The 72089-nt window shown below is 41.4% G+C and overlaps 1 protein-coding gene across 4 annotated transcripts; it reads left to right on the top strand.

Moving 5' to 3' along the window:
- The first annotated feature begins 16501 nt into the window (after window positions 1-16501).
- On the top strand, window positions 16502-49425 carry PIK3CG (phosphatidylinositol-4,5-bisphosphate 3-kinase catalytic subunit gamma). Of its 4 annotated transcripts, none has more exons than XM_027539675.1 (11): window positions 16502-16569; window positions 18673-20679; window positions 23833-23898; window positions 24011-24236; window positions 25628-25731; window positions 28150-28296; window positions 29828-29918; window positions 30832-30962; window positions 31931-32042; window positions 33515-33672; window positions 48880-49425. In XM_027539675.1, the coding sequence occupies exons 2-11, from the start codon at window positions 18685-18687 to the stop codon at window positions 49156-49158; spliced, it is 3309 nt and encodes a 1102-aa protein (XP_027395476.1). In that variant the 5' UTR covers window positions 16502-16569; window positions 18673-18684; the 3' UTR covers window positions 49159-49425. The 4 variants fall into 4 exon arrangements, with proteins under 4 accessions (XP_027395476.1, XP_027395475.1, XP_027395477.1 ...); XM_027539674.1 differs by having other exon boundaries at window positions 16532-16645; XM_027539672.1 differs by lacking the exon at window positions 16502-16569 and adding an exon at window positions 16681-17003.
- The last annotated feature ends 22664 nt before the right edge of the window (window positions 49426-72089 follow it).

Below are 72089 nucleotides of genomic sequence, written 5' to 3'. Positions count from 1 at the left end.
GAATGAAGGATTCTGCTTCAAAATGTAACCTGGAAATCTCATGAATTTCCAGTCAGTTGGTCTCCCCTACAGATTTCAGATACCACCCTCATGATCATATGAATCAATTCTTAAAGATCAATCAATCTCTTTGTATACACACACACACACACACACACACACACACACACAAACACACACATACATACATATTCTTAAATAAACAAAATAAATGAAAAAGGAGAAATATCAACTGAAACTGCAGAAATGCAAAAAACCATAAGAGAACACTATGAACAATTATATGCCAACAAATTCAGCAGCCTAGAAGGAATGGACTATTTTCTATAAGTATACAGCCCCCACCAAACTGAATCAAGAAGAAATAATTTGAACAGACCAATCACTAGAAGTGAAGTAGAATCTGTAATATATACATATCCTTGGTTCTGTTTCTCTGTAGAACCTTGACAGATAAAGTAGCCAACTCAAATTTTTGTCAAACTCCATAGGCCAAACAGAACATATACCTGAACCCTACTTGCAAGCCACCAGTATGAAACTCAGCTCCCTACAGCACAGCTCATCTCCTCATGAGCTGCTGGTTCACACACACCAGGTCATTGCTGCCATTGTGCCCTTTTCCCACTGGTAACGACTTTTCTACCCAGTTCATCTTCTCAACAAAATGCAACGCTTCCCAAAGGCACTAGGCTCAGGCTCATCTCTTTCAGGAAGCTTCTGTTATAATTTGATGCCATGATGATCCCCATGTATTACTTTTCATTCTTTCTACATTTAATGTTCACAGATAGGATGTACTACGTTATACTAGATTTATGATTTCTTAAATTGCTCTTGAAATGCTATCCACCTTATCTTTCAAATAATAATAAAGATCTCACCTTTAGAGCTTGTCTGCCATCATTCTACAACTTGTACTGAAAACAAATTGCTCTGGAAATGAGGAGACATGAGTTCCAGTCTCAACTCTTTGGGAAGGTCACTAGGCATCTCTGGGCTGGATTTCCTTCATCTGTAAAACAGGATAGAACTAGCTAATGGCTAAAATTTACTTACTGCTTACCATGTTCCAGGCACTGTTTTATGAGCTTCATGTACATTCATTCACTCATTTAATCCTTCAAATTTTATGAGGTAGGTACTAATATATAGAGGGTTTCCCAGGTGGCTCAGTGGTAAAGAATCTGCCTGCCAATGCAGGAGATGCAGGTTTGATCCCCGAGTCAGGAAGATCCCCTGGAAAAGGAAATGGCTACCCACTCCAGTAGTCTTGCCTGGAAAATCTCATGGACAGACAAGCCTGGCAGGCTACAGTCCATGGGGTCGCAAAAGAGTCAGATATAACTTAGCAACTAAACAACTATGTAGAATAAACTGAGACTCAAAAATATAAGGTAAATTGCCCAAGGCAGGCTTGTAAGCATTGGAATTGGGATTTAGATCCAAGCAGTCTGGTTCCTCAGAGAAGGCAATGGCATCCCACTCCAGTACTCTTGCCTGGAAAATCCCATGGACAGAGGAACCTGGAAGTCTGCAGTTTATGGGGTGGGAAGAGTTGGTCACGACTGAGCGACTTCACTTTCACTTTCACTTTCATGCATTGGAGAAGAAAATGGCAACCCACTCCAGTGTTCTTGCCTGGAGAATCCCAGGGACAGGGGAGCCTGGTGGGCTGCCGTCTATGGGGTCGCACAGAGTCGGACATGACTGAAGCGACTTAGCAGCAGTAGTCTGGTTCCTAAGCCCATGTTCCTAGTCCCATACAGCAAACAGACTTCTAATACATATTGCATTGTTTCCAGCAGCTCTAAAATTCTATGATTCTAAAATCACCTTCAGTGTGCCCTTTATTATAAGCCACAAGGACTCATTAAATGTTTACTTAAATGAGTCAACTACCTTTCAGTTCATTTCCATTTTATTAGCATGATGGCCTGTCACATTATATATAAGCGCAGGGTGCTAGATTTGACTGAGACCACCACTGGTCACTAGTGACAGGTTCTAATCACAAGGTCTGACTTGGCCATCAAATGTCCTATCTATGCTTCATCCTATAGGTAGACTTTACATCACTTATAGGTCAGATATTTTTGAAACCATTGTTTTCTGAAACGTAAGATGAACAGATGTCTTTAGAATTAATTTGTAAGGTAGGGCTTTCAAAATGAATCTCAGGCTACCACTGATCATACAGTTGGGATCAAAATAGACAGCTCCAGCTGGTAACATAAGCCCAGAACAAGAGGTAACTTTTTGCCAAAAAGAGCAAAAACAATGATAATAAAAGATGAGATTTAACTTAGATATAGCAGACACTGTCAATATACTCTTGCCCAACCCCGAGGTCTTCAGGAAATAGTTCCTACACACACACCAACAGCTTCCAACCACAGGCACCTGTGTCTTTCTGCCCCAGAGCATGCTCACCCCAAACATAGCACAGGTCTGAAATGCCAAAGAACTTATGTGGCCAGGAGCAACCCTCAACCAATGAGGGATAAATAATCAACTTCCTCTCCTATCAGCAGGATGGCTCTGGGGCATGTTCTATACATTTTCTTGGAGGAAGGGAAGGGAGGGCTGGTTGCCCTGTGTGCTGGCCTCTGGGGTCCTCTATGGCCTTTGCTGAGACGGACTTATCTGTTCACCAGCATCAAACTGGAGAGACAGTTTAAATGCAGATTCCCAGTTTCTTTTTCTGGATGTTTTGATTCAGAGAGACTGGAGTGAAGCTAAGAACCCATATTTTGAACAAGTCTCCCGGAGAGTTCTGGTATTGTCTGACCTTGGGAAACACCAGCATAGCCCCTCCCGTTTCCTACCAAACACTGAACTTCCTGCTGTCCTGTGAGATAGGAAAGCCTCATGACCTACCGTCTCACACTGAGGTGGATGCACACAGCTTAGTATCATCATCATCTTTGTTCATCATGAAGCACGTTGGAGCAGAGGATATAAGGCATCCATGGTAAATCTTGGCACTGGTGGCAAATAGACTGATACGGCAATTTAAATATGGTAATTACAGAATTTTCAAAGCAGAACTGAGGAAGCAAAAGAAGAAAAAGATCTTTTGGTATTAATTCTAGTTATTTCAATACCATTAAAAAGGAGGAGGTTCTAAGAAAAGCCGCACAAAATCTCCGAGGGGAAAGAGGAACAGTAGCATGAAAAAAGAAAAGAATTACGTGTAATCTTTTACTAAAATCTACATTTAGACCTCTGATAATTATCTTACTTTAAAACAGCTGGAAAAAGAAATTAGCAAGTATTTATCTATAACTGTGTACCTTAAACATTAGACAAAATGTTTGCTCTTTGATATTTTATATAATAATGAATTTTGTAACATCACTTTTGAAGCATTTTCAAATTGAATATTGTATTTTAGTGAATAAATATGATTGACTTATGTCTCTTAAAGTTGATGTCAGCAAAATCTTCCACCCAAAGCAACTTTAGATTTCCAATCCCACAAAGTAAAGTTTAACTTTTTAAAATCTGATGCGAAATCTTATGTCAGCCTATTTTTTTCAAGAAGAACCTTTACCTGATGTAATAGTCAGAATATACTGGGTTGGACTACAGTTACAAATCACTTCAAGATTTCAGCAGCTTGACCGACCATATACATGCTCATCACAAGTAACCAGGGGAGTTCTGCTCATCCCAGTCTTTCAGAGGCCGAGCTGACAAGGTTTCATCTCAACATGTCCTTCCAAGTTCTCCATAGCACAGGGAAGGAAATATGGTAACTTGTGACACACTCCTGCCCACATTTCATTGGTCAAAGCAAATCAGTGATCATCCTAACTTCAAAGGGGTTGGGGAGTATCGTCTTACCATCCGGCTGGAGTGTTTGTCAGCAGCCCTAATGACGATCATATCTGATTTTGCATTTTACCTCCTTTGGACTTTTGTACCACATAACAGTTGACTCTATCTCTCCCTCCCCACCCCCCCCATTTGGAATTCATAGTATCAATTCAATAAACTTATATTTTCAGTCCAACAACAACAAAGCATTTTGGTCTTTTAGAACCATTGTATTCAGGCAAGGTATCGATTGTTTCCTAAAATCAGCATCCCTAGGACATCTCCTTTTGGCAGACCCAAGGTGCTCTAGCAATGGCACCCCACTCCAGTACTCTTGCCTGGAAAATCTCATGGGCAGAGGAGCCTGGTAGGCTGCAGTCCATGGGGTCGCTAAGAGTTGGACACAACTAAGCGACTTGACTTTCACTTTTCACTTTCATGCATTGGAGAAGGAAATGGCAACCCACTCCAGTGTTCTTGCCTGGAGAATCCCAGGGACGGTGGAGCCTGATTGGCTGCCGTCTCGGGTCGCACAGAGTCAGACACGACTGAAGCAACTTAGCAGCAGCAGCAAGGTGCTCTATGCAAGTTTAAAGAGAAGCTGGTAGCCCCACTGTGGCAGAGACAACTCGCTCACCAGACTGATGACTCTGCTTACACCACATAGGAGAGAGTTGCTGAGTTGCTACAGAGCCTGTCTTTCTCAGACCCTTGTACTAGGGGTGGTTACATGACTGAGTTCTGATCAAAGAAATGTAGATGGAAATGACCTTTCCCACTTTCAGGTCCAACCCTCAGATACATCCTGCACCATCTGATGCGCTCATCTCCTGGCTGGATATTGATGCCTGAGGCAACCTAAAAAGCCCCATGTTGGAGACGGCAGAGCCTCTGTCAGTCTGCTCTTCAAATGACTACATGACCCAGTCCTTCCACCAATTCCCTACAGCGTTAATGATACATATAAACCTTTATTAAAAAATAATTTTCCTTTTGAAGTTTATACAAATGAATTTTTATTATGAGAGATAAGCTTTAACAGTGATGGGGTAGTAGGATAAATGGACAAAATACTTCACACGTGAATTTTTTGGTTGTCCTCAACAATGACAAAGTCAGCTAATATAATTCCTTAGCAATCTATTAATCTCTGTCTGTTCTCTTCTGCGTAACTGCTGGATTAGTGTGTAACTGCTGCCCTGTGTGATTACAAGAGAATTTCCCAGTCAGTAAAGGAGGAACTGAATTATTATAGAGGAATTTGGAGACAGCCAGAGGGAGCCCTGCCAGTTTCTGGTTTTGTAAAAGTCTTCAGTTATCACTAACCACATAACATGGAAAAGAGATGTAACCCCAACATCAGTGACTGCCTAAGGCTGGCAGGCCATATTCTAAGCATCTCATGACAGAAATAATGTATAACGCATGAAATTAGACACACGATAGCATTGAAGTTTTTATCATGCTCATCAAATCCTATCCTCTCTAATATGTTGCAAATGTAATGTTGTCTTGGCCAAACTTATCCCCCGCCCCGCCCTGCCCAACCGCCCTGCACAAGGATAGGCTGTATTTCCCCGCTACCCTTGGTGTAAGGTGGGTCATGTGACAGACTTCTGCCCAACGAAATATGGGCACATGAGATGTGAGCCCTTCTCAGACCCAGTGGAGGACTCAAGACCCAAGAGGAAAGCAGAAACACTAACTGGAAGTAGCTGTGTCCTAAATGAATGCTTAGAATATCACGTCCCCCACCCAACCAGCTTGGGGCTATGATGTGAGAAAGAAAGAAACCACTGAGATTTTGTTACAGCAATTAGGACACTTCATTTCAGTTCAGTTGCTGGGTTGTGTCTGACTCTTTGTGAGTCCATGGACTGCAGCACGCCAGGCTTCCCTGTGTTAATTAGGACACAGCATACCTTAATGAATACATCAGAACTGTCGCATTTGCCTTAGAGAACCATGTGAAAGGTTAAAACTGGGTGGTTTGCAAAGTACCCTTTAATAAAGCTGTCAATCAAAATAAGAAAGCCTAGGGGCCCTAAAGGTGTACTCTAATCCTGCCCCTACTCCCACCCACCCTGTTCAGTTTGGCTCTTCCCAGTGGTTCAACAACACCTCCAGAACGCTTCTTGCCAGTGTCCGGCAGGAATACCATGACTTGGTCACCACCCACCCTCTCTCGGCTTCTTCTCTCTTTCTAGACTATTTAAGGAAATTTCACTCTTCTGAGCTTTAACTGCTATATATTCTTCCTTCTGCTAGACTGCTCTTTCCCCCATCTTTGCCTGTGAGCCCTACCTGTTCTACCTGCCACCCCGATTGAGGCCATCCTTCTAGAAGGCTCGGCTGGAAAAGATTGCCCCCTGCTCTGAACTCCCATTCTTCTTTCCCTGTGTGACTCCAAGGGTCCAACTCATGTTCCTGCTGTGTGATGGTGACAAGTAGACATCTCTGCTTGAGAGGGTGCAAGCTCCTTGCAGACAGAGATCCATGTGCCAGTACTCAGGTGATATTCTATAATAAATGTTAAATGAACACATGAATAAATGGTAATGAATGCACAAGTCAATGAATATTTAAGTAGAATTCCACACAGCAGCTTGGATCAGAGACCCCTTTTCCTCCAAATTAGTCCACATGAAAGTACGTTTCCTTTGTGACATTCTGCCTAGCCTGATGGCCCTCCTATACAAAAATGGAGCATCTGGGCAGAGGTCACTGCTTGTGAGGAGCAGACATGATGGTTCAGCACTGGCCTCCAACTGAAATATCAAGATTCAGATGGAGACAAGAGTCTACAAGAATATAGGCGGGGGGAGGGGGGGGAGGGAAGAAACAAAAAAAACCATTTAAGAAAATAGGGGAAGTTGCTTAAATTTGAGACATTTTCAAGTAAAAATAATTTCAGGTAAATATTATTTCTTGAACTTTCATTGGCATACAACACACACACACATAGAAAAGGGACCATTGAGCGGACAGCATGGTGACTGTTCACAAACTGGTCATACCATATAGCCAGCACCTCCTCAAAAACAGACCATTACCAGCAGCGCAGAAGCCTCTCCCCCTTGAGTCAGTAAATACTATTTTAGAAGAAAAGGAAGGAAGGAGAGAGGGGAGGGGTGACCAGGCATCTACTTGAATAGAAAAGGAGAAACCCAGAGCTGGCAGGCAGGGAGAGGAGGGGACAGCCCAGGGGAACTCACAGCCTCTCTGAGATACACCCATCAGGGCTTCTGATCTGCTGAAAATTCTCATGGTACTAATCAAACCCACATCATGGGTAACTGCAGCAAAGGTGGCCCACGCTTTGGAGGTGATGAGGATTCCTACCAGGTACAGAGCAAGGAAATGCATGCGCTGAACCCCAGCCTGGGAAAACCTGGCTCAGGCCCAGTGCCCCTCAACCCTTTCCCACTCCCAGCCCGTGCCCCTGGGTCCTTTCTCTACATCTGAGAGGCAGAGAGTCCTCTGTGCTTCCTTCCAGTGGGATGTGATTCCTGCCATACTCCAGCCAGAATCCTGGGCTTGGAAAGGAACAACCTTTAGAGTAATGGCCTCAGCAGCAGCTTCTATTGTACTTTATCACTTCTGGGGTCTCAGGACCAGGGCTCTGAGAGCAAGTTCCATCCAAGCTGGTCCACTAAGTCCTCCTCTCTCCCAACCACTGTGCTCTGCCCCTGAACAGGAAAAATCTCAGGAGTGCAGGATCTATCTTTGGCTTGGAAACTTCACTCCGTCTTTATTACAAACAACTTTGTTTCTGTCGGGATCGTGGGATGTGTGTAAGAGGTAGATGGAGATAGGTAGGTGACTAGACAGAGGTATAGGTAGATAGATACAAATACTTGACAGTCTGCAGGTAATCTGGAAGGCAGGGTCCCAGGGATGGGCTTCATATCCATTATATGGTGGATTTCTTGCTCACAAGGATATAAAGGCAGTTTTCGGTCTTATATTACTGTTCACTATTAATAAGGGAACAACAAAGAAAACTAATACACTGGATCAGCCAGAGGGGCTATAAACAGCCCCTTGAGCACTGTCGTTCATGAAAACAAATGTTAGTCAAAATGGGGTCCGTCCCAAGACCTACACACATCATTATCTCTACACATCATTATCCTCTGAAGATTTCTGTGCTGAGGTTTTTAAGAGGCGGTAGACTGCAGGGCTTTGGGTTAGGTGGTTCCATGCGAGGGAAGGGATGCCTGGGTTTTTGTTGCTCTGGGAGGCTTTAGGGTAGCATCCAATATTCCTGTTGCTTCCTTTAAATGCAAGGGAATCCACTGACTTTCAAAAAATAGATAGTTCATACAAATGATCCATTCAACATCTACTGAGGCCCTCTCTTTGCCAAGCACTGTGTTAGGTCCTGAGGAATTCAGTGATAAACAGAGCATTCACTGTCCCCAAGAACTCAGACTCATGGAGGAGGCAGCCTAGAAGGGATAGTAGTAATACCCTTCTCCTCAGAGGCATCTCCTTGGGATGTTGTGCAAATTAAATGAATGAATATATGAAAGTGTTTGTGCTTAGGCACTCAGTCATGTCTGACTCTTTATGACCCTTTGGTCATATGACTTATGACTGTAGCCCACCAGGCTGTCCATGGGATTTTTCATGGCAGAAAACCAGAGTGGATTGACATTTCCTACTCCAGGGGATCTTCCCAACCCAAGGATCAAACCCACCTCTCCTGTTTCCTGCATTGGCAGGCAACTGAACAACAACAATCAAAGTGCTTAGAGTAATGTAAGACACCTGGAAAGTGCCATGGAAGAATTTGTTCTTGGTGGTGGTGATACTACTATCACTTTTGTGGTGATCCCTAATGGATGAATGCTTTCCTCAGTCAGCTTGTCAGTTCAGTCGCTCAGTTGTGTCTGACTCTTTGTGACCCCATGGACTGCAGCATGCCAGGCCTCCCTGTCCATCACCAACTCCCGGAGTTTACTCAAACTCATGTCCATGGAGTTGATGATGCCATCCAACCATCTCATCCTCTGTCGTCCCCTTCTCCTTCTGCCTTCAATCTTTCCCAGCATCAGGGTCTTCTCCAATGAGTCAGTTCTTCACATCAGGTGCCCAAAGTGTTGGAGTTTCAGCTTTAGCATCAGTCCTTCCAATGAATATTCAGGACTGATCTCCCTTAGGATTGACTGGTTTGATCTCCTTGCAGTGTAAGGGACTCTCAAGAGTCTTCCCCAACAACACAGTTCAAAACCATCGATTTTTCAGTGCTCAACTTTCTTTACGGTCCAACTCTCACATCCATACATGACTACTGGAAAAACCATAGCCTTGACTAGACAGACCTTTGTTGGCAAAGTAATGTCTCTGCTTTTTAAAATGCTGTCTAGGTTTGTTATAGTTTTTCTTCCAAGGAGCAGTGTCTTTTAATTTCATGGCTGCAGTCACCATCTGCAGTGATTTTGGTGCCCCAAAAAAATAAAGTATGTCACTGTTTCCACTGTTTCCCGATCTATTTCCCATGAAGTGATGGGACCAGATGCCATGATCTTCGTTTTCTGAATGTTGAGCTTTAAGCCAGCTTTTTCACTCTCCTCTTTCACTTTCATCAAGAGGCTCTTTAGTTCCTCTTTGCTTTCTGCCATAAGAGTGGTGTCATCTGCATATCTGAGGTTATTAATATTTCTCCCGGAAATCTTGATTTCAGCTTGTGCTTTCTCCAGCCTGGTATTTCGCATGATGTACTCTGCATATAAGTTAAATAAGCAGGGTGACACTATACAGCTTTGATGTACTGTTTTCCCAATTTGGAACCAGTCTATTGTTCTATGTCCAGTTCTAACTGTTTCTTCTTGACCTACATACAGATTTCTCAGGAGGCAGGTAAGGGGGTCTGGTATTCCCATCTCTTGAAGAATTTTCCACAGTTTGTTGTGGTCCACACAGTCAAAGACTTTGGCATAGTCAATGAAACAGCATAGCACTGAAGTTGCTGAGTCATGTCCAACTCTTTGCGACCCCATGGACTGTAACCTACCAGGCTCCTCCATCCATGGAATTTTCCAGATAAGAGTACTGAAGTGGGTTGCCATTTCCTTCTCCAGGAGATCTTCCCGACCCAGGAATCAAACCCAGGTCTCCTGCATTACAGGCAGACGCTTTACCATCTGAGCAACCAGGGAAGCCCTAGTCAATGAAGCAGAAGTAGACGTTTTTCTGGAATTCTCTTACTTTTGCTATGATCCAACAGATGTTGGCAATTTGATCTCTGGTTCCTCTTTTTCCTAAATCCAGCTTGAACATTTGAAAGTTCTTGGTTCATGTAGTATTGAAGCCTTGCTTGGAGAATTATGAGCATTACTTTGCTAGCATGTGAGATGAGTGCAGTTGTGTGGCAGTTTGAACATTCTTTGACATTTCCTTTCTTTGATATTAGAATGAAACCTGATCTTTTCCAGTCCTGTGACCACTGCTGAGTTTTTCAAATTTGCTGGCATATTGAGTGCAGCACTTTAACAGCATCATCATTTAAGATTTGCATTCCATCACCTCCACTAGGTTTTGTTCATAGGGATGCTTCCTAAGGCCCGCTTGACTTCAGACTCCAGGATGTCTGGCTCTAGGTGAGTGATCACACCACTGTGGTTATCTGGGTCATTAAGATCTTTCTTTTATAGCTCTTCAATATTTTCTTGCCTCCTCTTCTTAAGATCTTCTACTTCTGTTAGGTCCATACCATTTCTGTCCTTTATTGTGCCCATCTTTGCATGAAATGTTCCCTTGGTATCTCTAATTTTCTTGAAGAGATCTCTAGTCTTTCCCATTCTATTGTTTTCATCCATTTCTTTGTATGCATCACTGAGGAAGGCTTTCTTATCTCTCCTTGCTATTCTTTGGAACTCTGCATTCAGATGGGTATATCTTTCCTTTTCTCCTTTGCCTTTAGCTTCTCTCCTTTTCAAAGCTGTTTGTAAGGCCTCCTCAGACAACCACTTTGCCTTTTTGCATTTCTTTTTCTTGGGGATCGTCTTGATCCCTGCCTCCTGTGCAATGTCATGAACCTCTGTCCATAGTTCTTCAGGCACTCTGTCTATCAGATCTAATCCCTTGAATCTATTTGACACTTTCACTGTATAATTGTAAGGGATTTGATTTAGGTCATACCTGAATGGTCTAATGGTTTTCCCTAGTTTCTTCAATTTAAGTCTGAATTTTGCAATGAGTTCTTGATCTGAGCCACAGTAAGCTCCCAGTCCTGTTCTTGCTGACTGTATAGAGCTTATTCGTCCTCGGCTGCAAAGAATATAATCAGTCTGATTTTTGTACTGACCATCTGGTGATGTCCATGTGCAGAGTCATCTCTTGTGTTGTTGGAAGAGGCTGTAGCTATGGCCAGTGCCTTCTCTTGGAAAAACTCTGTTAGCCTTTGTTCTGCTTCATTTTGTACTCCAAGGCCAAACTTACCTGTTACTCCAGGTATCTCTTGACTTCCTACTTTTGCAATCCAGTCCTCTATGATGAAAAGGACTTCATTTTTGGTGTTAGTTCTAGAAGGTCTTATAGGTTCTCATAGAACTGTTCAGCTTCTTCAGCATTAGTGGTTGGGGCATAGACTTGGATTACTGTGATATTGAAAGCTTTGCCTTGGAGACAAGCTTTCCTAACCCTATTCTAGAAAGCCCTCCCAGCGGAGGTTATGCAAACTGCATCCAGTGCTCTGTGGGTATTCTCAGGGGATTGGTTTAGGACCTGAGCAGGTACCAAACTCCAGGGATGCTCAAGTTCCTTACAGAAAATGGCTAGTACAATCATAGCCCATAAGGGATAGATTATAAAGGGTCTGACATATCACACTAAGGAACTTGGACTTTTAAAACTCAATTTACAGAAAAATATTTTCTGGAAATTTGCAGAAGGATGACTAAACTATATCTCCTAAGATGAGCTGAACAAGAAAATTGAGAAAAGTGACCTCAATGGTCAATTTCTGATAATAAGAATGGAAGGTCCCCACAGACCCCTGGATCAGGCTGTGGATCCTTGGGGTTGTGTTGACTGTGACTGATTTCCTGTGGCTTCTTTTCTCAGATCCTGGAATGATTCCCCTCTACCCACATAGCATGATGACATTCAAGGCTGCTACAAACTCTTCTGTCATCCTCCCCAGCACATCAGAGCCTTCGCATCTTGTTCTGGTGTCCACCCTTCTCTGCCAGTCAGGAATCCAGCAGGATTAACTCAAATCACTCATGCAATTCTGTCCCCTTTCCCTGTGATTGGCTGAGGAAGAGATGTGCCAACAGACAGGAAGGAACCCAGGAGGCTTCTGGGAAAGTTTTCCTCTCTGCAAAAGACACACACAAGCCTACTGTCTTCTCTTCCTTTGTACATTGTATTGGTGTGTGACACCTGGAATTGCCTGTCCTCTATAGCATCCAACACAATGTCTTGCATAGTGTAGTTACCTAAGTTTATGTTTCATTGAAAATGTATAAAGACTTCCTATCAGTAGGATGGCTGCTATCTCTTTGGTAGATTAGGAAACTGAGAGAGATGTATTAGCATAGATTAGGCCTAGAGAATAAGTGGGAATAAACCCAGGTCTCATGATCGCTAGTGCTTCGACATTACCAGGATGCTTCTCTTTTATCAGATTCAGACCAAAAAGCTTCATAAAGATTGGCATTTATTAATTCAGACAGAGAAAGACAAATGCTGTATGCTGCTGCTGCTAAGTCGCTTCAGTCGTGTCCAACTCTGTGCAACCCCCATAGATGGAAGCCCACCAGGTTTGCCCGTCCCTAGGATTCTCCAGGCAAGAACACTGCAGTGGGTTGCCATTTCCTTCTCCAATGCATGAAAGAAAAAAGTGAAAGTGAAGTCGGTCAGTCATGTCCAACTCCTAGTGACCACATAGACTGCAGCCTACCAGGCTACTCTGTCCATGGGATTTTCCAGGCAAGACTACTGGAGTGGGGTGCTATAGTATCACTTATATGTGGAATCTAAAAATAAAATAAACTAGTGCGTATAACAAAAAAGAAGCAAATTTACAGATATAGAGAACAAACTACTAGTTACCAGTGGGGGTGGGTAGGGATACAGAGGTGGGGGACTGGGTGATACAAACTATTGAGTGCAAGACAGGCTACAAGGATATATTGTACAATATGGGGAATTTAGCCAATATTTTATAATAACTGCAAATGGAGTATAACCTTTAAAAACTGTATGCTGCTGCTGCTAAGTCACTTCAGTCATGTCTGACTCTGTGTGACCCCATAGACAGCAAATAAATAAATAAAACTGTTATACAGTTAAATAAAACTGTATAACAGTTTTTAAAATAAATTTTTAAAAAGATTATGATTTGTACCTAGACAACAAAGCTAAGTATGAAGGTGAACTAAATTATTAGATGAGATTAAAATGACTTTGACTTCCCTGGTGGCTCAGACGGTTAAGTGTCTGTCTACAATGCGGGAGACCTGGCTTCGATCCCTGGGTCAGGAAGATCCCCTGGAGAAGGTAACGGCAATCCACTTCAGTACTATTGCCTGGAAAATCCTATGGACAGAGGAGCCTGGTAGGCTACAGTCCATGGGGTTACAAAGAGTTGGACATGACTGAGCGACTTCACTTCACTTCAAAATGACTTTAAATTGATTGTATCATTATATAAACCATCCGAGGTTGATCTACAAAAATATGAAAAGATGGATTCCAGTGCTTTGTCAGGTTGAGAGATACGCACACATCTGAGTCAGAGAGCTATCCTATCCAGGAACAATAACCAATTACAGCTTCCCAATCAGTGTGTCTCAAAGGTCCCTGGGGAATACAGACAATGCCTCATGCATTGAAGAACCTCTTCCCTTATCCCTATGGCACAGTCAGTTCTGGCTGCTATAACAAAATATCATAGATGGGGCAGCCATAAACAACAAATTTATTTCTCATAGTTCTGAAGGTTAGGTGATTGAGATGAGGGTAGCTGCATGGTCAGGGTCTAGTGAGGGTCCTCTTCTGGTCTGCAGACTGCTATCTCCTCTTTGTGTCCTCACAAGGTAGAAAAATTGCAAGAGAATTCTTTGGAGTCCCCTTTATAAGGGCACAAATTTCATTCATAAGGGTACCACCCTCATGACCTAATCATCTCTCAAAGGCCCTACCTCCTGGTACTATCACATTGGGGGTTAGGATTCCAGTAGATGAATTAGGAGTGGAGGGGAACACGAACATTAGGTCCACTACACCCAATGTACTATACAAACACCATTACAATGCACATGTGCCGAGACATGAAAGAAGTTTAGGAACCACGGGCCTATTTTTCCATGTCTTTTCCATATCTCCCATTGCTGTCTTTCACAAATCTTCCAGGTCAGAGAACTGATCAGTTCACTGTTCCCCAAATACTTTTTGGCTTGAAGACTTCCCCCTCTGATTCCTCTTGCCTTACATCCTGCACCTCCCCTTGCATATTTGAAATGTTTTAAATACCACTCAAAGTGACCTCCTCCAGTAAACTTTTATATTATGGAAGGAACATAAACTATAAACCACTTGGCCTATGCTATCACATTGCAGTTTTTTTTTTATCTGCATATCTTTTCTCTCTCGGCTACAAATGGTATCTCTAAAGCTTGTCTTAAAGAACCTTCCTCAAAGCAAATAATTCATTCTTCATCTAAGGCACATCATATTGTGTTCTTACTGTCTAATCTGCTTGATCTTGTGGCTCCCATAATGTTGAATGTGATAAAAAGGTCAGACTATTTGATTATATTTTTTCAGTCACAATATAGTGTATGTCTACTCTATAGAAAACATAGTGCTGGATGTATGGAGATTCACAGAAGGGCAAAAAAGAAGAAAAGAGAAAAACATATTAATAAAATGGGATAGTGATAAGGCCAAGGGGGTTTCTACCCTGAAAAATCTGGGGATACAACTAGTAAAGAATTCCTCTGTGTGGAGGAAGTATCTACCAATAGGAAGGAGACACTGGCCATTATTTCTCCCCTGAAACAATGACTACATATAGTCAAATTTTAGGGGCTATATTAGGACTTGGGGAAGAGCAGGGTTCTTAATCTCAAACCACTAAAGAAGTCTGAAGTATTTGCAAGTTTAGTCATAGAACAGACAATATTTGCATAATTGGACTTAGCTGAGTAATTCCTACAGAAGCAAGAAGATTCAAGAGGTGGAGTCTAATAGTTCTGAAATAATGTATGTGTGTGCATGTGTGTGTGTGTTAGGTTGTCAGGACTTAGTCTCCTCTATCTGTTGAATGATCTGGGGAACAGAGTTGGCCAAGCTCACGGTCCCTCTGTGGCCAGCCCTAGCAGCCCCAGACTGCCACTTGTACTCTACCCGCCTACCCCTCCACGCAGTCGAGGTAAATCGCAGCTTGGCCAGCTCCTGTGGGGTGGCTTCTTGGTGCCTCCCTCAAACCAACCAAGAAGGCTAACTTAGAAGCTTCAAAAGCCACCAGGCTCCCATAGGAGTATTCCTTTATAGGAATACACTTTGGAAAGCCGATAAGATCCCTCTGAAATATTTCAGAGGCAGACCTTGAGTTAATGGCTTACCTGTTGATGTCAACTCTTACAGCACTGTTTATAGAAAGGTAAGATCTAGGAGGCCTGTGGTGAAAGGAGACAGATTAGACAATCATTTCTCTCTCAGAGTAATTGAGAGAAACTTAATTATCCATCTCCAAGGAACCTGTGAGGCCAAGGCTATGTTTACCTGTTGTCCCTGGACCTCAGTGGAGTCCATGAGAGCCTAGGTTGAAGGATGAACTCAGCTACAGGAAATCCTAGAATGGAGGAGAAGGGCCACTGTTCCAGGATCTAGAAGGATACGAGGTTACTGGAATATACAGAGCTGCTATAAAAGTGACTGAGCATGGCTTTTCTAGGGATTCTTCACTCCCCTGGGAATCAGGAACCACCTCCCAGAGACCCTCTCACTGGTGGGGCAGTACTCAGCTCCCAATCCACTGACACCAAGAAACCTATTTTGTCTGCAGTCAATCACTGCTTTCAAGAAGTCTCCACCCCCAACACACACACACACACATGCACACATATACATGCACACATACACACTGTACTTTCAGTCTGAGCCAGTGATATTTTGGAGCATAAATGTTTTGAAAAATAGAAAACTGTCTCACCGACCTAAGGAAATGAACTTCCAGACCTTGCCTTTGAAAATGTTCAGCTTGATAACCAGTCCCCTGGATCACTAGATTTCTCTTCCTTCATCCCTCAGTTACAGGGTATGAACAAGGGGTCATACAGGGTATGAACAGGGGGTCCATGAGGGAAAATTCATTGAATGGGCTTTGCAGGACTAATGGGTTTCCTTTGGCTCTTTAAAATCTTCCCACCAGGCTGGCTCTCTAATACTGTAGCTAGGAGGACTTTCTCTCCACTGAGAACTAACCAGAAAAATAGTTCACGTGTGTGTGTCTCATGAATGCATATTTGGTTTGAATCTATGTCATTTTATAATAATTGGTTTGCACTCTTGAAATTAAAAAAAAAACAGTTCATAGAGTAAAAAATACATATACTTTCATGCTTAGTTCTGTGTGCTTTAACAGGAAATGCATTTCTTACACTTTTAAAATGAGCAATCACACGTATAATCAACTTGGTTAAAACTTCCTTCCTGGTAACTGCAACACTTCCTCTGCATCTGGATGTGAAGGGAGACCCAGAAAAGCGGAAGAGTTTAGAAGCACACTGGGTACGTTTGAATTTGTTTTGTTTTTAGAAATTAAACAAATGATCCTTCAACATCGTCGCCTCTGCTGCTTTATCAGGTATTGCTTCCTTCTATTTTTTGCCCTTTGTTGGGTCTGACTCGGAATAGTGACACTTCCTTCTCGGCCAGAATATTTTTATCTGGAACTGCTGTCGTTCTTCTGACGATGCTGCCACTGGCTGTTTCATCATCTAGTCCAACCCGTTAGTCCAACCCGTGTGTGTGGATATCCACAAGGTTCCGGCAATAGCTTTGCAGGTGCATCAGTCCTTTTTTGTTTTTGTTTGGGAGGAAGAGGGAGGGCCAGCCAGCCTTCAAGTTCTTACAAATGCATGATTCGCGATTTGCTAAACAGTGTTTTTAACGTCTCTCTCTCGTAAAAGGAGAAAGCTTCACAGCCTCAACCATGAAAAGCAGTGAGTATTTAGTCAGCCAGTTTTCTTCTGCATCTCTTATCTTGTAAGTCTGTTTGATGTCATGAAGGGAGAAGTAATTGCTGTGTATTTGCATGTTGCCTAAATTTGAACCTATTTTGTTTCAAGTTAGTGCCAGTATTCACAGCTTACAGTTCTCTTCTTTGTCATTCTATAAAGTAGAAAAAGACCAAATAGTGAAGGGCTTGAGCTGCAAGAGACAGTTATTTGGGACAGTTGGTTTCATGTATTTAGTAAGTGTAACTTCATAATATGTTGAGAGAGGGACTGTTGACTTTAAAAGTAAATTTAAGTCAAGATATGAACAGAAGTTTGGATCTAATGAAACTTGCCTTTCTTACCTTTTAATCAAACTCTTCTTTTTGGTATATATCAAATGCTCCACTGTTTCTTAAGGAAATAAATAGTTACTTATATATTACACTAACACTAGTCCTTTAAGAATAATATTTTCTTAAACATGAATTTTTGTTTCACTAATTGATTCTTATTTAGAATAAGAACTACTAAATAGTAAAATCAAAATACCTTATTCGTATTTCAATTTTAATATGTTAAGCATTTCAATCATTATTTGAAGAGTTTCACACTACAATAAGTAACATTTATACTTAAATGCTTTGTGAAAGTAGGTCCTTATTAACTATTTGTGGAAATAGTGGATAAATTATTGAGAATATATTGGTGAATTCTAGTTATAGAGATGAAAATATTAGAGCAAAAGGAGGTTAAATAGTCAATAGGGGTCCCAAAGCAGGTCCTTCCTTCCAACCTGTAGGTTCTCCAGAGGCAGACTACCTGAAAGTTCATATTTGGAGAGTACAGCCCTGGGGACTCGAGCAATGACAGCCAAGATGCTTACATATTTCATGATTCACAGTTATAAATATCTGCAAATGTTCTTGAGAGGAGCTTCACCAATTCTGATCTTTTTGAGTTTTATCAATGAAATGACTACCTCTCCTCACTAGAAAGAAAAAAATGAAGAGAAAAAAAAAAAATAGACAGGAAGTTGATGAGGGCGCAGATACCTGATCCAGACAGTTTGAAAAGGGATCATGAGGCAACTTGGATAAGGTGTCTGAGTCCCCCAGGAGACATGTGAGACTGAACAAAGAGGAATAAGCCAAAGGCCTGCTTTCAAAGGGAGTTGTTTCAGCATCTTACATGGCACCTTGTAAACCAGGACTTGATGCTCTAACTGGATTATTTGACTCATACATGCATTTCAATATGCTTAAAACAATTACCACTTAGAGCCATTAGTTCATCAGACAGCATGCTAGATCAGTGCTTGATCTCTCTTTTTAAATTAAAATTTCAAACATAACAGAAGTAGAGAGAATAATCAATGAGTCCCCATCTACCCATGGCCCACATTCAACCTTATTTAATGCTCCTGTCTACCCTCTGAAGTATTGCTAACACCATTTGATGGATAGGAAACAGGCTCAGAGATTATTTAAGCAGCTCCTCCCCCAGTTTCTAAGTGGTGGGGCCAGGATTCCTGGGCCCCTATTCCAAACCTCCTGTGTCCTCCTGCATACATCCCTGTCATTCATCTACACCTTCTCCTTGCCAGCTCACGGGCCACCATAAAAGGCAAGCACCTTCCCTCTGAAGAGCCCTCTGTTCTTCTCTCTGCTCCCAGGTCACATAGGGCATGGAGCTGGAGAACCATGAACAGCCTGTGGTGCTGAGAGAGGACAACTGCCGCAGGCGCCGGAGGATGAAGCCACGCAGCACGGCGGCCAGCATGTCCTCCATGGAGCTCATCCCCATTGAGTTCGTGCTGCCCACCAGCCAACGCAACACCAAGACCCCCGAAACGGCGCTGCTGCACGTGGCCGGCCACGGCAACGTGGAGCAGATGAAGGCCCAAGTGTGGCTGCGCGTGCTGGAGACCAGCGTGGCCGCCGACTTCTACCACAGGCTGGGCCCGGACCACTTCCTCCTGCTCTACCAGAAGAAGGGGCAGTGGTATGAGATCTATGACAAGTACCAGGTGGTGCAGACCCTGGACTGCCTGCACTACTGGAAGGTGCTGCACCGGAGCCCCGGGCAGATCCACCTGGTACAGCGGCACTCGCCCTCAGAGGAGACGCTGGCCTTCCAGCGCCAGCTCACTGCCCTCATCGGCTACGATGTCACAGATGTCAGCAATGTGCACGACGACGAGTTGGAGTTCACACGCCGCCGCCTGGTCACCCCGCGTATGGCCGAGGTGGCTGGCCGCGACCCCAAGCTCTACGCCATGCACCCCTGGGTGACGTCTAAGCCCCTCCCTGAGTACCTGCTGAAGAAGATCACCAACAACTGTATCTTCATCATTATTCACCGCAGCACCACCAGCCAGACCATCAAGGTCTCGGCTGATGATACCCCTGGCACCATCCTCCAGAGCTTCTTTACCAAAATGGCCAAGAAGAAGTCCCTGATGGATATCCCCGAGAGCCAGAACGAACAGGACTTTGTGCTGCGTGTCTGTGGCCGCGATGAGTACCTGGTGGGCGAGACGCCCATCAAAAACTTTCAGTGGGTGCGGCAGTGCCTTAAGAATGGTGAAGAGATTCACCTGGTGCTTGACACTCCGCCGGACCCAGCCCTGGATGAGGTGAGGAAGGAAGAGTGGCCGCTGGTGGATGACTGCACCGGAGTCACTGGCTACCATGAGCAGCTAACCATCCATGGGAAGGACCATGAGAGCGTGTTCACTGTGTCCCTGTGGGACTGTGACCGCAAGTTCAGAGTCAAGATCAGGGGCATCGATATCCCTGTCCTGCCCCGGAATGCAGATCTCACGGTTTTTGTGGAGGCAAACATCCAGTATGGGCAGCAAGTCCTTTGCCAAAGAAGAACCAGCCCAAAACCCTTCACGGAGGAGGTGCTCTGGAATGTGTGGCTTGAGTTCAGTATCAAGATCAAAGACTTACCCAAAGGGGCTCTGCTCAACCTCCAGATCTACTGTGGCAAAGCACCAGCTCTGTCTGGTAAGGCCTCTGCAGAGACTCCCAGTCCCGAGTCCAGAGGCAAAGCTCAGCTTCTCTACTACGTGAACTTGCTGCTCATCGACCACCGATTCCTCCTGCGCCACGGCGAGTACGTGCTCCACATGTGGCAGTTATCTGGGAAGGGGGAAGACCAAGGGAGCTTCAATGCAGACAAGCTCACATCTGCCACCAATCCCGACAAGGAAAACTCAATGTCCATCTCCATTCTCCTGGACAACTACTGTCACCCCATAGCCTTGCCTAAGCATCAGCCCACCCCTGACCCGGAAGGGGACCGCGTACGAGCAGAAATGCCCAACCAACTTCGGAAGCAACTGGAGGCAATCATAGCTACTGATCCACTTAACCCTCTTACTGCGGAAGACAAAGAATTGCTTTGGCATTTCAGATATGAAAGCCTTAAGGATCCCAAAGCATACCCTAAGCTCTTTAGCTCAGTGAAATGGGGACAGCAAGAAATTGTGGCCAAAACATATCAATTGTTAGCCAGAAGGGAGGTCTGGGATCAAAGTGCTTTGGATGTTGGATTAACGATGCAACTCCTAGACTGCAACTTTTCGGATGAAAACGTAAGAGCCATTGCAGTTCAGAAACTGGAGAGCTTGGAAGACGATGACGTTCTGCATTACCTGCTCCAATTGGTCCAGGTAGGGGAGGCACTCATCTCAAGGAATTTATCTGGATGTGCTGACAGGCGCCATATTAAGCCATCTTCCAGTGCACATTGTCCAAAGAGAGTCAATGATCAGTCAAAGTAGATCTACTTTTTTACTACTCAAAGAGTAGTAAATGTTCCCTTTTACTTTTTTTCTGTCCTTGAGGGCTTTTTGACCAGCATTTTGATGACATGAATAATTTCACTTTTTTAGGAGAACTGGCCCAGTGGGAATGAGAGTTTACTCTGTTAATGATAGACTTGACTTATTGAATGCTCCCTTATGCCAAGGCTCCAAGTGATCTATGCACTTTTCATGTATTATCGCATTTAACTCTCCCAACAATGTTGATAGCAGTCCAGTTAACATTTGCATTTTATATATATAAGGAAACTGAAGCACTGAGAGGTTAAGTAATGTGCCCAAGGTCACGTATTTTGAAAGACAAACTCAAACCCAGAGGTCCGATGACAGGTCTGCTCTTTTTATTGCTTCCCAATATCTGCATGTATGCACAATAGTATGTCCTAAGAGAAAAGGTCATACTCTCTGATCATGGTTGTCACAATTCATAGAGTAACATCTCAATTCTGGATGGGACCTTGAAAGCCCCTCTCTTTAGACAGGTCTGGTACTCTGTTTCCACTCTTCTTCATATGCCTTTCCCTGTGTCCAGAGAGACTAAATCGTTTGTTAAAGGTTTCCTTAGGAAGTTAGATAAAGGAGGACTGGTTCTCTTGCTCACTATAGTCATTCTCATAGTATATTGTGCTGCTTGACAAGGAGGAGGGAAGACAGGAATTGGAAGAGAATTCTATTTTACAGAACAGATGTGTTCATTCATTAATTCAACAACTCAGACTGAGTGTTTCCCCTTTTCTTGTTGCTGGATATAGAGAAGTGATCAAAACACAGCTGGACTTTGCCCTGAGTAGCCTGTAGTTCATGGAGAAAGACATCAAATAAGTATACATACAGGCAGATACTGAATAACATATTGTGACAAACGCTTTGAGGAAAAGCTATAGAATGTTATGAGAAAATAGTCAGGGGTCCTGAGGACACTTAATTTACATTGAAGAAGCTAAGGACAATTCTGAGTAGGTGATGTTTTTCAGGCTAACTGTTGGACACCAAACCAATCATTTTCTATATTTATAGGCAGTTTCTGGAGTTTTCTGATGCAAATTTTGGATAGTCTAAACTTTGAATCTTCACCTTCCCATTACTCAGATACTTGAAACATAGTTGGCCTTTATCTTTATCTAATCAAATATAACCAAAGTTTTTCTCTGCCCATGAGTTCAGAGGCTAGCCTAAACACTAATGAAAATTTAATAAAAATCAAAGTATCCTCAATTTTCTAGCTGTCCATAACAAAAAGAACATGAGGCAAATTTGCAAGGGATCTGTTTCAAATCCCAAGGCCATCATGAATTATTTTACATCGTCATTTTCACAAGTGAACTTTGCAGCCTTGGAAAATGAATAGTATTCTTCTTAGAAACGTGTAAATAAAAGAGGTCAGTGATATTAACATTGAGTTTGTGGTCCTAAATTTGAAGAAGAGTAGTCATTTGCAGATATGGCCAAATGACTCATTCATTCCTGATTAAAATGGTCTCCTGGTTGAGACCTGCATCATCTTTACAGAAGTGAAACATGAAGAAGGTCAAAAAGACTCACATTTGGGTTAAAAACTTGGTAACATTTCTGAAGTGACTACTGGTGGCTAAATAACCACATTCTCAGAATTAAGATCTTAACTACAGTTACAGTGGCACCAATTTGAGCATACGTCATCTTTGAAAGCATGGGGATAATTGAAATATTATCAAGTCAGTATTGATCATTTCCAAACTGGAAAACCAAAGTAAGGATTAGAAATCATACCCAAAATTTCCCAGGCCCTAAAACATAAAGTGAATGGAAATTTCTCCTGTTTCTTAGGGAAAAGGATAGACCATGTCTATTTATAAAGGAAATACTCCTGAGATATTTAATTTCAAACTTCTCTTTATGCTTATAAATCCCATCTATCCTGTAACTTTATATATGCACCTCTAATAATCAAACAGTATTTGTTAATCTTACTGCATTTAAAATTATGATCTATTGCATACATACAGAAAAGTACAGAAAATGATGTAATAAATATCCATGCACCCATTAGAATTTAATTATTTTTCAGGTTTTTAAAATTTTTTTTAGCCAAGTAGCATGTTCCCACATGCTTAGTTCCCCCATTAAGGATGAACCCGTGACCTCTGAATTGGAAGCACAGAGTCTTAACCATTAGACCATCAGGGAAGCCCCTACATTTTATTTTTAAATTGCCCAGGCTGCCCTGGGGAAGCAGTTGAGGTTGGGGGGCGGGGAGGGTGGTGGCAGAGTCTGGGGCAGCCACCTACCTGGGCCCTATTTTTTTTTTTTTACTTTTAATTTGTTCTTTTCTTTTTTCAGCCATAGGGCTGCCACCTATGTAAATATCTCCATATTAGCCAAGTGATGCGAAAACTACTAAACACTGCTAAACCTGAGAAAGCAGATAAAAGAAGAAATTTTCAGGCAAAAAAAAGCCCTGTATACTCTGAATCAGAGAAGGGAGTGATGATTAGTCTGTTGCAGTAAGAACCTGAGAGGCAGTTCACTGACTTGCTAGTGAGATGCCAAGCACGTATCTTGAGCAGAAGAGGAGCTACACAATTTTTAGGATCTTTATATCTAACAGATATTTTTCTCCCCAAGTGTACAATATCCCCACTGTCTATTTTCTTCCCAACAACCTTTCTTTCCTTCCACTTTTATAGATTTGTCTCCATCTTTCTCTTCTATCCTTCTAATAAAAATCAGGTAAGCCCTTCATGGGAACAAAAGCCCTCACCTCTTCATTTTTAAAGTTATTGAAAGCACATTATTGTGAGTCAAGGATTCTGGCTTCTAATCCTGGTCCTTAAGCAAGTGGTTCACTCTGGCCCAAAGTGTCCTTGAAGAGAAAGGGCTGAACTTAAATGATTGGTCAGATTCTCATCCTCCTATCCACACAAACCCACTAAGGCAGAGACCAGTTTTTCTCCATTTCCTGTTTCCTGATTAACCAATGGAGAATGCAGTCCTACAAATGCCAATGTGTTCTTCCCTTAGGCTGTGAAATTTGAACCATACCATGACAGTGCCCTTGCCAGATTTCTGCTGAAGCGTGGTTTAAGAGTAAGTACTTCCATTTTGATAAGAGCATGACATTTAAAAGGTTATCGAGAATTGACTGATAGATCTGGAGCATTAGTCATAATAATTTTAACCTTCTTGTTTCCACCCTCAGAACAAAAGAATTGGTCACTTCTTGTTTTGGTTCTTGAGAAGTGAGATTGCCCAGTCGAGACACTATCAGCAGAGGTTTGCAGTGATCCTGGAGGCCTACCTGAGGGGCTGTGGCACGGCCATGCTACGGGACTTCACTCAACAAGTCCAAGTAATTGACATGTTACAAAAAGTCACCATTGATATTAAATCACTCTCTGCCGAAAAGTATGACGTCAGCTCCCAAGGTATGGGTGGCTCGATTTTCTTGGTGCTCTTTCCAAATGCATTTGTCTCCAAATATCATCCCTGGGATCCTTCTTCTTCTGGAAGGCAAGTCACACCTTCCTCAGGGTAGCCAAGAATACATTTTTAAGTTTTCTGTCTTTCTTCAGTAAGCAAATATCAAGTTCTCCCTTTACAAGTTAATAAGTTTTGAAATTACATTTATATTCTAATGATGAATGTATGATAATAGATGTTAAACTCTTTGAAAAATTAAAACTGCATTATGCAGATGTAAGATGTATTTTTAAAGAGCAACTGTGCACCTACACACACACAAAGATTAGTTATTTCCAAATATTTACCCTTTCTGTCCCATCTTTCAAAACATGCATATAATTTTCAAATCTTCACTTTCAAAGTAATGAATTATTGAGAATTCTTTCAATTTTTTAATATATATGTATATGTATACATCATAGGTTGCAAGATGTATATATATTTATTTATATATGTGCTTCTTATAAAATATATATATCACCCCCTTTATGTTCCAGTGTTGTCTTATCTCTAAGAAATTCTACATGAATCACTCTATCTATATTCCCATTGGTTTTGGTTGATACTACATTAAATTAAAGCTATTTACACATTTTTCTGGTCTATTGAGCTGTATGAAGCTTGAGCTAGGAATTATCTCTTATCATGCTTGTATACCTAGATTCAGCATTATAGCTCATAATGGACCCTCACTAACATACTCAACCAATTTTAAGCTTTTGAATAGTTTGATTTTCCATTTTTCCCTTTGATTCTTTTCCAATATACCAAATGCTCTCTCCTAAAAATAATGGTGATAATAATCTTCACTTTTTTGTTGTTGTAAGAAAGAAAGGGGAAAATTTATACTAACCTCTAGTCTGTTACCCAGGCAGTAATTTTCCATTTATATATTTGCCTTTAGAATTTTGAGGTTGTCATATTATTTCCATACAACCTAACTTCCTCTTTTGAAAAGAATTTACCAAACCCTAACCAAATTCCATTTAATATGGTCTTCAGATATGTTTCCTAAATCAGATGGCAGTTTAAAGTTTCATATGTTGGAAAGAAAACTACAGTAATTCCCTAGCATTATCCATAAAGCATCCTTCTATACCTGTCTGGGTATGCCATATATATTCAGATATTTCTGTCCCCTGTTGTAACGTGTGTGCATAGTTTTTTGCTCTCAGTAAGCCTGTCACCCTGAAAGGTTAGTTCCTCAAGGACAGAAACCTACTCCCTTTTCTCCTATTCTTCACCTTACCAAATGTATAGAATGTTGTGAATATGTGTGACTTCAGGAAATGTTGTAGGTGATATTGGTAATTTCTTGCACTCATATAACTCTTGTGTGTTTTTACAATTACAGTTATTTTCCAACTAAAGCAAAAGCTTGAAATCCTGCAGAATTTGAATCTCCCCCAAAGCTTTAGAGTTCCATATGACCCTGGACTGAAGGCAGGCGCACTGGTGGTAGGTATCATCTTGATATGTCTTGACAACGTCTCTGCCTGCTTCACCAGGCCTTAGTGGATAAAAGCTGACATTTACAGAGAGACAGGGAAGCTGGAAAGTCCCTGGATGGGCTTCTGTCAAGCCGTTCCTCAACTGCTAGATACTAGGAACCTCAGCACTGGGCAATCTCCCATCCATTTTAAGTCAGCTTTCTTGAGGAACCATTTGTATACAATAAAATGTATCCATTGCAAGTTTACAGTTCAGTGAGCTTTGCCAAATGTACACAACCACATAACCATCACCACCACTTCCAATTATTTTGGCCACCTGATGTGAAGGGCTGACTGGTTAGAAAAGACCCTCACGCTGGGAAATATTGAAGGCAGGAGGAGAAGGGGATGACAGAGGATGAGATGGTTGGATGGTATCACCAACTCAACTCAATGGACATGAGTTTGAGCAAGCTCTGGATATTGGTGAAGGACAGTGAAGCCTGGAATGCTGCAGTCCATGGGGTCGCAAAGAGTCAGACATGACTGAGCAACTGAGCCAAACTGAACCATCACAAAATCAAGACAGAGAATATTTTCATAGAAATTTGTAGAAAAAATTCTTTCGTATCCCTCTGTGATTAGTCCTGTCCTCCTTCCGTACTCCATCCTGGATAACAGATCTGTTTTCCACCATGAAATTTTGCCTCTTCTAGAATGTCACAAAGTGGAATCATACAATATGTACTTTTTGTTATAATCAATCTTTTTAATTTTAGCCATTCAAATGGGTATGAAGTAGTACTTCACTGTTATTTTTAGTTTTATTTAGTTTCATCATTCCCTAATGATGTTGAGCATCTTATCATGTATTTATTCTTCATTTTTTTTGAGAAGCTTCTTTTCATATCTTCCAATAATTTTTAATTTGGGCTACCGTTTTATTCTTATTTACGAGTTATTTATATATTCTGGATATAAATCCTTTATCAGGTATGTAGTTTACAAATATTTTCTCCCAGTCTATGGATTACTTTTTCATTTTCTTATTAATGTATTTCCAAGAGTAGAAGATTTTAATTCTGGTTAAGTTCAATTTATCATTTTTTCTTTTATGGTTCACACATTTTGTGTCCTAAGAAATATTTGCTTCATCCAGTGATTTTCAACCAGGGGTGAACCCCCACCTCCTCCACCAAAGGATGTTTGGTAATGTCTGGAGACATTTTTGATTGTTCCAACTGGGACCATGCTACCAGCATCCAGTGGGCAGAGACCAGAGATGCTGCTAAATATCCTACAATACACAGGACAGCCTCCCCCTACCCGCCACAAACAAAAAATTATCCAGTCCAAAATTTTAGTAGTGCCAAAGTGGAGAAACATCTCCTAATTCAGTATGCCAAGTTTTTTCCCTAAAGTTTTAATTCTCATATTTAAGTCTTTAATCCATGTTTAATTTTATAACAATTAGCAGTAAGCTGGCTCTTTAGCAAAAGCATACACTACCTACTGTCCTTTTGAAGTTAGAAATGGGTTCATGCTCAGTCACTTCAGTCCTATCTGAGTCTTTGCCAGGCTCCTCTGTCCATGGGCTTTTCCTGGCAAGAATAGGGGAGTGGGTTGCCATGCCCTCCTCCAAGGGATCTTCCCCACCCAGGGATCAAATCTGCATCTCTTGCATTGCAGGTGAATTCTTTACTGCTGAGCCACTGGGGAAGCCCTAGAACTTGGTAGGAATAATGATATAGTAATACAGCTTCATATCATTTGGTTTTTTTTAAGATCACGTTTTTGATCCATAATGAATTCACTGTTGGCTAAAACTCCTAAGACTTTCTATTTGGAAAGAGTGGCTGCTAAATCACCTTTCTCCCACCTTGAATTCATTTGGAGGTTATGTAGGCTTTTTGGAGGGGAAAGGCATTGTATAATATCTGAGTGCAAGAGTTCCATTTATTGCTGTTAAATTTCATCTTGTTAGATTTGGCCTAGAATTAGATTGCATCTAATTTTGCAACAACCATGTTTAGACACTACGGTAGCAACAGAACTCTTTTTTCAAATTAATTCTTAGAATGAGGCCAAATATATAAGCAAATAACGGCAAAATTGCCCTGTGTTAGAGGGAACATTAAAGTACAAGAGTCCTGTGAGAATGGAATATCAGAAGATAGGATATGCCATGTCTCTTAGGCACTCCACAGATGCTTGGGTTTCCTGGGAACACACTTTGAGAACCACTGGTTTAAGCGTTGTGAATTGCTTTCACTAGCATTTTTGGATTTGGTGAAAATGCCATGCACATTTTTACCCAAATCACTAAAATCCTTCAACTGAAAACTTTTTCCTAGGTGTTTATAGTGATGCTTTGCAGGAAGATGTATGTCTCCACAATGTGTTTTCAATTGTGTGTAGGAAACACGTGGCTGTTTTCTTACAGATTGAAAAATGTAAAGTGATGGCCTCTAAGAAAAAACCTCTGTGGCTTGAGTTTAAATGTGCTGACCCTACAGCTCTATCAAATGAAACAATTGGAATTATCTTTAAACACGGTGATGATCTGCGCCAAGACATGCTTATTCTACAGGTATACTGCTGTTAAGGATTTTTTTTTCAGTTGTTCAAAACAAGAAGTCTGTACTAGTTGTTTAAAAAAAAATACCTTCTACTGACCCTGTTCCATTCTCCTATTTTGTATAATGAACAGTGATCAAAGATACCATAATAGAGTTTTCACGGGGGGAGTATGGCCACAGACCATTAGATACGAATCTAGTGAGCCTCATGGTTCTGTCCACTCCTGAAGAGATGCATATGCAGCATTCCCAAATAAGCTGAAACACATCCTGCACCTGACTGCTTTTCTATACACCCCATTCCTAGTGTGGTAACATGGAATAGAAATACATTGACCCCCAAGCATCCACTTTATTCACATTCATTGACATTCATTGATTTTTTCACACTCATTCATTACACACTCAATGAACATGAATTCGAGCAAACTCCAGGAGACAGTAAAGAACAGAAAGACTAGCTGCAGTCCATGGGGTTACAAAGAGTTGGACACAACTTCGCGACTGAACAACGAACAACATACACTCACAGATGTTCTCCTTACATACATCACCTTTGGTATATATCCACATACACAAATTCAAGTGAATGATCTGACAGGATGGAGGGAGAAGATGAACAGGGAAATGATTGGAGAATTCATGCAGTTTACGTAACAAGAGTGAACAGATTTTTAGAACAGAAGGTGGATGACAAAGGTATCAATGTTGATCATTTTCATATTTTTGAACATACATTTTAGCTTTGCAGATTTGTAAGTAATATTTACTGTACCCTATTTGTTCAATACTGTAGAAGTAACATAATTTCTAATATGTCATGTAGTTTATTTAAAATAGGCAAGCCATGGAATCAAAAACATGGTACAAATGAACTTACTTATAAAACAGACTCACAGATATAGAAAGCAAAACTATGGTTACCAAAGGGGAAAGGGGGAGGGGGATAAGGTAGGAGTGTGGAATTAACAGATACACACACTACTACATATAAAATAGAGAAACAAGGACATACTGTATAGCACGGGGAACTCTACTCAGTATCTTGTAATAACTATAATGGAAAAGAATCTGGAAAAGAATGGGAACAATAATCATACCCACACTAGAGGGTTAATGCAAAGGATCAACATAAAACAGTCTCAGTGAATGTCAGGTGTCATTATTGTCATTGTCACTGTTGCCCTGGTTGGAGCCCAAGAGTGCCTTATGGATAAAAATGTGTAAAGATGTTAGAATGGAACTTATATTTATTATGGCAAAATATACATAACTAAGAATAATAGATGAATCATGGCTAAAACCTACCCCCAAAGAAATCCAACTTTCCTCTTCTCCAAAGTACTACTCTGGAGCCAAAACTGAGGCTCCCAAGGAAGGGAAACATTAGAGTACCAGGTTGACAAATAAAAGTAAATTCATTACTTATATATTTTACATTCACTTCAACATTTTGTGTTACCAGAAAAGATTGTTGTCATTTTTAATGGAGAAGAGAAATACATATTTGTAAGAGAAACGTTTTTGTGTTTTGATGCCCAGATTCTACGAATCATGGAGTCCATTTGGGAGACTGAATCTTTGGATCTGTGCCTCCTGCCATATGGTTGCATTTCAACTGGTGACAAAATAGGTATGTGGGGACCTCGGGAGATGAATAGACTGCTCAGCTCATTTGAAAGGCCATCATCCCAGGGGACATCCCTGGTGGTTCAGTGGTTAAGACTCCCATTTCAGGGGGCATGAGTTCAATCTCTGGTTGGGAAACTAAGATTCTGCATACCACATGGTCCCCCCAGAATTTTTAAAGACCGTCATCCCTTCAGTGTAGGCTTTTAATAAGTAAAAAATTACAATCATAATCCATGTAAAAGGAAGAAGATGTTCCAAGGCTAGTGAATGTGACTCTCAGTTTAGTATGGACGTGTTGAAAATACGTGAATGCATGATTGAATTCCTTGTGACTACATATGGAAATGATTTTAACAAGAACTTGTTCCCTCCTCTAAACTTTCACTCTTTTCATTGCACAGTAAACTCTCTCACAAAAAACCTTCAAAAGTAGATGGAAAGATCTGCCACTTGTTTTACGAGCCTGACTCCACATTATCAAAGCTATTATGTACTTTCCTCTTAGGTGCTTTTGTAGACATTTCACATTTTAATTTCAATTAAACAAATTTTTATTTCAGTTTCCAATTTGAGAAGTAGAGAACAGCCTTCCCATTTGACTCTGGAATTTTAAAAAGAAAAAGGAACAGGTTGCCAAGTGAAGAAAGATGTGCTTGGCATATTAATGGTTTTGCTTATCAAAAACCAGCCCTTTCCTCTTTTCATTCATGGATACTGAAAGCAGGTCCCACACAACTTCCCTATCCGCCTCCTTTTCTTTCTCTTCCTCATAAGGAAACCACCAGCACGAACCTGGAAAATAACCTTCTGGTTGAGAAAGCTCTCTACCCTCCACTGAACAAAGACACAGCCATTCCTCCTCTGGGTCCGGTGCTTGGCTCCAGTTCACATCAGATCTGTGCATCTTCCCACAGGAATGATTGAGATTGTAAAAGATGCCACAACGATCGCCAAAATTCAGCAAAGCACAGTGGGCAACACAGGAGCCTTTAAAGATGAAGTGCTGAGTCACTGGCTCAAAGAAAAATGCCCTATTGAAGAAAAGGTGAGCTCCTGCTTCTCCCCACTCCAAAGGCTCCTAAGAAATTGTGAGCAGTCTAATGACACGTTTTCAAAGGGTCTGCATTGCCATGCCTCCTAACACACTGTGGAACACTTTCCCTCTGAGCTCATGGGGGTTTAAATGCTGCTGACATAGTAGATCTATGCAAAACAGAGGTGCTCATTCAGACTTCACTGAGCACTTGCTTCTCTTTTGATTATCAGGCCTGCTTTGCATAAAATTTGGTTCTGGGACATAATTTGTTAGCATCTTTTCAGACCATCTATTTTTGTCATTCAGCAGAACAATTTAGTTAACACAGACAAACTCCTTCTGATCTGGAAACACTCCAGATCATAAAAAGTAATTTGCAATTTACCCCTGCACCCTAATCTAAATGGTAAATTAGGGATGTTGAAAATGCTACTTCCATTCCTCAGAAGTACATGTGCACATCCACAAGCTGTGTGGTTAGGCTGCTTGGCTGCTGGTTAAAATTCTGCTGTACAGGATTAGCACTTCTCGTTTGCATGGGTAGCAGCCTTTTGGGGAAGGGAATATAATTAGTAGCATTTATTAGTCTGCTATACGTGTGGATTTGTGAACCCATGCATACTTTAAGTGGTCACAAGCAAAACATATGTTCACCAACAAAGGAGGAATCATTATGGGGTCTGGATTGTTGTTGGCAAGTGATGCATAGAGAGGCAGTGAACCCTTTGATTATATTACTGTTGTCCTTTGACTATTGTTTCCTTCTCATGCTGAGTCACTGTATCTTCACCTACAATGTAAGGAGAGCAATGGAGAAAGTTGGCACCTCAAAGATGAAACTTCAATGAAACCAGGCACACTGACTTTCTCCCTGAAAGTGATTCCCAGAATGGCATCTTTTGGGGAGTCCTTTGTAATAGATTCATGGTGCTCTTTGCAGTAAGAACACAACTAATATTCAGATGCATTTTAATCAGTTTCAGGCAGCGGTGGAGAGATTTGTTTATTCCTGTGCTGGCTACTGTGTGGCAACCTTTGTTCTTGGGATAGGCGACAGACACAATGACAATATTATGATCTCAGAGACAGGTGAGTTTTATTATAGAGTAATGCTTTCTGATTATGGTAAAATATGCCTAACATAAAATTTACCATTTTAACCAGTTTTAAGTGTCTATTTTGGTGGCATTCACTGCACCCACATTGTTGTACAGCCATCACCATCCATCTCCAAAACTTTTTCATCTTACCTAATGCTGCTGCTGCTGCTGCAAAGTCACTTCAGTAGTGTCTGACTCTGTGCAACCCCATAGACGGCAGCCCACCAGGCTCCCCCGTCCCTGGGATACTCCAGGCAATAATACTGGAGTGGGTTGCCATTGCCTTCTCTGTCTTACCTAATGGGAACTCATTAAATACTAACTTCCCAGCCTCACCCTACCCACCTCCCCTCCCCCACTCAGCACAGAGTAATTTTTAAATGGAAGTCAAGATTGGAGCACAGATCTAGAAGTCATTATTGTGTAGGGACACAGAGGCTGCGATCACCCTAGAGGGGGGTACCCAGGAGTGAGTAATGGAAGAAGATATAGGAAAGGAGACTTCAGAAGGACAAGTTGGACAGTAGCTGGAAAGCTAGGAAGGTGGATATGATCAACAATGTCAGATGGTACAGAGAAGCAACAAAAAAGTCACCAGTAAGGGACTTTGCTGGGGGTCCAGTGGTTGGACTCCATTCTTCCAATGCAGAGAGCACAGGTTTGATCCCAAGTAGAGGGACTAAGATCCCACATGCTGCTCAATCAAATAAATAAGATGTTTTTAAAGTCACTGGTGCCCTTAAATCTAAAATGCTGCACCTTCCTAACTTATCCGTCCCTTCTGGTTCACTGTCTAACAGTGGTCAGTGTTGGTGGCATGCCATGACATTTTTCTCTAAGAAATTTGATTCTTTACCATCTGAGCCACCAGGGAAGCCCCAATTTAAGAGTGAAGCCTGGGGAAAAAGAAAAAAACAACAACACCGTATTGGAGTAAATTGTTGATTATCCATCCTTGGGAATCAAGAGATAATGCACTTATGGACCATTCAGATGACAGAGGGCTGAATAAATGAAAAGAGATGAAGGGAGTTGTGATAGTGACAGTGGTAGAAACTGACCCAAAGGAAATTCAAATGTTTTATTTGTAAGAGTGAGACATCTGTCTCTCCTGAGTTCCATAAAGGGTGTAAGAGAGTCTTGGGCATAATGATGACATATATACGCCAGAGTTTGGATTTATATTTGTAAGAATAGTTCTGAGACGAGAATTTTTTTAATGGTATTTGGCTGTCATTTAAAGAGCATCAGAAGGATATCAAAACTATGCATGTTTCAAAGAGTGCTTTGTGGCTACTTACAGCACACACCTGCTAAGACAAAATATATCACAAGCAGAGTAAAAATAGCTCTCACACCCAAGATAGCTCATTTTCAGTCAACTGCAAAATATGTCAAGAAATGAACAGACCAGTGTGTTGTTTGCTGGTATAATGACATCAGACATTTCCTTCTCTTAAGGAAATCTATTTCATATTGACTTTGGGCACATTCTTGGGAATTATAAAAGTTTCCTGGGCATTAATAAAGAGAGAGTGCCATTCGTGCTAACTCCAGACTTCCTGTTTGTGATGGGGACTTCTGGAAAGAAGACAAGTCTACACTTCCAGAAATTTCAGGTAATTGCTTCCCTCTTGACTGCCTGCTGGGAACACCAACCAGATGGTGCTGCAGCCCTCACCTCTCACTTTGCTCTGAGTCTCCTCTTGCCTCTGCCCACCCGCTTCTCACGTGACTCCCCCAGCCCCCCACGCCCAACCGCCTCCCAGTCTCTTCTGTCCCTTCCCCAAGTGCAAAATAATGCTTCTCAGTCACCCTCTCCTAAAACCAAACAGCAAGTAGGAGTATTCCATCATCAATGGGACTGGTTAGTATAGTCCCATTGATATATAGCAGGATGATGTGGCCCTGAAGAGAGGGCTTTTAGGAAGAACTCCTGGCAGGCAGGTTTAGCCTTTGAATATTTACCTAATCAAGATGCTGCCTAGAAGATCCAGCTTTTACATGTCTTTTCAGGACTCACCAATGATGGTGAGCTTCTCTTGATTTTTGCTCCAGGTGTGTATTTATCAGTTACTATTAATAACACAAGGAATTCTTGCTTGTCTCTTTCTGTAAAGGAAGGTCCCTTCTCTCATTGGAAACCCTGTCAGCTCTATTATAGGTTGTCCCAAGAGCTTTGGGTTGTCCCGCTCACCTGTCCACCCACTCCTCCGTGGGTCTCCCATTTCTCTAAGGATGTCCACACTTGACTTTCTCTTTTATTCCTTCCTGGTCTACATCCACTTTTGACTATCAAATAGTATTTCAAATACCCGAGGAGTAAAATGTTTGCTCTTTCAAATGTAATACCTGTGAATGAACTCAGAAAAGTTGTCATGACTATTGCAATACGCCTCGTTTTAAAGCCATCAAAACACAAACCAGACCAGCAGAGGCAACAAGTGATTACTTTACAAGCATGTTGGTCTCAAGCTCCCTTTAAACAGCCTCCCTCTTAACACCTTTGAAACATGGTTTGATCGGCATCCAGCATTTCAGGACTCACTCTCTTTTCTGAGTGTCCTCTTGAGGCTCATATTAACCTTGGGAGATGACATGGGCCTTGGCATTCAGGGGAACAGGAACTGGAATGTATTGTTTTGAAACCTGCCTGTGCTTGTTTGTTCTCCCGGCTGATTTTCGATGTGGTGGTTACCGGACTTCCCCTTCCACAGCACCAGGGGTGTTGTCAGAGAAACTGAGATCTCTGTGGCCAGATGGTCTCAGGACTAGTGTTTTTCTGCGTAAACTCAACTGGGATGCAGACTGTTTCCAGGGATTTGACACATTTCAGTCCTGTTTTTCTTTAAGGTTAAAAAAAAAATCACATATTGTGACAGCTTTCTGGAAGAGAAAAATGGTTACACAAACACACACAACCTGCAAGAGTTTTACTATTTAATTTAAAGCAGGAGGGGCGTGGTGGGGGGAATACTCATTTAGGGCTTCCCAGGTAGCTCAGCGGTAAAGAACCCACCTGCAGTGCAGGAGCTGCTGGTTCGATCCCTGGGATAGGAAGATCCCCTAGAGGCGGAAATGGCAACCCACTCTAGTTTTCTTGCCTGGAGAATTTCATGCACAGAGGAGCCTGGCAGGCTAGAGTCCGTGGGGCAGCAAAAAAGTTGGACATGACTTAGAAACTAAACAATAGCAACAAATAATAAATGCTCATTTCTCATCTTCTGGAGATGGGGTTCATCTGCTTTGAACAAACACAGCAGCAATAGTGCCATTTAAACAGACAGACACGAGGATCTTGACCTCACAACAGTCTCTCCGTATTTCTCTATGTATGTTCTCTTCCTTCTGGCCAAGGGTTGTCCCTAAAATGACTGCTCATCTGAACTGTTGTTGACAAAATTCCCATCCTATAGTGCCTGTATCACTCCACCAATCCCAGCAATCCTTCCCCTTTAGTCTTCCTTGTTGTCATTTTTAAGTTTCAAAATATTCTTTAATGAAAAGACTTGGGGTTTGGGGAGGCCACAAACAGGCTCACTCCCTGTCCGGACAGCTTCCTCCCAAAGCAACAATTCTTTGCAGGGAGTCTGTCCCTTCAGTCTACAAGCATTTCTACATCCTCTGTGACCGAAAGCTTGTTTTTGAGCCATTAGAACTGCTTTCATTAAAGCAACATTCTAGGGGCATGTGTACTGCCAAAAACATACCTTTGTCAATTTTACTGTATTTATCTATGATTGTTTTACAGTACTGGCGTACTCTATAAGTGAAGTGAAGTCACTCAGTTGTGTCCGACTCTTTGCAACCCCATGGACTGTAGCCTACCAAGCTCTTCCATCCATGGGATTTTCCAGGCAAGAATACTGGAGTGGGTTACCATTTCCTTCTCCAGGAGATCTTCCCGACCCAGGGATTGAATCCGGATCTCCGAAATTGTAGGCAGACACTTTATACTCTTTAAGTGCCTGTAAATGAACCTTAAACAGATCAGCATGGCATTGTAGTTGAAAGGATGGGCTTTGGAGCAGACCAACGTTAGTGTGCATCTTGGCTCTGCTGCTTAAAACCTATGAATTACCTATCCTTTCAGAACCTCGGTTTCCTCCTCTGTGGGGTGGGAACTCTAAGACCCACCTCAAGTAGGGTTTTTAGGGATTATTTACATGAAATATGTAGAATGCTTGGTTCAGGACCCAGAATACAGCAGGAACTCAATCAACAAGACCTCCATTGTCACATATATAACAGCAGCTCTTCAAACTTTGAACACTTTTAGGATGAGAAGCCCTCTGTGAAATGAGATCTCAGCAGCACTATAATATAGAAAACATGAAAAATAGCACTGTTCCTGTTAAGGAGCAAGTAGGGGTCTGAGCTCTGCTTGTTCTGCCTGCCCAGCCTGCCCTCTTCTCTGCTGGTCTCCCCACCTTTTCCTCTCCTCACTCTCAAGAGGAAAACGGCAGCTAAATGCATGTTATACATGTATATATACAATGTTACATATGCAGAATTTCTAAAATTTCCAGCTTGACAAAGATGAGCAGCAAGTTTTTTCATCATTTGACTCAGACCTGCTGACAGTTGTGTTCGTGTGTGTGTGTGTGTGTGTGTGTGTGTGTGTGTGTGTGTTTACATACTATTAAGCCTTCTAGAATATTTTCTGTTTCTCACCTTGTGCTCCTTTTTGAGATGAAGTCCTGCAAGGTCAGGGAAGGGGAGCATCTTCCAACTCTCTAAAGAACATCCAAGGATTTTGTATGACAAAGCTGCCATTTCTAGGTTGGGTAAGAAGCGTCATATATATTTATTCTTTGAAGGAAAGGTGTCCTTGGTTCCAGCGAACCACTAAATTTGAATTGTTAAGGTTCATGAATGCACGCAGCACATTTGAATCATCTTAAAGAGCTGACCCATTTTTGTCAAGGGTGAGGGGAGCCTGCTCCACCAAGACGGAAAAGCCTACTGAGTTTGTGATGAGAGGACTGGAGTCAGGGGAACTGAAAAGGAAAGTGTGGCTCTGTCCCACCCCCTCTCCTTTCCGATGTAGCTGGTCGAACCTAGGACCAGATTCATGAGTCATTTATAGAATAGGGCAGAGTTCAGGAACAAGCTGTAATAAGACACACCAAGACCCACTACTTGAACCCAAGATCATCTGTTTGCTTTCAGTAGCACCCTACACACAGGGTGCTAAACAGATATGTTGCAATGATGATGATTTTGATCAATAAATTCTCTGCATGGGGGGAAATAACTCTCCCTTACTAAAGAGATTAAAAAAAAAAAAAATGGTTTTCCCACTGGTGGTATATTTAAGGGTCATTTTGTTTGAAATGTCCCTAAACAATTATAGAACATACTCCAAAAAAATACATTGATATCACTGGAAAATGAAATTTGGCTTCCATTTACTTTATGTAAGAATGCAGGGTTTTTTCCTAAATTTTAATTTTGTTTTTTGGTCCCATCACGTAGCATATGAGATCCTAGTTCTCCAACCCAGGATGGAACCCACACCCCCTGCATTGGAAGTGTGGAGTCTTAACCAGTGGACCACCAGGGAAGTCCCCTAAATTTTAAAAGTAGTAAATGTTTCCTTAAAAAAAAACAAAAGCCAATAAAATATTAAAAATATCAGGATATAAAATGCTGCCCACTATCCCACCTTCCAAAAAAAACACTGCCAACATTTTAGTTGATGTTGTTGTTCAGTCACTCAGTCATGTCCGACCCTTTGCCACCCCATGGACTCCAGCATGCCAGGCTTCCCTGTCCATCACCATCTTCTGAAGCTTGCTCAAACTCAAGTCCATTGCGTTAGTGATGCCATCCAACTATCTCATCCTCTGTCATCACCTTCTCCTGCCTTCAATCTTTCCTAGCATCAGAGTTTTTTCCCAATGAGTCAGCTCTTCGCATCAGGTCGCCAAAGTATTGGAGCTTCAGCTTCAGCATCAGTCCTTCCAATGAATATTCAGGATTGATCTCCTTCAGGATTGACTGATTTGATCTCCTTGCAGTCCAAGGGACTCCCAAGAGTCTTCTCCAACACCACAGTTCAAAGGCATCAATTCTTTGGTGCTCAGCCTTCTTTATGATCCAACTCTCACATCCATACATGACCACTGGAAAAATCCTAGCTTTGACTAGACAGACCTTTGTTGGCAAAGTAATGTCTCTACTTTTTAATATGCTGTCTAGGTTAGCCATAGCTTTTCTTCCAAGGAGAAAGTGTCTTTTAATTTCATGGCTGCAGTCACCATCTGCAGTGATTTTGGAGCCCAGGAAAATACTCTCACTGTTTCCATTGGTTCCCCATCTATTTGTCATGAAGTGATGGGATCAGATGCCATGACCTTAGTTTTTTGAATGTTGAGTTTTACGCCAGCTTTTTCACTCTCCTCTTTCACTTTCATCAAGAGGCTCTTTAGTTCCTCTTCACTTTCTGCCATAAGAGTGGTGTCATCTGCATATCTGAGGTTATTGATATTTCTCCCAGCAATCTTTTTTCTAGCCTGTACTTCTAGCCTGGCATTTCAACTTTCTATTGTTTCCTTTATTCTATTAAGCATTTTGTCTTTTACCTAAACAAGCTCTTTCATCAATGGTATCATTGTAGCTTTAAATATTTCAAACTTTTTACTTCTCTTTTGTCATTTGGATTAGGAAAAGAATGAGGAGAGAACATTGTAATTGGAAAAATGCTGCATTTGAGTTTGAATCTGACTTCTAATCCCATTTCAACCGCTATCACCTTCAAGACCAAATGAATCAGAATTTGGTTAAAAACTGAACCTAAGAACCAGACACAGTGTTACTCCCTTTCCTTAAACTGTTTAGTGGCTTCTCATCTCATTTTGAATTAAATCTGAACATCTAAGCTTGCCCTGCCAGACACTGTTCCTCAGAGACCCTGCCCCCCTCCAGCCTTACCCTACGGCTCTCACCTGCCTTCTCTCACCGGGTCCAGAAGGCCTTCCTCTGCTTTTCCACCCAGTTCAGCTGCCCCATGCTCGGGCCTCCTCCCTAGAACATCCTTCACTGCCCTTCTAGATGAGGTCCCTGGTGTTATCCCAGCCACAGCCCCCTGCCTGTTGCCTTCGGAGGATCCATCACAACAGGACCACGTCTGACCTGCATCCTGCACGTGGTACCAGTTGGTAGAGGAGCAATTTCTGCCCCAGGAGGAGTTAGATGAGACTAGGGAACCCCTCAGGTTTCTTCCTTCCCCACAATTCATTGTATTTAGTGAGTTTATGAAGTGGTGACAGGCACAGATTCACAGGCTGCCATTGCCTGGATGTTAGTTAATAAGCCTTTACAATGTATTTTAAATACCATACATCCAGAGAGGAAGTAAGCCTAATTATGAAACCTAATGTTTTGGTAAATAATACAGACATGTAAATGTCATCTGATGCTTAATCACGGTTGTAGAGATTTCCTTACTGACATAAACATGACTACCCTCTACCCCCATCAGAGCAGTAGTCACGCCAATAGGACATGCAGTATAGACCTAGAGTGTACATTCAATATCGTTCGCAAGGAGAATGAAACTTGGCCTTGTGGAGGCAAGCATTTTGAAGATGTTCTTTGCACACAGTTGGCACTTAGCAAATGTGTGTCAGATGGAGCTGAAGAAGTCAAGGGAGTCAGATAACCTCTTCACATGCACAGTTCACATACGGGTGGTGATAAGCATACTTAAAAGGCACTCGCCCCTAGGTGTCACTCTTCAGAAGGGTTTGATAAGAGAGAGGTCTGGAGTCTATTCATGGTGTTGCTTTAATATATGAGGTCCTGCTGTGTTGCCACCACAGGCTGTTCCCAAGCCAGGGCACCCCCAGGCTCCTCAACCATCAGGCTCAGCCCTGCACCAAGTCGCTACACAGAGTCCCAGCTCCAATGCCTAGGAACTTTTATTCAAAATCCATTTCTGCTGTGGTCTCATTCTTATCTCAGATCACAAGCTATTATAGGAAAAGCTGAGGCTTTTCCTATTAACATGTTAGCCCTGCCTGTTTACTTGCCTCTAAAACCGGGACCATGCTCCCTCCTGCTGCTGCCTTGGTGGAGAGTCACGTGCTCTCCCTGACTCCAGCCACAGGGACCAGGGCACCACAGAGACCCCAGCATCCGACACTCCTCTGAGAACTGAGGCCACCTCACCATCACTCCCCCGTCCTAGGCTCCCAATCCCTTCCTTGTGCGGTGACCCCTGCATTTGTCTACACCTCTGATTGTCTATACCTGTTGCCTGCCAGACCGGGCTTTCTCAGCCTCCTGCTCCATCCTGTTGGAGTCAGCAGGCACTGTTTCTCCTGCTCCATGAGGATACACCCATTCAACACATAACTACCTTTCGGGACCTGTACGAGGTCCAGGCAAGGCTTGCACCTTTACAGTTTAACCCTCTTTGTATATGACTGGTCCCTGATTCACCTCATTTTATTATTATTATTATTTTTTTTGGCGTGGACCATTTGTTTAAAATCTTTACCGAATTTGTTACAATATTGTTTCAGTTTTATGGTTTGGCTTTTTGGCCACATGACATGTGGGATCTTAGCTTCCCGAACAGGGACTGAACCCACACCCCCTGCATTGGAAAGTGGAGTCCTAACCACTGGACCACCAGGGAAGTCTCCACCCTAATTTTAAAGCAGTGAGTCTTGCCCCACACTTAACTTGGCTTTGGCACAGAAAGTATTCATTCATCATGCACTGGCAGATTATTAGTGGTATGGCGGTCGCACTGCTGGGCCCAGCTGACATGAGCAGAGGATCGGCCCAGCGCACCCACAAAAGAGATGCTCACACAGCTCTCTGGTTTAGGGTTTTACCCATGGTTTGCAGAGGGAACAATGACTCCTGCCCTGGGGGGTAGCAGAGGGGTGTGGCAATGAAGGAAGTGTTTCATCCGAGGCCTTAAGATCTGTTTTCACGTGTATTTTGCCAAGCAGATGCAGGGAGGGCACAGCCAGGCAGAAAAAACATGAGAAAGGGCATGGAGTTATTATTTAGTATCAATATTTTATGAACAAAAAATATAGTTGTCTGGGGAACCTAGGTATATGTGGGAGAGTATAGCAGAATTTGAGTCAAGGAGGGAACTTTGTGTCCAATCTGAAGCAGTGAATTGGCTGGATTGGGGGGGGGGGTGGGGGGCGGGGTAGAGAGCCAAGCAAAGAAACCACTTGGAGCTCAATTGATTCATCACAAATTAATGTGATCAAGGCCTATTATAGCTCAACAGGGAGATGAGTTTATCTATTGAATTGCTCATACTATACTGAGTTGATAAAGGATCTGCATCCTCTCGGGATCTGTACCCTGGCCCACTAACGGCGTGGAGCTCAGCCTCCTCCACCCAGGTCTGAAGCCTGAAGTTTCACCCTTTCTTCACTCTCTCCATGGGAAGATGCCCTCAGAGAAGGATTTGCATCAGCCATGGGTAGGAGCTGGAATATGCTGGAGTGACTTCTCTGCCAGATACAGGCTTGCATGGGCTTGTAGAATTGCTGGAACTTAAGATAAGCTTTCCTGAATTGTATCACTTTTCTGGAAAAGATAGGAATACAAGACTGGAGAGATGGCCTTGGTTTGGATTTGTGCATTAATCCACCAGCATGCGATGTCACTCCATTCCTAAGATCAGACCCCTTTTCTTCTAAACATTTATCAAGAGTAACCTTCCAACTGGCATCTTCTCTGTGTTTAGTTTCTCTTAAAGAAATGTTTTGTCTACCATCAGAATATTATCGAGAACATTATTCACCATGTTACAAAGTGTACTCCTTATAAAGATCCTCTTGCAAAAGTTCTATCAGGTCTTGGTCTCCAGAAAAGCTGTGTTTCTCCTAAACAAATAGATTTTTCTTAATCTTCTGAACATTGGATGAAGTAACAGATTCACCTTTCCTTTTGACTGAAGATTTATTTGAAGGCTGCTCTTAGCAAGTCTGTAGGATTTGTGATATATAGTTTTAAATTAGTCTCTTTTCCAAACCCATTGTGGATCATTTCCCGTGTTATTCCCTTTGCTTTTACTACCCACTTCTAATTAATGTTATTGTGACTCTTATGTATCTAAATAATCCACCTTCAACCCTCTTTTGGAACAAAGCTAAAAGACAAATACACAGACGCACACACCCTTACATACTGTCTATTTAGAATATTTAAAGTAGAACAGTTTAATTGTAACCTTTAGATTTCTAATGAGTGCCTAGCCAAGTACTTGAGAAGAAGGCAATACAGCCCTTCCCCTGGTAGACAGAGCTAGTCTGGGAATCATTTCTAAGTCCTTACAACAATCCTAAGTCAAACTCTGCAAATGCACAGCAAAGAGTTGGACACACTCTTCTTTCGGATTTACCAGATTCCTACATTGTTAGATCTGCTAATTAGTGATCTTCTCTGTTTTGCCAAAATAACTTCTAAAGGCATTGCTGAGTCAAGTGATTGATTCTTATTTAAAGAAATGAAATCCTCTTCAAATGAAATATCATTTTCCCCTTATCTCCTTCCTCTAATAGATAGAGGCCACATTGGAAAACTAGGAGGGTGAGAACATTTCTTTCTCATTGACGAGTATTTGTGAGTGTTGTTTTTCCCTCTCCTCTCAGTGCTGAATTCTTTTTCTGGAGTTTCTGTTTTATGGCCCTGAGGTTACTTCCTCATTCTTGTGGCTGTGTGCAGTAGTATTTCACTTCCTCTTTGTTTCTAGTTGAGAATGGAGGCATTTGGTTTTAAGAAAAAGTAGGACTACTCCACATGACATTGGACCATTTAAGCAGCCATAGCTCACTGGTGTTAAAAAATTAATAGATTATGCATAGAAAGGACTTTGTTTTCGGTACAGTGAACTGATAAGTTGATGATGAATCAAATCAAAGTGTTGACCCTGAAATTGTTATGAATTCCTTTGTTCCTAAGACTTACAAGAAGGGTAGCTCTGTAAAGGAATCTTTCTTTTGGTTCCGGATATTGTCAGTTAAGGTATTTGAATCAACTCTGAAATAAAGAGCAGATGTACTATGTAGGGTCAATCTACTTATTCGTGAGTAGTGGTCCAGCCAATGACAGTAATAATGTTACACTGTTCCCCAGGCTCACACTTGTTAACAAGTGCCTTAAACCAAGTGCTCCAAATCAGGGCCTTCCCTTCCCCCTTCTCCTCCACTCAATAGTACACAGCCTCAACCGACAGCTGAGAAGGATAGGAGGAAGATGCCTGAGGTCAGTGCCCCACAGTCCTGGCACAAGGGGAAATTCTGTTGCTACAGCCAGCAATTTCTGTATTCTGTGCTTCCTCCTGAGTTCCCCCAAGCCACATCCTCACAGCTGCTCAAACCAGAGGCCTGTGCTGAGACAGCATGGTCAAGACGCTGGGACAGATCCTTCATCTGAGTCTAAAATCAAACCCTTGGGGTTTGAGTGTAAGGAGCGAGTGTCCATCAGAGCCCCTGCTAGCTAGAGAACCTCCGACAGATGTAGCTGGGTGCCATAGGCTTCCATCATCCTGCCCACCTCGGGGGCCAGGACCAAGACACCTCCTCCATCGACACTGGTGGGAGTGGGGCTTATCTCCCCAGCTCACCCCACCCCTAGGTCTCTGCTGTCAGAGGGATATTTTGGACAGGTCTAGATGGCAAGGTGAACTCCTTAGCATTGAAAAGTGTGTGCTCAGTCAGGCAAAACTCATCCTGTCAATAATAATAGCCAACCGCTTACAACAGCACTTGAATCTCACCACAACTGCATGGTGTGGGGTTATTGTTACTGTTATTCAGATTCTGAGATGAGGAAACTGAGGTCCAGAGAGGTTAAATAACCTCTCTGATGACAAACAGCTTGTCAGTAATAAAGCCAAGAGTTCAATCCAAGCAGTGAAGTGTGACTCTGTGTTTTTAGCCACTGCCCCACACACCTTTTCCTGGTGGCTCAGATGGTAAAGCGTCTGCCTACAGTGCGGGAGACCTGGGTTCGATCCCTGGGTCAGGAAGATCCTCTGGAGAAGGAAATGGCAACCCACTCCAGTACTCTGGCCTGGAAAATCCCATGGGCGGAGGAGCGTAGTAGGCTACAGTCCATAGGGTCGCAAAGAGTCGGACACGACTGAGTAACTTCACTTCACTTCACTTCCACACACCTTTAAGCAAAGGATAATTAAATCTGTACTACATCTCTACATCTGCACCACCCGTCAGAACTTAGATAGTGTGTCTTACCAATATGGGGTGTGTGGTCTTTCTTACAGAAGTGGCCCTTGCCTGTGAAAGTTAGAATTAACCAAATAAATTCAAGCCAGCAGAAAGTCCTTGTATAGAAGGACTCTGGAGAGCAGCAGAATGGTTTTTTCCCTTTATGTGTGTCTCTGTGGCTACAAAGATTAGTGGATAGGTACAGAGCCACTTAAATATTTTCTGAGCATCTATGGATTGGTGTTATAATAACCTGGTTCTAGATTTATTTTCCTCCTTGAAATTATTCTGATAAAAAGCTTGACCACACAGTGGGCTCAGACAGCAGGGGATTTGCCCAGAGCCCTCCGTGTACAGAAAGCTAGAAGATGATTAAAAATCAGAACGTCATCTATTTCAAAATCAGAAGGCATCCTCATTTCCGCCCTTGTGAAGAGTATGCAAGTTGGCACATTAACAAGACGGTTGCCTGGGGTGAAGCCTGCTTCTAGCCTGTATCATTACCGAGAGATGAGAGAGCTGTCAGTGGGTCCTAGGGATGAGCAAAAGACAATGATTTCCATCTGTAAGTGGAGTCATTAAGAATGCAAGAGTGCTAATGCACCAGGGCTGCTTCCAGGGCAGGGTGATGGCTGGGCCATGGCAGGAACAGCCCCACCAGTGCTGTGGGTCTATGGGTCTCCTGCTTTGTGGTGACTGAGCAGAGAGGAGACACAGAGTTGCTCTCACCTCCAGGTAGGGAAGGGAGAGAATTAACATTTATTGAACCCTTCCCATAGGCCAGCCTCTATGCTGGGCATTTGATACGTATTGTCTGACTTCAAAAATGCCAGAAGAGTCCATGGCATTTTGTATCTGGACAGGGTGATATATACACAATCTAGCCTCGACATTCAGAATGACAGAGGCCTGACCCCCACTATCCCTGCAGTTACACTGCCCCATTCAGGCGACACAGACAAGACCATCTCTAAAGGCAAAAGGAAAAATCACTACTGACATTTTGGCCTGTCAATTTACATTCTTTTTTCCTATGTAAATATTTTGTGTCCACTTACCAAAATGGGATTATACTATATGTGTTGCTGTGTACCTGCTTTTTAACTCATTTTTACATGTTTATTATATACCCTTCTACAGAGTCATTATAGTAGTTTCAGAGCATGAAGCCACAGAAACTTTCATAAACCCTTCTTATCAACCTCCAAGTGTAGGATATTTAGGTTGCTTTCAAGTTTCTACAATATTAAACAATGTTCTAATGAAAATCCTTATAGATAAATCACTGCAATATTAACCAAAAATTTTTAAGGTAAATTCCTAGCCTGGAAATTGTCAAGTAAAAAGATGCTGACATTTTTTAAGTCAAGTTTTTACTGAAACATAATTGAGAGAACAGAATTCAGTCTTTTTAGGGTGTACAATTCTATGAATTTTGACAAATGTATCAGTTATGTAACCATCACAATTAAGTTTTATAATATTTATAAGTATTTTAAAGCTTTTGATACGTGTTAGTAAGTTGTCTGCTAGTGAAAGGATAACCATTCCCATCTACCATCAGCTTATGAAAGAGAACATTGGATATTATCCTTAAAAATTAAAAAAAAGACTTTTCAGTTTGGTAGGTGAATGTTCCCACCTCATCTTAAGTTACATTTATTTGATGGACTAATGAAGTTGCATGTGTTTTCAGATGTTTACTATCTGGCTTTACATCTTGTAGTATGATATACTGTGGTCCTCCAGGGTGGCGCTAGTGATAAAGAACCCTCATGCAGGAGGCATAAGAGATGCGGTTCAATCCCTGGGTTGGGAAGGTCCCCTGGAGGAGGGCATGGCAACCCACTCCAGGATTCTTGCCTGCAGAATTCCATGAACAAAGGATCCTGGCGGGCTGCAGACCATGTTGTGAAGAGTCAGACATGACGGAAATAACAGCATACATGCATGGTCTACTGTAACCTTGGCCTACCTTTTTAGCCAACTCTTTGTCTCTTTCTTACTGCTTTGTAAGAGCTATGGGGGGTGGGGGAAGGCTAGGAATAAAGAAGTGATCTGTCATGTTGCAAATATGTTTTTTCTCATTTTTTGCTTCTTTTAATATTGTTTATAGCTGTTTTTCCTCAAAAATTAGAAGTTTCCATAATCTCTCCATCTTCCATTTCAATTCCATCTTGGAAATCATCTTCTTAAAGTCCTTCCTTTCTCATTTCCTGATTGTTTAAATTAATATTTTCCCTTCTTACATTTTTTTTCAAATTTTACTTTTTAATAAAATATTTTTTTATTTCACTGTGCTGGGTCTTAGTTGTGGCATGCAGGATCTTCAATCTTTTCTGCAGAATGTGGAATCTTGTGGCGTTTAAACTCCAGCTGCAGCATGTGGGACCTACTTCCCTGACCAGGGATCGAACCCAGGCCCCCCACATTAAGAGCATGGTGTTTTAGCCGCTGGACCACCAGAGAAGTCTCCCCTTCTTATATTTAAATGTTTAATTCTTTTGGAATTTGTTTTGATATATCATATGGAATAAACTATTTCTCCCCCACTCCAAATTATGAGTCAATTGTACCAGACCCATTGACCGAATAATAGATATTTCCCCCACTAATCTGAGAAGTAGCCTTTATTTCATGTTTACTATGTAATGTATAATATTTAAAGTTAGATATCTCTGAACTTTCCCTACTGTTCCACAAAATGTATTATCTTTTTTGGAACAGAATAGACACAGTTATAAATATCATAACCTTATAATGTGCTTTAATGGCAAGCACTGTTTTTTGTTACTATACTTTTTCAAAATGTTGTCTCAAGCCCTAATTATTCCAGATGAACTTGAAAACTTATCTGAGTTTAAATATCCAATAAGAATTTTTATTCAATTTCATTCTATTTATATATTAATCTGAGAACATTTATCTTTATAATAAGCACTTTTATCAGTGAGGAACATGCCTTGACACTTCACATGTTCAAGTTTTCTTTTACATGCTTCAGTGAATTTTTACAGCTTTAAAAAACGAGTTCTGCATGTTTTTTGTATAGGTATTTACCTCAGAAATCACGGGGGATTGTTACCGTTATTCACAGCATGTCTTTTCTCTTCACTTTCTAACTGGTAGCTCCTACTTATAGCATTTTATTATTAATTTCATAAAAAGTTAGTTTTTCAGACTTCCCTGGTGGCTCAGACGGTAAAGCATCTGCCCGCAATGCGGGAGACCCAGGTTCGATTCCTGGGTCGGGAAGATCCCCTGGAGAAGGAAATGGCAACCCACTCCAGTACTCTTGCCTGGAAAATCCAATGGATGAAGGAGCCTGATAGGCTACAGTCCATGGGGTAGCAAAGAGTTGGACACGACTGCATTCACAGCATGTCTTTTCTCTTCACTTTCTAACTGGTAGCTCCTACTTAAAACATTCTATTTATTAATTTCATAAAAAGTTAGTTTAATAAAAACTAGTTTCAATAGTATTTTAGTTCTTCCCTCCTTCAATGTTCTTAGAAGACAATTGTTATTTGTAAATACTAATGATTTTACCTTCAATTTTCTAATTTTATGCATTTCTTTTCCCCAAACTCATTATTCAAAATGATCTTGACTGGTAATTTCATGTAATTCTTCACATTATTACATGTTCATTATATATTAAGTTACATGTTAATTTTATAAAACTCAAAAGTGGATTTTATCCCAGTACCTTATGATGAACTACCTTGCAATTTTGTGATAAACTCCAGTTGGCTATGTTATTCTCTTAACACTTTACCCAGTAAGTATTTTATTTAAAATATTTAAACCCATAATTATTCCTTTCAGTTTTCCTTAACACACCATCTTTGTCAAATTATGGTATAAAGGTTGGGCTGTCCTCATGTTGTAAAACTGGGAACCTTGTAGCTTTTCTTCACATTGGAACAGTTTGACATGCACATGCCTGCTGCTTCAGAAGTGAGTTTAAACCACCTGTCACCTACTCTAAGACCTGGAGGAGGCAGCAGCCATGTCATTGTTGTAAACTCTCTGTCTCTCAGTATTCAGAGTTTATATTAAATTTCCAAATGTCATTCAACAATTTTGAGAGTCGGACAATGAGAAGTTAATTCATCTGTTTTCTTAAAATAGGACACATTGGAAAATGAAGAAAACTAGCTAGATCTCAAAAACCACATTTCCATCTCTTCTTTGGATTCCGTTAGCTCTTAGCAAACATTACTTATGCTTACATAAACTTAATTGATTCCAGTATGGTGTTCAAAAACTGACTCATTCCTCTTTAGAGACTACAGAAATGTCCACCCTCAATTCCCTAGGAAAGAAATCGAAGTAAAAAGATAGAATAAGAAATAAGATGAAACTTTCTGTGTCAGTTTTCTTTGAGCATACCCTAGGTGTTTGTAACCACTCTACAGTGCTTCAGAGACTGTAAAAGCGGTCTATGTTCTTGTCAAGTGTTTTTCATCTGAGGCAGGGGACTGCCTTGCTTGTGATGATTTTCTCACAGGGACAGGAGAAAGCCATGTAAATTCCAAAACAGTCTGCAGGTCCTTATCCTACTTTGTCACTGTAACAACAGTTAATAGCTTTTTCTTTTCCTTTATCCAGGATGTGTGCGTCAAGGCTTACCTAGCCCTTCGTCATCACACAAACCTACTGATCATTCTGTTCTCCATGATGTTGATGACAGGAATGCCCCAGTTAACCAGCAAAGAAGATATCGAATACATTCGGGATGCCCTAACAGTAGGGAAGAGCGAGGAGGATGCTAAAAAGTATTTTCTGGATCAGATTGAAGTTTGCAGGGACAAAGGATGGACTGTGCAGTTTAACTGGTTCCTACATCTTGTTCTCGGCATCAAACAAGGAGAGAAACATTCAGCCTAATACTTTGGGCTAGAATTAAAAAGCTTTAAGTAAGCACAACAGTCATTGAACTTGATTTAAAATGCCCTAGAACATTATGAAAGCTGCCGCTTAAGAAACATAGTTCTTTTCCTAGCTGAACTCTTCACTGGAGAAATATCGGCCTGATTGTTTGTTTAAGTGCTGTTCAGTTTTAGGTTTATTTGCAGGTTTGTTTGTTTCTCATTTGTCTCAGTGATGTTGGAGAACATTCTAAGTTTAAACAGCCTAATTACCCCCTCACTGTGACTGATGTTTTGACTATCATATTATTGGGTGCTTCCCGAAATTCTTCAGAATCATTGATAACATCTCTTCATCTGGGTTTCCTCTCAATTTTGGTTATCCTTGACTTTCTCAAATTCTTTATGGGGAAAAAAAAAAAAACCACATGCTCATTGTGACCTTTGTCTCATTCCTCTAATGCTTCTAAACATCCCCTCTGTGTCTGCAGATGTTACTAATGTGCCAAAAGCAAGGAAAGCGAGCTCCTCTTTTCAGGGTCTTTTGTCATCAGATTCTATTACCACTGAGACTCACAAACACCAAGTGGAAAATTGGAACCTCTGTGCCCTGGCCCTCATCTGCTGCTCTGGTTCCACGATTATGAATTGCAAAATTTGTCTCAACTCTGCCCACAGAGTAAACCTCTCAAGTACAATTATGATAGCCTGCTTCCTCACAGAAGCAGGAAATAACCAAAGGGACTCACCTGGGCCTTTATATTCCTCCCCCTGAGCCCTCCCCACCTTCCTCCCTGTCTCTCTTCTTTCTCACTTCCAACCTTCTCAAAGTTCTTTATGCAGAGTTGTGAAATTTTCAAGAATACATTTACCCTGAAACTCAACAATTAGTTGAAAAACAATTTCTCCTCTAGGGATACTAGAATTGTAGGTACTTGTAGAGATGTTTGTTGGGGTTTTTGAAAGGTACATTATTAAAGGAGAGAGTCTAGAAAATATGCATGAATTTCCAAATGCCTTAATTTTAAATTTTGGCCTGAGAAGTTTTTTCTTTCTTTTTTAATGGAAGAAGATATTTAATATCTAAAAAGATCTCCAGGTTAGGAAGAACACTACTTGCCCTATGCATCTCACAACTTAAAGGAACTTTATACTCTGACACAGTCTTCAAATTTCCTAAAAATAGTTAAAATGTCTTCTTTAAAAACTATTCTCATCTCTTAAACATTTTACTATTTATTGGAAGTGTTAACAGAGAAAGATGATTATTTATAAAATATTTTAGAATTATCTATAGTTATTACTTGACATAGAAATAACTGTTAATGGCGTCTGTGCTTAAGTAATTATGCATGCTAAGTCACTTCAGTCATGTCCAACTCTTTGTGACCCCATGGACTGTATAGCCCACCAGGCTCCTCTGTCCATTGGATTCTCCAGGCAAGAATACTGGAGTGAGTTGCCATGTCCTCCTCCAGGGGGTCTTCCTGACCTAGGGATCAAACCTGCATCTTACATCTCCTGCATTAGCAGGTGGGTTCTTTACCTCTAGCACCACCTGGGAAGCCCTATGTTTAAGTATACTGGGATATAAATAAATATTTAATTTTTAAATGTTCTAAATAGATACATGTTGGACTTTGGTGTACACCAACCTTTTCTTTATGAGTACACAAAAGTCCAGTAGGTCTTAACTCTAGCTGCAAATCAGAATCACCAGGGATACTTTAAAAATACCCTGCCTGAGTGCCCATCTTGGGTTATAATTAGTTTAGGATGAGGCCCAGACATCACTGTTTTTCTAAGTACCTCCAGGAGATTCTAACAAGCAACCAGTGTTCAAAAACACTGGTTCCTTGCCACTGAGCCTTTCCTTGACTCTTAAGATATCTAGAAAACACTCCTCTTCCTTGACAATTCATCCTTTTAAAATCACACTTATCGCCCTGTACATAAGACCATACCTGTAATCAAATGTTTATCCCTCTGTGTTAATGGAGGATGGACATTTTATAGTATTTTTAACCATCTATTCCCCACCATTCTTTCTCAATAACAGGAAGATTGATGCTTTCTCATTCAGAAGAGGATGTTTCACTAATTTCGTAACACATAGTCAAGCCCAAACCTTGCACAGATTCCACTTAGTTGCTTTGCTGAAGCAATCATCTTGATAGAAGAATTACAGGGGATGTATTTATATTTAGCCCATTGGTGCAGGTGTGTACAAACTTGCTCAAGTGAACAAGTCCTTCAGTTATGCTGATTCTATACCTATGCACATCACTTTGAGCTTAATTTTTCCAGGTTCCAATGAAGGTACAGGTTTAATTCTATAGACTTGCAAATAAACAAAAATCACCTTTGTGTGCTTCCTTCATTGTCCCTAATGAATCACATGGCCCATAACTTTTATACCCTTGAAAATGTGCTAGAACCTGAGTCATCTTTCTATGGAGCTGGCATCAGGTATATCTGAACAATGGCTTTGGTGCTCAGCTTACATTTAGATCACATCTGTGTGAGTACAGATAACAATGGACCCGATAAAAATGTTGCTTCTGCTCTAATTGAAATACTTCATCTCTATGGCTGTACATTAGGCCTTTAAACACTGATCCAAGGCTTTGGAACTGGGACTATGGCCACTAAAGTAAAGTAAAACATAGAGAATATTCTAGACCTTGTCCTGGCATTTGCCTGGCTTTAGTGATACTGGTGAGAGAAGGGAGACATTTAATAAAATATATCAACTCCTAGAGCAAACTCTTGATTTTAAAAAAGTTAACTTTGTTAGGTAAATCCTTTACAAGAGATGAATTAGTTAAAAAAGAAAAGTTTAGATGTTGGAATTCTGCAGCATAATTTGGAGGCTGTTAGTTCTGTATAAATGAAAATTATTTTTTGAAATGAGTCTGAAAAGTAATTTAGAAAGTAAGTTTCTGGAGCAAATTCTGGCCTTTATTTGCTAAGTGAGGCTCCTTTGCCCTGTGAAATAAATTTTCAATTATACTTTACTATATAAAGAAAAAAGAAATTTGGAATTTTAAAGGTCCTGGTGTATTATTTTAAGTTTAATCCAACCAAATAACTCTGGTCACACAATCAAATGGTTTTATTCTAGGTGCTTGTCTGCATTTTATCAAAGATTCATTTTCAGGGCAGATGCTAGGGAACTAAGGCACATACTTTGGCTTAAGTGAATCCAGAGAGCTGGTCCACTCCCTCTCCAGACAGCCCCATCCTCTCGAGTTTGTGTTTCCACTGTAAATTCTTATACGTGAATTTAAATAAAAGAAGGAATCCTATATCTTGTGTTCTCTGCACGCATTTTTTTTAATGTCTGAAAGTTAAGATAGTCCTAAAACTCAAATACTTTCTTTCAATAAATCTTTACTGAGTGCCCACTACCTATGAGACACTGTGTTAAATATTGGATATGAACAAAGCTGACTGAGTCCCAGTCCTTAAAACATTTATAATTTGTTGGTGATAGCAGACACTTCATGATGGGGGTTGTTGTGGCTTGCGTGTCCCCCAAAAACATATGCTGAGGTCCTAACCCCTGATATCTGTGAATGTGATCTTATTTGGAAATAGGGTCTACACATGTAATCAAGTTAAGATGAGGAGGGCCCTACATTTACCTGGACAAAACTATAATTCAAAAAGACACATGTACTTCTGTGTTCATTGCAGCACTATTCACAACATCCAAGACATGGAAGCAACCTAAACATCTATAGATAGATTAGTAGATAAAAAAGATATAGTATATATATATGTGATGGAATACTACTCAGCCATAAAAAGAGTGAGATGATGCCATTTGCAGCAATATGGAAGGAACTAGAGATTATCATCTAAGTAAAGTAAGTCCGAAAGACAAAGATATCACATGATATCACTTATATGTGGAATCTAAAATATGGCTTAAATGAACCTATCTAACAAACAGACTAACAGACATAGAGAATAGACTTACCATTGCCAAGGAGGAGTGGGGAGGGAGAGGGATGGACTGGAAGTTTGGAGTTAGTAGATGTAAACTGTTGTATTTACAATGTGTAAACAAGGTCAGGCTTCAACAGTACATGAACTGTGAACTTCCAGATATTCAAGCTGGATTTAGAAAAGGCAGAGGAACCAGAGATCAAATTGCCAACATCCTCTGGATCATCAAAAAAGCAAGAGAGTTCCAGAAAAACATCTATTTCTGTTTTATTGACTATGCCAAAGCCTTTGGCTGAGTGGATCACAACAAACTGTGGAAAATTCTGAAAGAGATGGGAATACCAGACCACCTGATCTGCCTCTTGAGAAACCTATATGCAGGTCAGGAAGCAACAGTTAGAACTGGACATGGAACAACAGACTGGTTCCCAATAGGAAAAGGAGTACATCAAGGCTGTATATTGTCACCCTGCTTATTTAACTTATATTCAGAGTACATCATGAGGAACGCTGGGCTGGATGAAGGACAAGCTGGAATCAAGATTGCCAGGAGAATATCAATAATCTCAGATATGCAGATGACACCACCCTTATGGCAGAAAGCAAAGAAGAACTAAAGAGCCTCTTGATGAAAGTGAAAGAGGAGAGTGAAAAAATTGACTTAAAATTCAACATTCAGAAAACTAAGATCATGGCATCTGGTCCCATCACTTCATGGTAAGTAGATGGCAAAACAGTGGAAACAGTGGCAGATTTTATTTTGGGGGGCTCCAAAATCACTGCAGATGGTGACAGCAGCCTTGAAATTAAAAGACACTTACTCCTTGGAAGAAAGGCTATGGCTAACATAGACAGCATAATAAAAAGCAGAGACATTACTTTGTCAACAAAAGTTCATCTAGTCAAGGCTATGGCTTTTCCAGTAGTCATGAATGGATATGATAGTTGGACTATAAAGAAAGCTGAGCGCCAAAGAATTGATGCTTTTAAACTGTGGTGTTGGAGAAAACTGTTGAGAGTTCCTTGGACTGCAAGAAGATCCAACCAGTCCATCCTAAAGGAAATCAGTCCTGAATATTCATTGGAAGGACTGATGCTGAAGCTGAAACTCCAATACTTTGGCTACCTGATGCCAAGAACTGACTCATTTGAAAAGACCCTGATGCTGGGAGAGATCGAAGGCAGGAGGAAAAGGGGATGACAGAGGATGAGATGGTTGAATGGCATCACCAACTCAATGGACATGAGTTTGAGTGAACTCTGGAGTTGGTGATGGACAGGGAGGCCTAGCGTGCTGCAGTCCATGTGGTTGCAAAGAGTAGGACATGACTGAGTGACTGAACTGAACTGAAACGATGTCCTAATGTATAGCACAGGTAACTATATTCAATATCCTGAGATAAACCATAATGGAAAGGAATTTACAAAAGAATGTAACATTTTTTAAATAAAAAGATGAAGTGGGCCCTAATCCATCATCTACTTAACAGAAGAGGAGGAAGAATGCCTTGTGAAGGAACTAGAGATTATAAGGATATATCTACAAGCCAAGGAATTTCTGGGGCTACCAGAGACTAGAACAGGAAAGGAAGGATTCTCCCCTGGAACCTTCCAAGGGAGTATGGCCCTGCCAACACCTTGGTTTCAGCTTTATAGGCTCCAGAACTGAGAGCGAATACACTTTTATTGCTTTATGCCACCCAGTTTGTGATGTTTTGTTATGCCATCCCTAGGAAACTGATACAGTATCAATAATGAAAAATTCTGTGGGGTTTGGGGGGCTAGGAGGATCACAGAATTTAGGTAACTATATCTATTTATATTTTCTGCTGTTACCAAAGAGATTGAATTGTGAGCAAAATATATGACAATGTGCTTATATTATTAATGCATTTTAAAAGCTCTAATAATTCACTAAGTAAAAGACAAGTATCTCATTAGAAAACATCTAATTCATACACAAAAAAATGCATTGTGGCTATTAAGCACATCACAGCAGAGTCCACATTACTACTGATTAAACAAATGCAAATTAAAACCTAAGTTCCTTTTCACCATCCAATAAACAAATATTGGTAATGCCCAGAATTAGTGGTAATTTGAGAGAAAGAGCACTCTATTACATTGTTGAAAGCAGAGCAAGTTGGTAAATTCATATATGGTATTTTGTCAAAATTAAGAACATGAAGAAGGAATCTATTCCCTAGCCCAGCAAGTCCACATTCAAGAACTTATCTTTCAGAAATTCCTGGACAAGAACAAAATGACTTTGGATAAAAACAGTTACCAGCATTCTTTGTAATAACAAAAAATTGGAAACAACTGAAAATTCCCTCTCAGTAGCAGACTGGTAAAATCACATCCTTACAATGGACTGTTATGAACCCTTGAAAAGGTAGATCAAAGTCTATTGATAACCAGGTAGATCTATGACCTGCTGAGGAATGAAACGTGGTAATAAGACAGTGTTTCTTTAGTTATATTTAAGTTAAAATGTAGGTTTGTGTATGCCTTGAAGACTGGGGGATATACTCATACCAAACCATTAGTAGTGACTCTGTTTTTTACCTTGCAGTCATTTTTTTCTCTTGGATCTTGGGGAATTTGAGTTTCTATTAGTTGGATTTCTTAACTAGGCAAAAAAATTAAGTCATTCATTTTGTGAGGGAAAATGCAGTCTGCATGATAATCTTATCCTATAGCTTACCATAGAGCCTCATTAAAAGCTAAGAAAATTTTGTTTTTCAGAGGGAAAACAATCATGTGAAGTCAATAATTATCAAGCACTGGCATCAGCGTTGTTGTTGAAACCTCTTGGCATGAAGAAGACCCTGTCAAAGCCTTCTGCCTTACCTGACCCTGCCTGATTGTTATCTGCTCTATGCTAAGACAGCCCCATCCATCTCCTAAAATGTCAATGCTTTGAGAGAGAGGCCTCCAGGGATGCTCTCTTCAATCATTAAGTGATGTCTTGTGCGACTGAGCTCTCAGCTCTGCAAACCTGTACAGCCAGTGCAGCCATGCTGAACTCTCTAGCTCACGGTTAAGGCTCCCCTCAGAGGTGCAAACTGCCTCATTTTCACTTCTCATGAATGTCAGATTTTTTTCTACACATTTGCTTATTCAGTTCAGTTCAGTCACTCAGTCGTGTCCGACTCTTTGCGACCCCATGAATTGCAACATACCAGGCCTTCCTGTCCATCACCAACTCCCAGAGTTCAATCGAACTCACGTCCATCAAGTCGGTAATGCCATCCAGCCATCTCATCCTCTGTCGTCCCCTTTTCCTCCTGCCCCCAATCCCTCCCAACATCAGAGTCTTTTCCAATGAGTCAACTCTTCGCAAGAGGTGGCCAAAGTACTGGAGTTTCAGCTTTAGCATCTAATAAGCATTTGCTTATTAGTGTGGCTTAAATCTCACTGCCTACTGCTTTGGTAAGAATTTTCCTTTCTGGGAGCTGAGCCCTGAGTCTGGGTTCATCATGCGCATTTTTCTCTGACTTGGAGGATGTAATGGAGATGTAAACAGACCTACTAAGGAACATAAAATCCCTTTGCAGCATCTCAGCAGCACTTCTCTCTGTCCTCCCAGCAAATGGCCAGTCATCAAAGTTTTATACTCAGAGAATCAAACTCAGAATTCTTTTGATGACACTCAGAGAGTTAAAATGGGTGCCTAGTGTCTGCAAATGCACCCACCACTACCCCGATCATTTCCAGCCCCAAGCAAGGTTTGTGGCTGAACAGCATCTCCCATCATCAGTCATATGACTCCAACTATCAGGGACCAGTCTGGCCTCCAACCCAGCAGCTTGCATTTGCGTCATCACCAAGCACCTGTGCTACAAAACAACTGGTCTGTGACTACAGAGGCCGTCCGTCGGGGAAACCTCATGCCCACAAACCACTGCCAAACCCCTGACCTTTCTCCAATTCACGGTTCTGGAAACCAGAGAAGACCATTATTCATTTTGGAAGCACCTCCTTGCTGAGAAAATCACTGTTCATGGTGACAGAGCACATTCTCCAGGTTTCACTGGGTAGATGGTTTTGACTCCTTTAATCTATGCAGATTGAGAGGAGTCTGAGATGAGAGATCCTGGCAGAAGTGCTGGACCATAAGCCAGCATTTTGGCGATAATCTCTGTGGGAGTCTGAACCAGATGCTGCAGCAGCAATTTGGATTAGGTGGGGCAGTAAAGAGAGCAGTTAAGTGACTTTGGTATTAGATCATTCCACATTCAAGCAATGATTGTCTCCTGACAAAACTATCCAATCTCTACATTTCAACCCTCTCCTCTGGAAACTGAGAGGACAGTAGTCCCTCATTTGCAGATTTGACTGTGCAGATTAAATGAAATAATGAAAATGAAGCATTTAAGTAGAATGTCTGGCTCTATATTATTGCTTTGTTCAATAAACAGAAGCTGTCATTTCTCTTCCTTTTCAATGGAAGCTGAAGAATCTTGAGAAATATAAATGAAAAGTTCAATGGCATCATCCTTGGACTGTGACCCTTCAGAGTATTTTCAATGATGGAAATCTTAACAACTTTCTAAGTATGGTGTCTTCCAGAAAGGATTTCAAAGGAGAAATCATAGAAATAGAAAATATTTCTATTTTATGCCAACATCAGATACCAAAGAAATCTAAATAGCATCTTTCTCTGATGAGTTATTCCAATCAATACAAATTAGTCCCTGGGTTTTTTCAGGCCTAAGGCAAGTCAGATAAACTAGAATCAATTGACAAGGCTACTAATTTCTATTTATATTTTTCCATCAGCTTTATTAAAAATTTACATAAAATTAATCAATTTAAATGTGCAAATTGATGAGTTTTGACAAATGTATGTATCCATGTATCAACCACCACAATCAAAATATCAAACAGTTTCATCATTCAAAAATTTCCTCTCATGGCTCTTTGTAGTCAATACCCTTCCACAGAAATTCTTCCTATGACTACAGTTTTGTCTTTTCTAGAAATTCATATAAATAGAAACATAATATGTGGTCTTTTGTGCCTGGCTTCTTTCACATGGCATAATGCTTTTGAGATTCATCTGTATTGACTAGTAAAATATAATTTAGAAAGGCTCACTTTCTGGACAGATTTGCTGCAGTTCACTCTAGAACCAAAAAAATCTCTCCCTGCAAACCAGCTTTTCTCCTGTTAGTTGAGCAGGTAACTAAGCAGGGCTACTTCTCAGTTCTCCTCTGGTATGGTTGTCTAGTTAAACCTCCAACATATTTGAGATCCAATTAAATTGCACTTAAGGTTATGATTGACTCAGCTTTGGTTAGGCGTCCACCACAAGGCCAAGCAGTTATGACCAGGGAGGCACAGTCACATGGTGAAAACATGGCTACAAGGATTCACCGCTACTACACTGGAAACAAGGGCAGGGTAACGGGCTAAGTTTCTGTAAGAGTTTGACCTTGAATGAAGATATGTAGGTATAGAAACATTTTGGTCAAGTTTTCTGATTTTCTTGCTTGAATATTTCTTTGAATATTAAAAAATATATGTAAAGAGATGCTATTGTATTAAAATATTGTACATAGCCTAATATAGAATCTAACTGGTAGGACACAACTGCTGAATGCAAACATCACTGTGGATCTGTCATTAGTAACTATCACAATAACACGGAACAGAGGCAATTCAACCAAGCCAAGTTAGTCTTCTTTACCTTTCACCCCACAAATGAACCCAGGTCATTTACTTCTCACCAGCTAAGTATGCACTGACATTTAGTGCAGGAAATATAAAAAATTATTTCTGGCTATGTGGGTGTGTTTCATGCAAACACTTTTTTTCAGCAGTTTCTGACTTCAAATAAGAACTCCAGACACTAGAAGGCACGTTCAGTTCTTAATATATTAAAGAAAAAAGGATAGAAGTTATATCATTAACCTGAAAACCTTTTCTAAAGAAACTTGCACCTGCACATTCTCAAGAAACAGGTGTCACAGCCTGAGAATTCTCCCCTGTCCCCCACCCCCTGAGGCCATATATTAAAGGGTCAAGTCCAGGCTTCTCAGCTGTAGTTCCAGGAGCAGTGATTGGTCTTGCTTATTTTGCTTAAGGTTATTGTAGTATCAAGGGGCTTCCCAGGTGGCCCAGACAGGAAAGAATCTTCCTGAAATGCAAGAGACCCAGTTTTGATCCCTGGGTCAGGAAGATCCCCTGCAGAAGGAAATGGCTACCCACCCCAGTATTCTTGCCTGGAGAATCCCATGGACAGAGGAGCCCGGAAGGGTATAGTCCATGGGGTCACTAAGAGTTGGACATGACTGAGTGACTAACTGGAGAAGGCAATGGCACCCCACTCTAGCACTCTTGCCTGGAAAATCCCATGGTGGGCTGCAGTCCATGGGGTCGCTAAGAGTCAGACATGACTGAGCGACTTCCCTTTCACTTTTCACTTTCATGCACTGGAGAAGGAAATGGCAACCCACTCCAGTGTTCTTGCTTGGAGAATCCCAGGGACAGCGGAGCCTGGTGGGCTGCCATCTATGGGGTCGCACAGAGTCGGACACGACTGAAGCGACTTAGCAGCAGCAGCAGCAGAGTGACTAACACTCACTCACCGTAGTATTAAGTCTTTCTTTACCAGTTGGCTCTATAAGAAAAGTTTTCCCAGGTAGCTTTTGGCATCTTCTGAAGCATTTGCAAGTTCTGACTTACTGAAAGGAAGTAGAAGTCCTGTAGTATGCATCAGAATGGGTGGTGGGGATTCCTCCTCTTCCTCAAGCTAGCTCATGGATTATGATTAGCTATTTGAATCTGAATTCTCAATCCTCTCATGTTCAGGTTAGAATAAAAATGACTTGGAAAAGAGCCATGCATATTTGGTATCAGTTCTATAACTTTCTTCAGTAGCTATGACCTTATAGAGTTCTTGGGTAAACTTACAAAAACAAACCCAACCTATCAGATTTTACATAATTTCAGGAAATTATTGAGACCTTGGTTCCCAAAGTGCCACAGGATCAAGATTGAGAATGAGTCTCACTTGGCTCAAAGGAATATATTACAAAACATGAGGTTTATATAAATAACTCCTTCTCCCGCTGCAACACTTCACAATTCTCTTCCTGTTTCCTCCCTCTCCCATGTTCATAATAATAAGGTTTTTTATCTAGGAGAAATTAGCCTGCCTCTCCAAACTTTGCCTCTAATTCAGGGACGTTTATCTTGAGAGGTCCACGTTATTTCTTTTTTGGGAACTCTTGACATTTTAAGGCATCAGTTCAATATCTTGGTTTTAAGGTCCACGTTTAAGGACTTCCCTGGTGGCTCAGATGGTAAAGCGTCTGCCTACAATGCGGGACACCTGGGTTCAATCCTTGGGTCGGGAAGATCTCCTGGGGAAGGAAATGGCAACCCACTCCGGTACTCTTGCCTGGAGAATCCCATGGACGGAGGAGCCTGGTAGGCTGCCGTCCATGGGGTCGCTAAGAGTCAAGACACGACTGAGTGACTTCACTTTCACTTTTCACTTTCATGCATTGGAGAAGGAAATGGCAACCCACTCCAGTGTTCTTGCCTGGAGAATCCCAGGGACGGGGGAGCCTGGTGGGCTGCCGTCTATGGGGTCGCACAGAGTTGGACACGACTGAAGTGACTTAGCATTAGCATTACAACAGATCCCTTACTATCCCTTACTTGGAAGGCCTCCAAGACAATAGCCCTGTTTCCACTTGAAGTCATCCTTACCACTTAGGATGCCATGAAGCCAAGGCTGAAAGCATCCAACTTACTTTCAAGATAATGTCCTTGTTCTTTCAATGTGATTATCAAACATGTATGTGTCAGGAACCATGGGCAATCTTTGAAATTCAGAATTGACAACAGACAATTGCTTCAGAGACAGAGTAATTAAGTCTCCTGTCTATATCTTTTCCTGGCTCAAACTTTTAGGGGAAAAAAATCACATTGCCTAATTAATCCTGATAAAATAGTATTCAGGGAAAACTTTCATGTATCAACTTAGCTTTTTAAATTTTCTAAAACCCAAGAGTTCAAGTTCTTCAAATGTTTATTACTGATGAATGACTGTTATCTTTCCTGTCTCTTGCTCTTCTTAGAAGGAAAATGGAGCAAGCAACCCAAATTAACATAGGATTTGTATAAGCAAAAACTACCACTACTCTCCTGCAAAATTCAGTAAAGGCTCATCATTTTTCTAGTGGCTCTGCCCTTTAAATTCAATCCTCTGTTTCTGCAAATCACAAGTGAAATATGCTGTTGATTCAAAACTAAAAGCTGTGCTCCCTTTTCCTCAAATTTCCTGGAACTCTCTTAAAATTTTATGTTTATCTTGGTAAAATATGTAGGGCATGTTTTGAATTCTTGGAATATTTTGTCTTCACCAAGTATGTCAATTGACTTAAGTCAATAGTTTGAAGTTACGCAGTGGAATATAGAAACTGCAGAACACAATAAAAGATTTCAGAATAATTGGACTAAATAATCAAAGAACTGATATTGTGACAACTAGAATTACTAGGATCTAAATGTATTCAGATTTTCAAAAAACTCATTTCAAACTTTCATGAGACAAGTGCAAAATACACCATGAGGAAAACGTGTAGATCTAACATCCAGGAGTTCAACTACTGATGGGCAACTGTCAAGGTCCATCCATGGTATGCATTAACTGATTATTTTGTAGGAAACCACATTTGAACCCAAGCTTTAAGGCTCATGTAGAGTTGAGGCATTTAGCTCGTCTAAATTAGCATTTAGTGAGCTGTTAGGACCCATTGAATCCATATCTCTATAATCCTTTTGGGTATCCATCAAAAGCATACACAAATAATGTAGCATCACATGTTTTGCATGTTTGCTAGTGGTCTGTGTTATGCTTTTACAGTTGGAAAGTCCACTTATTCACTTGTGCATCAAAAATTAGTATGAGTTAGTCACTGGGAATTCTGTAGTGAACAAATACAGGGAAAGTCCCTGTTCTCATGGATTTAAATCATATGGATAGATAGATAGAAAGCAAACAAATGAGATAATTACAGACTAATCTGTGATTTAAAAAATAAGCTAGGTAATGTGTTACTAAGTAAATGCAGGAGGACAACCATGCATAAATGGGTCAGGAAGGGCCTTCTCAGAAATTAACATCTGAGCCAAGACTTGAAGGAAGAGAATTAGGGTGCCAGCCCCTAATTATTAGCTTCTACTGGAGAAAACTAAGTACCTATAGAAATAGATGATGCTATTTACCTATTCCAGGGGTACTTGAGTATCAAAAGCCATCTTGTGGAGAGAACAAGATGGCAGAGGAGTAGGTGGATGTGGAGTACACCTCTCTTCATGGATACAGAAGTGCATGCAGAACACCAGCTGAGAGTGGACAGGAATATCTGACTAGCAGAAAACATGCAAAACTTGGTAGGATGAAGGAACCAGGAGGTAAAACAGGAGTGTCAGTAGGACTAGACCTGCCCTCGGCAGGTGGGGGAACTGAAGCAGGGGTCTGATCCCCACATCAGGGCAATTGTCTGAGTCAGAGGAGAAACATTTAAGGTTGAGAAGGAAACAGCTGATCTGTGACAGCCTAAATGGAATGAGAATCAGACAGTCCTTGCCACAGCCATACATACCCCAGACAGGGACATAGATACCCTAGAAGACACAGAGGCTGGGAACTGGAGTTTAGGAATTGTGGGGCAATCCCAGGGCAAGGGCTGCTGTTGACTGCTGAGAGACAGATCCAGGGGATGTGAGGGAGGAGATTGTGGTGGGAAATGCCTGTGGAGGAAAGCCGGGCAGCAGTGGAAGCAAGGGTATACTGCTGAGTCATGCATAGGGGGTGACGCCATCACCATAGCCTCTCTCCCCCAATAGGCCAGCATTGGCAGCTGAACAATAGAGAGGCTGGCCCATCAAATGCCTGAAGCACTGAACTACAGAGTAGGACCCCACCGAGGGTGCCCCTTTAAGTGTCTGACTTGCCGATCTACAGAGTAGGACTCCAGCCAGGCCCCCCACCCCATGTGCCTGACACAGGGAACAATAAATAGAAAAGGACCCCAGGCAAGGGAGCCCTCTGAGTGCCTGAACCGGTGGAGTTACAGACAAAGACTGGCCAAAGAGGCCTTCTGATCACCAGCTACAAAAGGCTAGAAAAAAGACGCTGATAGGGCCATAATTCCTGCACAGAGGCAGTCCGTGTCCCTGCACACTTGGCACTGTCAGGGTCCCCACAAGCCAAGCAGCTGTGCCATCTTCACACTCAACTCTCACTGGGGCAGAGCTCCCACAGGCAGAAAAAAGTCTTGAGTCTAGGCATGCAGGATCACTTTGGTAGTGTTTGACTCTTTGTAGGCTGTGGCCTGCCAGGCTTCTCTGTCAGGGAGCGGGGTTCTTCAGGCAAGAATACTGGAGCGTATTGGCCAATACTGGTTGCCACACCCTTCTAGAGCACTATATTTTCTGCTGCCCTAGTTGCCAACTCCCCTGGTACCTGGTGCTGCCAGAACCCCTGCAACCCAAGCAGCTGCACCACCTGCACATCTGGCCCTCACAGCGGCAAACCCAAGTCCTCCAGGGCAGCCTCAGGAACAAACCCCAGTGGATGACCCACATGCAGAGGTGGAAATAAAACCACAGTTGAAACCCAGGGGCAGTTGACTAAGGAATAAGACCCAGAACTTTTCCACCAGCTGTACAAGCTGCAGATTAAATCCACACGATCAACTAGGCAGACTCTGGGATCTATGGAATATATAAAAGATCACTGAAAGCTTCCACAAAAGAAAACCCACTAGTTCTGGTAGCTGTGGACACCGGAGGCAAGAAAACAGAGGAGTAGGAACAGATTACAGGTCCAGAGATCAGCACAATATTGGAGGGCATCCTAGGGAGGTGAGGTGGACTGTGACTCCCTGCAAGGGAAAGAACCTGACAGCAGTGACTCAAGAAAAACATTTATTATTCTTATGTTTTGACTTGTTCTGTAGATTCTGTTAGATTTCTTTTTCTTTCCCCTCCCCCCCTTTTCCTCCCCTCTCTGTTGTAGTTGCTGATTTTATTGGCACTATGAAATGAAATCCAATTAAGCTTCTGAGCTTTTTTTTCCCTGTCACATTTTTTTGTTGTTGTTATAAACCTCTGCCTCTATGTTGGGCTTTTGCCGTTCTGAGGAGTTTTCCCTTTTTTTTTCTCTTTTTTAATTTTAATTTTTAATGTTTTAAACCTATTATTATTTTCTCTAATTGATTCCTTTGTTTGCTTTTCCTACCGTTCTTTTCCTCTTGCAGTTAATTTTTATGTATATAAATATTTTTATCTACCTCTATCAAACTTTGCATATCCATTCTTTCTTTTTTTTCTTTCCTTTCCTCTCAACATATTTGTTTTATTTTCTTTGCTTTATTCCCCACTTGGCACCTTGCTTTAGTTTTGTTTTCCAGTTTGTGCTTTAGTTGGTTTTGTTCTTAACTGGTAAATATAATTATGATTTTGTTTGTTCACCAGATCTATTGTACTTTATTTCTGTTTGTTTTGACTTTGCTCATGGGTGTATATGTATATGTGTATATTCCATTATTTTAATTATTATTTTCCTGATTTTGCAACTGCCATTTGTCTGAGATTAATTTTTGGTTTCTTGTTTTTGGATATTTGTTTTAATCTCACCTCACTTAATGCCATAACAAACTACTTGCAGAATCTTTGCTCCTGACTAGAGATCAATCCCTGAGCCGTTAGAGTGGGAACACTGACTCCAAGACCCTAGACTACCACAGAACTAACCCTAGGAAGTTTTGAATAGTGAGAACTCACACAAAGGTAACCACTGGAATACAAGATCTGGCATCACCCAACCACCACTAGCACCCTGTGCAGGACACCTCATCTAAACAATAAACAATACAAATAACAAATAAATAACAAATAACAAAAAATATAAAACAAATAAACAAAACAAAAATACAAGCCCAATCATCAGCAGACAGGATTACCACTTCACTCAGCCTTGCCCATCAGAGGACAAACAAATAAACAAACACTCAGCACAAATCTCACCCTATAGTAAGCTTACACAAACCACTGGACCAACCTTAGGAGGGCAGAACCAGAAGGAAGAAAGAATTCAACCTTGAAGCCTGGGAAAAAGGAGACCTCAAACATAATAAGCTAAAAAAAAAAAAATAATGAAAAGGCAGAAAAATACTACACAAATGAAGGAACAAACTAGAAACACAGGAGTCCAAATAAATTGAGGAAATAGGCAAACTATCTGAAAAAGAATTCAGAATAATGATAGTAAAAATGATCAAAAACCTTGAAAACAAAATGAAGAAAATGCAAGAATCAATTACAAAGACCTAGAAGAATTAAAGAATAAACATACAGAGACAGACAACACAATTGCTGCAATTAAAAATACTCTAGAAGGAATCAATAGCAGAATATCTGAAACAGAAGAACGAATCAGTGAGCTGGAAGATAAAATGGTGCAAATAATTTCTGAAGAGCAGAATAAAGTAAAAAGAGTGAAAAGAACTGAGGATAGCATCAGAGAACATCTGGGACAATATAAACACACCAACATTCAAATTATAGTTGTCCCAGAAGAAGAAGAGAAAAAGAAAGTTTATGAGAAATTTTTTGAAGAGATTATAGTTGAAAATTTCCCCAACATGGAAAAGGAAATAGTCAATCAAGTCCAAGAGGCACAAAGAGTCCCATACAGGATAAACCCAAGGAGAAACACCCAAGACACATCTAAGCAAACTAACAAAGACTAAACACAATGAAAGAATATTAAAAGCAGCAAGAGAGAAGCAACAAGTAACATACAAGGGAAACTCCATACACTTAACAGCTGATCTTTCAGCAGAAACTCTGCAGACCAGAAGGGAATGGCAGAATATATTTAAAGTACTGAAAGGGAAAAATCTACAACCAAGATTACTGTACCTGGCAAGGATCTCATTCAAAATTGATGGAGAAATCAAAAGCTTTTCAGAAAAGGAAAAGTTAAGAGAATTCAGAACTACCAAACCAGCTTCACAACAAATGTTAAAGGGACTTATATAGTCAAAATATCAGATCAGATCAGATCAGTTGCTCAGTCGTGTCCAACTCTTTGCAACCCCATGAATCACAGCATGCCAGGCCTCCCTGTCCATCACCAACTCCCGGAGTTCACTCAGATTCATGTCCATCGAGTTGGTGATGCCATCCAGCCATCTCATCCTCTGTCGTCCCCTTTTCCTCTTGCCCCCAATCCCTCCCAGCATCAGAGTCTTTTTCAATGAGTCAACTCTTCGCATGAGGTGGCCAAAGTATTGGAGTTTCAGCTTTAGCATCATTCTTTCCAAAGAAATCCCAGGGCTGATCTCCTTCAGAATGGACTGGTTGGATCTCCTTGCAGTCCAAGGGACTCTCAAGAGTCTTCTCCAACACCACAGTTCAAAAGCATCAATTCTTCAGCGCTCAGCTTTCTTCACAGTCCAACTCTCACATCCATACATGACCACAGGAAAAACCATAGCCTTGACTAGACGGACCTTTGTTGGCAAAGTAATGTCTCTGCTTTTGAATATGCTATCTAGGTTGGCCATAACTTTCCTTCCAAGGAGTAAACGTCTTTTAATTTCATGGCTGCAGTCACCATCTGCAGTGATTTTGGAGCCCAGAAAAATAAAGTCTGACACTGTTTCCCTATCTATTTCCCATGAAGTGGTGGGATCGTATGCCATGATCCAATCAGTCCATACTAAAGGAAATCAGCCCTGAATATTCATTGGAAGGACTGATGCTGACGCTGAAACTCCAATACTTTGGCCACCTGATGCGAAGAACTGACTCATTTGAAAAGACCCTGATGTTGGGAAAGATTGAAGGTGGAGGAGAAGGGATGACAGAGGATGAAATGGCGGATGGCATCACCAATTTGATGGACATGAGTTTGAGTGAACTCTGGAGTTGGTGATGGACAAGGAGACCTGGTGTGCTGTGATTCATGGGATCGCAAAAGTCAGACACGACTGAGCAACTGAACTGAACTGAACTGGAATTCCATCATGTCCACTAGCTTTGTTCATCGTGATGCTTCCTACAGCCCACTTGACTTTGCATTCCAGGATGTCTGGCTCTATGTGAGTGATGACACCATCGTGATTATCTGGGTCATGAAGATCTTTCTTGTACATTTCTTCTGTGTATTCTTATCACCTCTTCTTAATATCTTCTGCTTCTGTTAGCTCCCTACCATTTCTGTCCTTTATTAAGCCCATCTTTTCATGAAATGTTCTTTTGGTATCTCTAATTTTCTTGAAGAGATCTCTAGTCTTTCCCATTCTGTTGTTTTCCTCTATTTCTTTGCATTTATCACTGAGGAAGGCATTCTTATCTCTCTTTGCTATTCTTTGGAACTCTGTATTCAGATGGGTTTATCTTTCCTTTTCTCCTTTGCCTTTCAATTCTCTTCTTTTCACAGCTATTTGTAAGGCCTCCTCAGACAACCATTTTGCCTTTTTGCATTTCTTTTTCTTGGGGATGGTCTTGATCCCTGTCTCCTGTACAATGTCATTAATCTCTGTCCATAGTTCTTCAGGCACTCTGTCTATCAGATCTAATCCTTTGAAACTATTTGTCACTTCCACTGTATATGGGATTTGATTTAGGTCATACCTGAATCATCTGGTCCCATCATTTCATGGGAAATAGATAGGGAAACAGTGGAAACAGTGTCAGACTTTATTTTTCTGGGCTCCAAAATCACTGCAGATGGTGACTGCAGCCATGAAATTAAAAGACGCTTACTCCTTGGAAGGAAAGTTATGACCAACCTAGACAACATATTCAAAAGCAGGGACATTACTTTGCCAACAAAGGTCTGTCTAGTCATGGCTATGGTTTTTCCACCAGCCATATATGGATGTGAGAGTTGGACTGTGAAGAAGGCTGAGCGCCAAAGAATTGATGCTTTTGAACTGTGGTGTTGGAGAAGACTCTTGAGAGTCCTTTGGACTGCAAGGAGATCCAACCAGTCCATTCTAAAGGAGATCAGTCCTGGGTGTTCTTTGGAAGGAATGATGACAAAGCTGAAACTCCAATACTTTGGCCACCTCATGCGAAGAGGTGACTCATTGGAAAAGACTCTGATGCTGGGAGGGACTGGGGGCAAGAGGAAAAGGGGATGACAGAGGATTAGGTGGCTGGATGGCATCACTGACTCAATGGACATGAGTCTGAGTGAACTCCAGGAGTTGGTGATGGACAGGGAGGCCTGGCATGCTGTGATTCATGGGGTCGCAAAGAGTCGGACACGACTGAGCAACTGAACTGAACTGAACTGATACCTGAATGGCCTAGTGGTTTACCCTACTTTCTTCTATTTAAGTCTGAATTTGGCAACAAGGAGTTCATGATCTGAGCCACAGTCAGCTTTGCCTTGTTTTTGCTTACTGTATAGAGCTTCTCTATCTTTGGCTACAAAGAATATAATCAATCTGATTTTGCTGTTAACCATCTGGTAATATCCATGTATAGAGTCTTCTCCTGTGTTTTTGGAAGAGGGTGTTTGCTATACTGGTGCATATTCTTGGCAAAACTGTATTAGCCTTTGCCTGCTTCATTCTGTACTCCAAGGCCAAATATGCCTGTTACTCCTATTATTTCTTGACTTCCTACTTTTGCATTTCAGTCCCCTATAATGAAAAGGATATCTTATTTGGGTGTTAGTTTTAGAAGGTCTTGTAGGTCTTCACAGACCCATTCAACTTCAGCTTCTTCAGCATTACTGGTCGGGGCATAGACTTGGATTATTGTGATATTGAATGGTTTGCCTTGTAAATGAATATATCATTCTGTCGTTTTTGAGACTGCATCCAAGTACTACATTTGAGACCCTTTTGTTGTCTATGATGGCTATTCCATTTCTTCTAAGGGATTCTTGACCACAGTAGTAGATATAATGGTCATCTGAGTTAAATTCACCCATTCCAGTCCATTTTCATTTGATGATTCCTAAAATGTCAATGTTCACTCATGCCATCTCCTATTTGACCACTTCCCATTTGCTCTGATTCATGGACCTAACATTCCAGGTTCCTATCCAGTATTGCTCATTATAGCATCAGACTTACATCCATCCCCTGTCACATTCACAACTGGGTGGTGTTACTGCTTTGGCTCCATCTCTTTATTCTTTCTGCAGTTATTTCTCCACTGATCTCCAGTAGCATATTGGGCACCTACTGACCTGGGGAGTTCAACTTTCAGTATCCTATCATTTTGCCTTTTCATACTGTTCATGCTGTGAAAGTGCTGCACTCAATATGCCAGCAGATTTGGAAAACTCAGCAGTGGCCACAGGACTGGAAAAGGTCAGTTTTCACTCCAATCCCAAAGACAGGCAATGCCAAAGAATGCTCAAACTACTGCACAACTGCACTCATCTCACACGCTAGTAAAGTAATGCTCAAAATTCTCCAAGTCAGGCTTCAGCAATACATAAACCGTGAACTTCCCGATGTTCAAGCTGGTTTTAGAAAAGAAAGGAACCAGAGATCAAATTGCCAACATCCGCTGGATCATCAAAAAAGCAAGAGAGTTCCAGAAAAATATCTATTTCTGCTTTATTGACTATGCCAAAGTCTTTGACTGTGTGGACCACAATAAACTGTGGAAAATTCTGAAAGACATGGGCATACCAGACCACCTGACCTGCCTCTTGAGAAACCTACATGCAGGTCAGGAAGCAACAGTTAGAACTGGACATGGAAAAACAGACTGGTTCCAAATAGGAAAAGGAGTACATCAAGGCTGTATATTGTCACCCTGCTTATTTAACTTCTATGCAGAGTACATCATGAGGAATGCTGGACTGGTAGAAGCACAAGCTGGAATCAAGATTGCCAGGAGAAATATCAATAACCTCAGATATGCAGATGACACCACCCTTATGGCAGAAAGTGAAGAGGAACTAAAAAGCCCCTTGATGAGAGTGAAAGAGGAGAGTGAAAAAGTTGGCTTAAAGCTCAACATTCAGAAAACGAAGATCATGGCATCTGGTCCCATCACTTCATGGGAAATAGATGGGGAAACAGTGGAAACAGTGTCAGACTTTATTTCTTGGGGCTTCCAAATCACTGCAGATGGTGACTGCAGCCATGAAATTAAAAGACACTTCCTCCTTGGAAGAAAAGTTATGACCAATCTAGAGAGCATATTGAAAAGCAGAGACATTACTTTGCCAACAAAGGTCCATCTAGTCAAGGCTATGGTTTTTCCAGTGGTCATGTATGGATGTGAGAGTTGGACTGTGAAGAAGGCTGAGTGCCGAAGAATTGATGCTTTTGAACTGCGGTGTTGGAGAAGACTCTGGAGAGTCCCTTGGACTGCAAGGAGATCCAACCAGTCCATATTAAAGGAGATCAGTCCTGGGTGTTCTTTGGAAGGAATGATGCTAAAGCTGAAACTCAGTACTTGGCCACCTCATGCAAAGAGTTGACTCATTGGAAAAGACTCTGATGCTGGGACGGACTGGGGGCAGGAGGAGAAGGGGACAACAGAGGATGAGATGGCTGGATGGCATCACCAACTCGATGAGTTTGAGTGAACTCTGGGAGATGGTAATGGGCAGGGAAGCCTGGTGTGCTGCAATTCATTGAGTTGCAAAGAGTTGGACATGACTTAGTGACTGAACTGAACTGAACTGAAACTATCATGGAGGTAAGAAAGACAATGGCAACCTCATTCAAAATGTCCCAAGCATGCACTGCTACACTCACTGCTACTGGAGTGGCTGTGAGGAGATACCTCATGTTTATGGGCAGAGAAGCCCCAGGAAGATGGTAGGTGCTGGAGCAGCAGCTGTGCGGTGCTGCAGCAACTTTGAGGATATACCCCACATCCAAGGTCAAAGGAGAAGCCCCAGCAAGAGGGTAGTAGGGGCAAAATCACATTTAGAATCAAACCTCATAGCTGCCATAGACATTCCAAGGGCTCAAACAAACCTTGTGCACACCAGGATCCAAAGACTGAGACAGAACTGTGTTTGAGTGTCTCCTGCAGAGTTACAGGTCAGCAGTAGCCTGCCACAGGGGCAGGGGCTTTGGGTACAGCTGACCTGGGTTATGGCATAAGCCCTCTTGGAGGAGGTTGCCATTAACACCACCATAGAGCTGTGAGAATTCACACAGGACTGGGGAAACAGCTTCTTGGAGAGCACAAACAGAACCTTGTGTGCACCAGGACCCAGGAGAAAAGAGCAGTGACCCCACAAGAGACTAACCCAGACTTGCCTGTGAACATCCAGGAGTCTCCAGTGGAGGCATTGGTCGGTGGTGGGCTGCTGCAGGGTTGGGGGCACTGAGTGTAGCAGTGCATCCATGGTATGTTTTGAAGGAGTTGCCATTATCTTCTTTACCTCCACCACAGTTTGGCCCCAGGTAAATAAAAGAAATCAAAGGATATCTAAATAAATCGAGAAGCATTCATGTTCGTGGATCAGAAAATAACATTGTGAAGTTGGTAATATTCCCCAAACTGATCTACAAGACAATGTTCAGGAAAATCCCAACTGGCTCTGTTGTAGTAATTGATGAGCTGATTCTAATATGGAAAGGCAAGGGTCCATAATAACTAAAGCAATTTCAAAAAAGAAAAACAAAGTTGGAGCACTCAACATTTCTCAATTTCAAAACTTAACTACAAAGCAGAAATAAATGAAAATGAAATGAAGGAGACAATAGTAAAGGTCAATAAAAGTAAAAGCTGGTTCTTTGAGAAGATAAACAAAATTGACAACCAATGGCCAGACTCATTAAGAAAAAAAGGGAGGAGACTCAAATCAGTAAAATTAGAAATTAAAATGGAGAAGCTATAACAGAGAGCACAGTAATACAAAGGTTCATAAGAGACTACTACAAGCAATAACATGCTGACAAAATGAAAAACTTGGAAGAAATGGACAAATCCTTAGAAAAGTATAACTTTCCAAAACTGAACCAG

This window comes from Bos indicus x Bos taurus, chromosome 4 (assembly GCF_003369695.1).
Source record: "Bos indicus x Bos taurus breed Angus x Brahman F1 hybrid chromosome 4, Bos_hybrid_MaternalHap_v2.0, whole genome shotgun sequence".
Classification (NCBI taxonomy): domain Eukaryota; kingdom Metazoa; phylum Chordata; class Mammalia; order Artiodactyla; family Bovidae; genus Bos; species Bos indicus x Bos taurus.
The sequence above is the reverse complement of the archived record's forward strand: the minus strand, read 5'-3'. Positions and strand labels throughout refer to the sequence as shown.

What these genes read in the sequence shown, in the direction of transcription:
- PIK3CG (XM_027539675.1), top strand. Translation starts at nt 18,685, where the DNA reads ATGGAGCTGGAGAACCATGAACAGCCTGTGGTGCTGAGAGAGGACAAC. An exon ending in GTATGACGTCAGCTCCCAAG is followed by an intron (nt 24,237 to 25,627) that starts GTATGGGTGGCT and finishes TTACAATTACAG; the next exon opens with TTATTTTCCAACTAAAGCAA. An exon ending in TATTATGATCTCAGAGACAG is followed by an intron (nt 32,043 to 33,514) that starts GTGAGTTTTATT and finishes CCTTCTCTTAAG; the next exon opens with GAAATCTATTTCATATTGAC.